We start from the raw sequence: 60,948 nt of genomic DNA on the forward strand, positions 1-60,948 counted from the left end.
GAATATCTGCCTCAAAATAATCGGCACAATCCAGTTTTACCTGTGACTTCAAGCCCATGCAGTTATTTTGATCTAGAGTCATGCTCTTGTTTTTATATTTTTAAATTTTGCAGCAATTGTTTTGATGGCAATGATTTATTAATGATGATTTTCATACCATGCCAAGTATAAGGCAAATCGTCTCTAAATAATCTTCATCGTAATGACTAAAAAGAACAGTTTATTTTATTTAACCGTAACAATTATGAAATACACTAAATTTTCTACTTAAAGTAGCGAAACTCTCTCTGACCTCAAACTCAATCTGCACGCAATCTTGCTTCAGTTTGATCCCAGTTCCGTTCGAATCTCATTCCGTAATCTGATTCCGCAGCAAAGTCGATTGTCAATGTCCCGGAAATCCTGCACAGCATGATGGTGCTTCTTCGCCCTCAAAACCACCACACGGTGCCATCGAGTGAGTGCGTCGGGACGACCTGCCGGTATGATGCCGACAAGCTTTTCATTGTTCTGCCTTTGCTCGGAACGAGATATTTTCGAGAAGGACACGTCACGCGTTGACGTCGTCCTGACGTCGTTGGTTGGTAAAAATTTAAGCTGCCACGCTTGACTTGTGACCGGCAGCGGCCATGTCCGGGGCTTCGGTGGCCCCCAAAAAGTGAGACCAACCAGGAGCCAGCCAGCCAGCCAGTGGAGTCAGGTTAGGTCATAAAGATATCAACATGCCATGTACTCGGCAAACTGGCGTTTCAGGACGATGATAACGACGACGACGATGGATGCTGGCAAGAAGTTCCAAGTCTCATTATTTTGTCAAAAGCTCGACTCTGGGTGGGTTTTCCGGGGGTGAAACAACGACGAGGTATGTAAAGTGTGTGTACATAGTTATTTGCTAGATTGCCAAAAAATCAAGCTCAAAAGTTCACTTCCAAGAGTCGTCTGCCAATGAAAAGTCGTAACTACTGCAGCGGCTCCGGTGGGCGGAGCTTTCCCTTCAACGCAGAAGCTACACCGCACCGTTACAACATAATCTTATATACCATGGTTGCTGGATGCTGGATGCTGCTGGTATTGGTGAATACCACTACTCTCCCACTCTCTCTCTCAGCATCTATATCTCTGTGTGTGACTTGACTGCCGGAGAAAAGCACACCCAGATGATGTAAAATTTATAGTCCTGGCCTCTGGTTTCGTCCTGCGGGGGTCCTTAGCCAGCGTTTGACCGGAGACCGGGCTGCCTTCACTTGCTGACCGTCGAGAGCGTAGTCGCCGTAGCTAGGAGTCGGGAATTAAGGATCATGCTACACATCAAGAAGCTGGAAGGACAAAAGAATGGCTGCTGCTGTGTGAAATTATTATGTACTGTGGACTGGACAAAGACCATGATGGTTTTTGGTGGGGTCCACCCCCCCCTCCCAGTTATGTGGCCAACGGAAGACAATGTAAAGGCTACCCAGAACCCCCCATCCTGGAGTCCCTGAAACGATGGTCTCTTTCTTCCCTTGCCGGATGGTCCCGCATTGTATGCAGAGTGAGCTGGGAGAAGACCAGGTCAAGCAGCTAGAAAATCATGTTTTTGGCTTGTGAAGAATTAGGTCGTTGATGCCGTAAATGAGTTTTGTTCTAAGCTGCTTGTCCTGGCCGGGGCCATGTAGCAGCACGCTTGCTTGCTCGCTTATCCAATTTTTGGTTTGTTACGGTCACTTGGTTGAGAAAATTGTAATGGGTATGTACGTGTGCCACTTTTCCAGCAGACACAAACACATGATGTGTCAGCATCGGGTTCATTGTGTGCTATGAACCAGTACACCAATATGCGGTGACACGTTATACATTTTGTTGGAAAATTTGGAAAAAATTTCTTATTTTTCACAAATTTATGTGTACACATACTTTCTAAAGGCAATGTAACCTTTTGTTTATAAAAATATACTAATTAAGTCGATTAAACCATTGATTTGAGCTTATTTTAGTTTGTATGGGAATTCTGTGCACACTTGTGACACGTAGTACAATTTTACTTTCAAAACACACTTGTGACACGTGCTTTTCAGATTTGTGTTTACATTATTTACTGTATCTTTTAACTGGTGTAACCAAAATAGTTGAAACTTGGAGCGTTTGTTAAGCGATAGTATACGAACCGATTGCTTCAAAAAGTTTGGCTCTATCATTCATAGTTTTGAAATTATTTACCAACAAACTTTAAAAATCGATTTTCTCGAAAAGTACTAAATGGTCGTTGTCACAAGATAGCACACAACTGACGATATTTCGAATTCTTGGAAGCTTAGAAATCAAGTCATCTCATCTTGTTTTTTTCAGTTATTTGGGCATTTTGGATAATAATTCAGAAGTTCCATATGCAAGTTAAAGAAAAAAATAAAAGTGCTCGGATCGGGCTGTTATTTTTTTTCTGGGGGTTCTCTGGCCAAAATAATTAGACCCGTATTTTTTGTTTGGCCATTACAGTGACCAACGCCGTATTAGGGTGGTCCGAAAATGCCCATTTTCGTAGATTTTCGCAAAAACACATTTTTCAAGCAATCATAACTCCGCGTCATTTCAACCGAATTTAGCTCTCTTGGACGCAAATGAAAGGTGATTGATTGGACTTTTCGAGAATATTAGTTTGGAGTTTCAAAAATCTAGCCTTATATTTGAAAAGGTTATACTTGAAATGCGGATTTGAGGTTCTCGGGACCAAAAAGCCTATATGTTTGAAAATATTTTTATCGGATTTATCGGAGAATTTTACATAATACATAATACACCTCAAAATGATTCCGAGATATGAATACGAAAATAAAAACTGGGTTTTCGACGCACAGCGCGCAAAAACGGGAAAATTATGAAAATGAAAAAAAAACAACAATTCTCACAAAAACTGAAATAACTTTCAAACGACGCCGACCTTCACCAAATCTAATCATATTTGGCATAGGGTTTGATTTTGCCCCCAAAAACAAAGAATCCCAAGTTTGGTGATATTTGTCCAACCATGCGCCCTTGGCACCCTCCTCTTTTTATAAGATTTTTGAAAAACCTCATTTCTGCAGTTTTTTTTGAAAAGGTCCAATAAACCAAATTTCCAGTATTTGCTTTTTGGGTATTTTTGAAACCGCCTTGAGCCAGGGGTATTCAAAAACACCCAAAAAGCAAAAACTGAAAATTTGGTTTATTGGACCTTTTCAAAAAAAACTCCAGATTTTAAAAATGAAATTTCCTAAGAAAAAACTTAATAAAAAGTCAACTTTTGGGGAAGCAAATTTGAAGATTTTTTTGACGTAGATACCAATGGCGTACTCAAGATTTACCTACACCCAAACGGCGGTCGCATGATTGTGATGCATGGCGGCATGAAAGTGTATCAGAATCTGCATGAAAACTGTCCTCATGCATTTTTTGCGATATAGGGGTATGACATTTTGGCCGTTACCGACAATTATCGACTTTACCGACGGCTTTTTGGTTGTATTTCACAAAAAAAAAACCCTTAACAGAACGAGAATTGAACCACAAACTTCTTGATTATTGATCCGACACGCTACCACCGCGCCATGGACGCTTGGTGAAATGTGAGTGAAAGAGCACTAACATATTCTTCTCTTTGGAGTGTTGCTCGGGGACGGGCCAGCATTGTATGTGTTGGTGAGAACTGCAGATCGCTGAAATGTTTACATGCGGGCAAAAATGATCTACGGGCTTGCTGCAAAAAATGTTAAAAAATGTGACATTTTCTGCAGCAAATCCACTGTTGCAGATTTTGAGCTATATTTTTCCTTTGGGTGTACAGTGTGACAGATATGATAATTTTGCGTTTTATATTTTAAAATGCATTTTAAACCTTTTGGACGAGCTCTTACGGGAAAACTGACAATTGTATTCGATAGCTGAGAGTTTTTTTTTCAATTTATTTCAATCAAAACCTCAGGGTAAATTAAAATTTTCTTGAGATATCACGTTTTTAAGATGGAAAGATCTGTACTGATCATGTTCGCATAAATGTCCTATATGCAAAAACAGCAACCCACATTAACTCAGTGCGGACGTTACGCATCGGCGGCCGTTACTGATCGTGTGGTCCGCCCTAGAACCGCCCTGGCGGGCCGAGGGCGAGCCGCCTGGGCGGTTGAAATTTGACATTTGAAATTTTTCAATTTCGTCCGCCCTCCATCCGCCTTGGCGTGCCATGGGCGCATCGCCTGGGCGGTTCAAACTGATCGCTGAAATGTTTCAATATCGTTCGCCCCTCAATCGCCGCGGCGAGCCAAAGGCTGATTGCCGTGGCGGTTTGCATCTGAAGGAATTTATTTCGAATTTGACATTTCAGTCAGTTTTCAACGAGCTTCGGTGGGTGTTGTTATTTAATCGGCGGCTGCTGATTTTCGTTGTTAAGTTTGTGTTGGGAGAAGTGTTGTGTTGTTTAGATTGTTTACTTATGTAAACAAACAGTTGAAAGTGCGTTTGAAATAGTGATTGAAGGTTGTTTTGCAAGAATCGTTATTGTTGGTGTAATTTATGTGACACCCTTATAAATATTGTTGGCAGATGTACAATCATTTGGAATACTTAGAATTTGATATGTTTCATTGTTGTTATGATTTGATTTGTTCTTTTTGTATGTTTGTATGGAAATTTGGTGTACATTTTGGTAAAAGTATATCTTTCCCAGGAAACCTCTTGAAGGGTATCGAGGTGGCATTTACAAAGCGGATTTTGTGCCAATGTTTGCTCAATTAATTTTAATGTTTTTTTGTGTGAATGTTAACACTCCATAAGTTGCGGGTTCAGTGCCAGCAGTGGAGGCAATTAGTGGTGCAGCAGCGATTTTTGTCTTTCTTTTGTTTGACGTTTTTTAGGTGTGCATGATGCAGGACATGGGTAGGAAGTAATTTCAATTATTTTCAATTATCAGTTCAGCGGCAACAATATCATTTAAAATTGTGTTTAATTTTTTTACAGCTTCCTGGATCATTTATAAATGAACTGCTTATATGTATTTATCTATTCTTCATTTGATTTATTTGAATGTTTATATCATTCCTATTCCTTGTCCTTTTTTCTACCATTCCTCCATACCATATATGATCAAATTTCATGAACTAACGACAGTTACTGAAATAGCAATGGAACCATCTGAAGAATTTTTCTTTAAAATTTAATTATCTTTCTTCCAGCTTCCGGGAATCTTCTTCAATTTTAATGCCTACATTTATCTATTCATTAGATGATTTATTTAAATGTTTATATCCTTCCTTATCCTATTCCTTTTCTTTCAGCAATGGAACCATCTGGAGCATTTGTCTTTTAAATTATAGTTGTTTGTTTTGCAGCTTCTCGGAATCATCTTTAAAATTACTGCTTATTTGTATTTATCTTTTCACTGTAAGATTTATTTTTATATTCATATCTACCATTCCCCCATACAATATATGATCAAATTTAATGACAAGAAAGAACATGGGGTGTAATCTACTAGGATACTTTCTTCGGATTAGCTGCGCTTGTGTTTGATTTTTATTTCGTCGCTTGTGTGCTATCTTGTGACACGTCTGCTGTAAAAAGATAGAACGTGTCACAAGATAGCACACAAGTGACGATTTGCAGGAAATGGAAAATCTTCGCAACAAGTTTGCTTATCAATATATTATTTTGTTTCTTTATTTTTTTCATCATTTCACCTCAGTGAACTAACAACGCACGTAAGATTTAATAAGAACAAAATTATGTTGAAAATTATGTTTTTTTTTCATACTTTTGTTTTATTTCTAAATTTCAGCACACATGAATCTACAAAGATCTGCATTTCTATATAAGGCACATTGTGTTTTTTTTTCAGTTTTAGATGAACTTGAAAAAAACACTATCAGAATCCTGAAGGAACCTGAACGGGTATTCTGCTTGGGCGGATGAAATATGTATGAAAGGCGAATCGAGGGCGGGCCAAGGCGGTTGGGGCTTTTTGGGCGGATGAACTTTATATGGGGGGCGTATCAAGGGCGACCCGCTGGCGAACCAACCTACAGGGGCGGCTGAACCGTATATGAAAGTCGCATCAAGGCCGAGCCAAGGCGGTTGGGGCTTTTAGGCGGATGAACTTTATATAGGGGCGGATCGGGGCGACCCGCTGGCGAACTAACCTACAGGGGCGGCTGAACCGTATATGAGAGGCGCATCAAGGGCGAGCCAAGGCGGTTGGGGCTTTTTGGGCGGATGAACTTTATATGGGGGGCGTATCAAGGGCGACCCGCTGGCGAACCAACCTACAGGGGCGGCTGAACCGTATATGAAAGGCGCATCAAGGGCGAGCCACGGTGGTTGGGGTGTTTTGGGCGGATGAACTTAATATAGGGGGCGGATCGAGGGCGATCCGCTGGCGAACCAACCTACAGGGGCGGCCGAACCGTATATGAGAGGCGCATCAAGGGCGAGCCAAGGCGGTTGGGGCTTTTTGGGCGGATGAACTTTATATGGGGGGCGTATCAAGGGCGATCCGCTGGCGAACCAACCTACAGGGGCGGCTGAACCGTAAATGAAAGGCGCATCAAGGGCGAGCCAAGGCGGTTGGGGCTTTTTGGGCGGATGAACTTTATATGGGGAGCGTATCAAGGGCGACCCGCTGGCGGACCATCTTACAGGGCGGCTGAACCGTATATGAAAGGCGGGTCGAGGGCGAGCCACGGCGGTTGGGGCTTTTTAGGCGGATGAACTTTCTATGGGAGGCGTATCGAGGGCGACCCGCTGGCGGACCATCCTATAGGGGCGGTTGAACCATACAAAAACGGCGTATGTGGGGCGGATGAACGGCGGGTGAAACATTTCAAGGCAAACCTGGGCGACCCCGGGGCGAGTCGCTGGCGGACCAACGTCACGATAAAAAAACTGATCGTGCGCCAAATTGTTGCAAATTTTATCCGCCAGCGGGTCGCCCGTGGTTTGCCAAATCAAACGCTGGCGGATCGCCAGAGCGGTTTGGCGGTCCGCCAGCGAACCGCCGGCGGGCTGCCCAGTCAATGTGGGAAGCTGAGAAAAACGCGTTTGAAGTTTGTCCTATACATAAGGCTACGAGTTAAATTTTCGCGAAAAATGTGGATTTCATCCTGATTCCTAGAACATAGTACTGGATGTTGTAGGATTTTCTGAAAGAGCACACGATTTTGAGCCAAACTGCATCAAAAGCGATGAAAATGCATATGGAACATTAATGCGATCAGGGACAGTGTATTGCTTTGCAAAAGGTTTACTTATCCATCAATTTTCTACAATACATTGCATTAGAGCAAATTTGGCCTTGAAAAACAAAGCAACATATATTTTTTTATTTTCGTAAGTGATGTCTAAATTGAATTCAAGAGAAAACTGAATTCATGCCAAAATATAATTCGAATCAATAACCCTCAACAGTTTTTGTTATAAAATGGGGACAAATCAGTTAAGTGTACGGATTTTTGGTCAGCAAGAGTTGGTAGGCTGTGTAATGGGCAAGCCGATTTTGAAAAGACCGTCGAGAGCGGAAAGGAACTTTGAAGGGACTGCAAAATTCATCGATACATGAAGATTTATTGAGGAATTGATAAGCTACACCTCGAGAGTCAATTGTAATACAAACATAGAAATTATCATATTTTAGCTTAAAGAATAAAACGCATTTCCTGACACATATTACATAATTCTGTTTGTCTAGTCGAAAACGCTTTCGACATGAAATACTCATGTGCATTACAATGGCAAAAATAAAAAAAATATTTCTGTCAATGCTTTAAGGTTCTCTGAATAAATCAAAATTGTGTGGTATGCTAATCCTTAGCAACAAGAAAGATTTAAAATAAACATATCCTTACGCCAACGCTTCTGTTTTGGACATTGTCCAAGTAACTTTTTATCTGCGAGCAATCCCTCAGAGGAGCAGATATCCTTTGCATTGTCCTTCCCACAGTGGCAAACGGTACGCGCCGCACTCTTAAGGACGATTATTTTTCCTGTGCCCCGGATCCATATGAATCCCTTTTATTTATTGTTTACTTATGCAGTGACAAATGATGAAAAGAAGGGTTCAAAAGCCGTAATACCGGATAAAAGAGCGAATAAAAAAATAAACTGCTCCAAGTGTTTTCCCGACCGAGCGCTTATCCGATTTAGCACCATTTTCTCAAGATGGGGCCGTGCTGAGCATTTTTCCGTTGTCGTTTTAGTCGGAAATTCCTGGCACCCAAAGACGAGAAATCCCAAGCGTTGAAGCCGTTTCTTGTTGTTTTTTTCGACTCCTGGAATGTTGTGCTGGAATGGTGCGGTGTGGTGTGGTGTTATGTTGTGTTAGACACAAAAGCAGCTATTTGTCTCTCGACTATCGTTTCGGGAAAATTGTTTTCAAAATGTTTATGGATACTTAGACATGGTTGCTTGTGACAAAGGGATTTAAATACATTTAAATGTTGAGATCGTTCCTCTCCCCCACTCGTAACCGACACTAGTTCCAGGGGATTTTTTTTGTGTTTGAGAGTCCCATACAACGCACGGGGGACATTGTTTCCGGTGGAACGGGCTGACCGTAAAGAAAACCAACAGATAAATAACTTATATTTGGTTTCTCCACTTCCGGCTAAATGTTATTGTTGCCTGTGGGAAACCATACAGAATGGTTAGCGTTTCCGGTTGTTTGGGTCTTCATTTTTGGAGCGTGATAAACGAATGGGAAGCAGTGAATCACTTGCTTAGATGTGTATATTATTTGGGAAATATTCATGCTGGAAGGATACAAAGTTACATTGCAAGGAATTTGATAATTTTTTCTTCAAAACATAAATTGCTTGTACAGCAATTCCACACATAATATTTGGCCATAGAACCAAAAGCCATTTTTCAATGTTGACAATAGACATGCCAGATATACAGATAATTTAGATTTTACAGATTTTTCGATCCCAAAAATCACAAAAATCTTTATATACATTTTTTTTAAATGATTATATTTAAATTTTTAACAATTTGGTTATTGGATTATGCTTTAATATGATTAAAAAGCTTAAAACTGCTTTAAAAAAATTTAAAATGATTTTTATGGCTTCGAATTCAACATGATACTGATAAAATACAGATTAATTTTTAAGAAAATACAGATCTCCCATAAAATAATCTGACATCGTTGTTGACAAATGAAGCATTTGTGATATTTTCTGATTGTTTTATGTTTAAATCAGTCTTTTAGAGGATTTTTATTGAAAGTTGTGCAATTTATCAAAGTAGGTACGTTTCGATTTCGGTTTTGAAATTAATTCAAAATCTTATATCAAACAATATTTTTGGATAAGATTTCTAAGTTTTCCAAAAAGACAATTTAAAAAGAATCCTAACTCAGTGGCAAAATATAAATTCCAAACTTCTCTATGGCTCAAAAAAGGAAGGTCCATTATACTGCCGTTCTACGCATAATTGTCCCATGTTCAAAAAAGTGCAACTGAGAAAAACGCGATTGAAATTTTTCGACCGATTTCTGTGTTTCTACGCATAATTGTCCCGTGGGTTCCTATTCGCCCTATGTGTCCCTAATCGCCCCAGTTAGCAGTTTATCACCCTTATTTGTGATTCTCTTGCTATACAATGCTTAGTAAAACTAATGATTCCTTGTAAGAAAATACTTGGAGGGACAATTATGCGTAGAAATGTAACGATGGGACAAACAAACTTGGTGTTGATTTTAATGAGTTTCCGAACAAAGTACCAGATTTTATGTGTTTTTCTTAAAGTACACATCAAACTAAACTTAAAAATGTCATAAAGTCGAAATCGTCCAGAACTGACATGGGACAATTATGCGTAGAACGGCAGTCTAGCACACTTAAAAAATGTACAAAATACGGTTTTTGCGAAATTGTTTTTTTGTGCAACAAGTTGATAGGAAAATCGGCAAAAAATCCATCGTGCCCTTTTTCTGAATAGTCCTCATCGAAAACGAAACGAAACTATTGGCACTACGCCCCCCGGGGCATGGCCTTCCTCTAACGTGGGATTTCTGCTCCAGCGCCTCTGACGAGACAGGAGAAACCGGGACCGACGTTTTACCGATAGAAGCTCAGTGGATAAGGCGGGAATCGAACCCGCGTCTCATAGCATCATCGGGATCGGCAGCCGAAGCCGCTACCCCTGCGCCACGAGACCCACGAGTCCTCATCATACCTACCTAATTCTCCGCCAACACACACGAAATCGGAAAAAGTTGCCCCGACACCTCTTCGATTTTCGTGAAACTTTGGCTATGGTTTAATTTTGGTCCTTGATCACGAATCCGAGGGCCATTTTTCGATATCATGTTTTTCAGTGATATGCTCGGAACCGTGGAGAGATAGAAATTTGGTGTCAAAGAGACTTTAGTGTAAAATTAGACGCCTGATATAATGGCGTACTCAAAGTTAAGAAAAAAAACGTTTTTTTTATAACACAATGTAAAAAAAAGTTTTGAAATCGCTGCGATTTCTCGTTACTCAACTGTAAAAAATCGTAAGATATGTCATTTTATGGGAAATTTAATGTACTTTTCGAATCTGAAATGACACAGCAGTTTTTTTTTATTGACCAGTTTTTCGAATTTTAAACCCTTAAACTCAATCGTGAGATTTTGAAAGTATTTTTTTTCGGAAAGTTCAGCCAATTTTGCATAGGAATGACCTTTTGGATGATTGTTGCGGATCTTTTGTTTTAATGTCTGATTCTAGCAATTTACGAGTTGTTGCACAGTGGAAAAAAGGACCCAAAAAATTACCGCAACATGGTTTCGCGCAATTCCAAAAATCCCGGATCTTCCGGTGGCCTGTACTCCGGCCACGGGTCCGCGCAGTGCGATTTTTCATCGTATTAGTTCCTAGTGCAAAAACGAAGCTTTTGATGTATACCAATCGATGGTTTGCGCGAAACCATGATGCGGTAATTTTTTGGGCATTTTTTCCCACTGTGCGTTGGTTTGAAAAGAAAAAAAAGAAACGAACTGTCACTTTTTGCACGGAACTCACACATACTATCAAACAAAACGTTTGGTAGTGTGAGCTCTGTGTAAAGAGGGTGTCAAACTAAACAGTGACTCCGTTCGTTTGACTACAGTTGTTGTCAAACCATCGGGGTTTCAGTGTATTGTAAAGTAATGTGTACTGTTCGCTAGAGAAAAACGTTACTTAATCCACCTTTAGGTGTTTGGTGCCTTCCTCACATTTAGAGGGTAATGCTATCCAAAATATATATAAAAGGGCAGACCTTTTAGTGTTCTATAAACTTGATTCATTATTCTTACCATCAGATTGGGTAGTCAGATCTTCATAATTCAGGGCACTTATGTGCTTATAACTTTTGATAGGGTTGTCAGATCTGCAATCTATTGCACTCGTTAGAAAGGTCTTTTGATTACTTATCCATCGACAGGTCGCATGATAGATCCGGACAACGTTTTTGACAAACTATCTGAAATCCGGCCTCTAAAAAGTTGATAAATAACACTTAAGTGCTTATAACTTTTAATAGGGTCGTCAGATCTTCAATTTTTTCAACTCGTTGAAAAGGTCTTTTTACCTTTCTAAAAATGTATAACATGACGGGGTTTCTTACAAAAACCACCCTTTTTACAATCTTCCGGACTTTTGATAAAATCGTTTTTTAGCATAACTTTTGGAGTACTTAACCAAACTTTATAATTTTCAATAGCGACTTATGGGACCCCAAGACGGATCGAATGAGATCAAAACGGTCAAAATCGGTTCAGCCATTGCCGAGATAATCCAGTGCAAATTTTTTTGATCAACATCCCACCACACACACAGACATTTGCTCAGAATTTGATTCTGAGTCGATATGTATACATTAAGGTGGGTCTAGGAGGTCAAATTAAGAATTTCTTTTTCGAGTGATTTTATAGCCTTTCCTCAGTAAGGTGAGGAAGACAAAAACATATCATTCCAAAAAATGGGCCCTTTTTATTGGCTTCAGATTATTTCCGCCGACAGACAAATTTGATTCGTTTTTGCAATTTGCGGTAGAATATGAATTAATTTATCTGAAGCTTTCCTTCTCCTATCCTCCTTTTTTGTGAGTTGATTTCCTATGTATTGCTTATGGAGGTATTAGGCTGCTACAAGCAAACAAACAAACAAACTCACACTTTTAGACAGTTTGTCTGGATTTGTTTGCAAAAACGTAAGCCTGCATATATTTAGCTATGTTTGCGAGTTTGGCAAACTGTCAAACACGAACAAATGCATGTTACTCTTACTTTACTCTTACTTGATATCTATCAAGATAGAATTAAGAAGCATTAGGCACAGCTGAAAGGATTCACCAAAACGTTGGAAGGCGCTGTTTTCTCAACACATTGAAAATTGAAATGTGAAAATTTGTCTTGATTTGTTAAGGGGTTACATATATGTGGAAAATCAAAATATTTCATATTCCAGAAAATTTAGTAAATTCACCATTTTCAATCCCTCCTGAAAGTTTCATGAGGAAAATTTATGATTAATCTGTGTAAGAGACGATTTATGTTAAAATTTTTGCCATGCCATGACAAAGCCCGATTTTTAAATTAAGCTTTTTTTTTAATATAAAAATCAAAAACTGACGATTTTTTATATGAAAAACATAAAAATATTTTTATCCTTTTTTTAAAATAAACTTTTTGAAAATCGGCCTTTGTCATGCACACAAGACTTGTCTTCACCATAATTTTGAGCCGATTTGGTCAAAGCTGTGTTAAGATATCGTGGCATCCGTTTTTTAAAACTGCTAACTGCCAATTCACATGTATGTAACCCCTTGAGAATTGGTTTACAATTAAAAAAATCAAGCTGAATAATTTAATTAAGAATATGTTCCAAAAAGCAAATTGTGAAAAATATGCTCAGCTTTTAAAGGTATGTGGGAGTGTGTGTGTGTGTGTTTTTTTAAAGAGACCATCCATAAACCACGTGAACAGACTAGAAAAAACCGGATAGACTGAAAAAATCGTTTTGAGAAAACTAAGACTCATTCATTTCTTTCATGAAAATATCTTAACAAATCGCAGCATAACATTTGTCTTGGAAGCAGCAGTACAAAATTTCAATAGGTTGTGATATCTTTCGTGATTAATTTCAATAACACGTTCAATAGCAATTGTATTTTTTATTTTGGTAATTGTTAAGTTTATCTTACAGAGTGCAAATGTGTTTGTTTTGATTATTTTGTCAATTACTTACAGTGACTTTAATACCATTATGTTCACCCATTATCATAAATTTACTACATCATCAACAAATTAGCGTAATACATATTTTTTCTGAGTTTCTTTTTTTCGACGTCTTGTACAGTAAGTTTTTTTTTCATTTTTTTTATTGTATTATTATCCATGGGATTGCTTGACTAGACTAACATCACTACAAAATTTCCTTTTCGTTTATAGCATAAATTCAGCGATTAGATAGTAGTACGTGTTTTTGTTCGTTTCGAATGTTGACTCGGGTATGACTAATTGTTTTCCTGCAACGTTTTTTTCCTGCTTTTTCTTGGCATGATGCATGGAGTGAACCGTTAGATTAGATTTGTTTTACAGATTGAAAAATAATATTCTCCCAAGGTAGGAGGAAAATTGCTTTTCTGCCGTCGGAATCCGCCTGGGCTATGGGATATTGAAAGGAAAGAAAAGCACATCGTCTGACCTGACCACGTATCACCTTCCTCCTTGCGGGTTGACTGGCAGAATGGGTACATATCTGCAGGATTTGATTTTGAGACTGTTGTAATGTTGTCATGTGGCGAAGGCGGTATGCTCTGTGCTCTATACCCGCAAAGTTTTCCTGCAAGATGGAGGGTCTGATCTCGCGGGAAAGTGGCATTCTGTTCGCTCAGCGGGATAAAACTCAAACATCCCGAGGGCGTACGAGGAAAACATTTTTTTTCAGCGATGCTCACTTGAACTTTTTTTTTTCTTTCCTCACACTGATGTTGTGTAACTTCCCATCTTTTTCCCATCAACTCTTACCTGTGTGGCACGAAACATATGTCGTAAAGGCGCCACGGGACGACACGTGGAATGGGACATGATCCTGGGAAGAGAGCACATTTGTTGGATGTTTTTTTCAAATTAAAAATTTGTTCCATTGTGGTCGACGTGTCCCGCGGTGAGGCAAAAGCAACTGTTCTGAACTCAGGCGCGTTGACCGCAGCCGGTCGTCGTCTAGGCGGTTTTGACGGGGGACGTTCCGACGGCACCGGCACTGGCACTACCGGAGTTGGCCGCCTCGAGTTCGGTGTACTTTTCCATCTGGTACATGTCGATCAGGAGCCGCGAGATGGGCACGGTGCCGATGGTTTCCTTGAAGAACAGCGTCTCGATGGTGGTGGAACGGATCGTCCGTAGCAGTGGCAGCAGCAGCAGGAGCCGGCCGAATCGCGTCGGCTGGCGGGGATAGCGGACGCGCACGTGGTCCGACAGAACGCACTGGGCCTGGTCCTGGAGCATTTCGACCGGCTGGACGTCGCAGAGTTCGGAAGTTTCTGGGGGTTTGAGGGGGAGATGATAATAATAAATTAGGATGGTGTATAATTAAAAGCAGATCATTTTGAAAATCCGTCCACTTACCGGGCGAGAACAGTATCACCGCCTTCATGCAGCCGAGCTCGCTGAGGTCGGGCGAGATCTGCCGGAAGCGGCACAGGATCTCCTGCATCGTTTTCATCTCCATCTGGGTGGCCGGATCCTGGGGCAGCCGGTCGCGCACCGGTGGACTCTCGAGCAGCGCGCTCAGATCCCAGGGTACGCTCCACTGGGCAAAGTTGAGCAGGAAGAGCTCTTTCCAGGATTCCTGGAAGGGATGACGAGAAACGGGAATGGAGTTAGTTAAGGTATTAGTCGCTTTCGAGGTGAACTAACCTGGAGTAGTAGATGTTGGTCGTTTTTGGACAGTGTCTGGAACGGAATTAGACAGCGGACCCACCGCACGGACATGAACAGAAGTCGAGCGGTTGTTTCCTGTAGGATCTCCCAGGTTGGTAACCGTAATCCGGGGCTGTCGGTGGCGGGTAGTGCCGTCGGGTGTGGTATCAGTGGAGGCGGTGCTGGTGGAGGTGGCACATTTCCGTTGCCTTCCGAAGAGCCGAAGCTTGGGAACATCAGGTTGCTGTTGTTGTGCATCTGGTATTGGATAAACTCCTGGCACTTGTCCGAGCTCATCAGGATATCCAGGACGCCGTTTTGGGACAGTGGCGAAGGAAGACTGAGGTTGCTGGCGTTGATCGGGGTGGGACTGAGGACACTTGAGCCGCAGTCTACTGTCGATGGCTGCGGGCTGGTTAGGGACTCCGAGGGAGAGTCTACACTGATGGAACTCTTGGAGGTCGTTGGCGACGGTGGAAGCTGTTCCATGGGTTTGTAGAACCCACGTTGGTTTGATGAAGGCAGGAATTCGAACGAGGAAAACTTTGTCTGCTCCAGCTTGACCGGGGGCAAGATCGTCGAAGGCATCGGGGGATGACCGGAGGCCGGCGGGAACTCAAATTTGGTATGTTCCAGCTTCACCGGAGGCAGTAACGAAGGTGGCATCTGATGAGGCCCGAGGTGGGCAAACGACAGGGGTTGCGGGTGATGGAGCATAGCATTCTGGTGGTGCATGTTGGCAAAGTGTTGCACGTGGCTGTACGAAGACGTGTTCACGAATGGCCCCGCCAGGTGGTGCACGTGGGGACCATTTGGCTGAAGGTGCTGCAGCTTCGGCTTCCTCGGTCCACGCTCGTGCTGAACGGCTGAAACAAAAAATCATAAAATTTACTCCCCACTCTAACTAATTTCCCACTTCGATTTAGAAACCAATAAAACGAACCAGACAATCTACCCCGTAGCAACCACTCACTCCCACGACTTTTCGCAGAAATCGGCGGGAAATTAAAATTGAACTTTTCCAAGGATAAAAAAAAAACATCGTATTAACCCAAGGGGCAGAAAGCGATGCATTTTCGAGAGTAGATCGTCACGTTGCGCAGCTGTTGAGCGAATGATTCGAAGCAAGGGTTGGACAGCCGGATCCTGGAGGGACGCTATTAAGGAAGAGCATGATAATGATGTCTGGATGGTCCCGGAGGGCGAATGAGTTCCGCGAGGAAGAAAAAAAGTGTGGACGAAACGGGATCAAGAGGGGCGCGCGGTTCCATTAATTGCGATGTGTGAAACTTTGCAGCTTTTATTTTATTTATTTATTACGGCACCCGATGCTGGATGCTGGTGACGATTTAAGTTGTAGCGAATCAACGGAGGAAAACCAATCTGGTTTTTAAATTGAAACTGGTCTCACATAAGATTTTATGGTTTGAGTTATATCCTCGATTTTGATTCAATTGATTTTAGTAAACAAAATCTCAATTAAAATATGCACAAGTTTATGCAACAAGTTGCAAAATCATTTTATTTTATATTATGGAAAATTTCAGGTCAACTGGGTTCTCTTTTGAATTCGACCATCACCGATTTGGGCCAAACTTGGAGGGAACGTTCATCTATTGATAGTTAAGAGACATTCTAAGTTTACTGCCGATCGGACCATCCCTTTTTCTTTGGCACCGCCCTCTTTTTTGACGTAACTTTCCAACTATTAGACCAAACGACTTTTTTCTGGTTGCGTTTTATACCAGCAAATGCCTTCCAATATTGTGTCATTGGACTTTATTGTTTAAAACGAGATTTTCACCCATTCTTTAATTTAATTTAATTTTTATTTGAGCACAGCCCATCACAAATAAAAACTCTGAATTTCCTGTACAAAACTGGTTGCGTCATGTTACAGTGCATTAAATTGCAAACCCCTGAAAGTAGGCTTGGAGCGCAAGCGTAAGCCTCGTGTTTATTTTTGTATCCAGGTTTTTAAGCAAAGATGGCGTTCGAATGGTGAACGCCCGAAATGTCAAAATCGCGCAGTAGCACCAACATTAGAAAAAAAAATGTGGCTGTCATGTCATGGCACACTTTTTCCGTAATGTTGGTACCACTGCGTGATTTTGACATTTCGGGCGTTCACCATTCGAACGCCATCTTCGCTTAAAAACCTCGATAGGAAATTAAGAGTTTTTATTTTTGAAGGGCTGTTTCTCGGCAATGGTTTGGTTTAGTTTGAGATATGCCTTGATTGTTATGTAAAATTGTCCGGGGAACAAGACAATCAAATAAAAATAAAATAAAATTAAGGAATGGGTGGAAATCACGTTTTAAACAAAAAAGTCTAATGAAGGCATTTGAGACCTGTAATTTTTATTTTTAATGAGTTCCTTGGACCATTTTCTATAAAATGCAACCAGAAAAAAAACTTTTTTTTGTAAAATCGCAACTACTCGTGATGCAAACCCCTTATGTCTATTTATTATTTTTTTTTTTGTAATTGTCTGTTCTACAACTTTGTAGAACATTGTTACACTCTTTAAAATAACGCTGCAAAGTTAGAAAAAAAACACGAAATTTAAAAATGAAATTTTTTTTTTTAAATGAAAAAATGACCCTTCTGGGTCAATGTAGATTCGAAAAGAACATTAAATTTCCCTTAAAATGACATGTTTCAAAATTTTCTACAGTCGAGTAACGGAAAATGGGAGAATTTTTAAAACTTTTTAAGAGTTTTTTTCGATGAAAAATATGTTTTTTTTTTCGGAATTCTGAGAACGCCATCAAATCGGGCGTCTAATTTTACATAAAGTCCCTTTGACACCAAATTTCTATCTCATCACCGTTTCAGGCTGCAAATGAATGAAAAACACCTCTTTTTTCGCATGTTCAAAAATGTTCAAAAAAAAACTGTCCCTCCGTCGCGAGATATCAAAAAACGGACCTCGGATTCGTGATCAGGGACAAAAGTTACCCCTTAGGACAAAGTTTCACGCAAATCGAAGAGGGGTCGGGGCAACTGCTGTATGAGTTGGTTTTTAATTTGGGGTTTGTTTTTACCTCGAACAAAGATAAATTTATGGTTATTGACTTATCTGAGCAAAGTAGTACTGATAAAACAGAAGTTTCATTTTAAAGGGTTAAAAGCCGATTTTTTTTTCATTCATTATGTTTGAATTATTTTCATACAAAAATGTATGGAAAATGTTGTGCGTACCTTTGCTCCGCAAATTTCAATTTCGGAAAACAGATGGTAAATAATAAGAGGAGGAGAAATTTCAAAAATTCTTTAATGTTTTGCAAAGAATTTTTTTTTCAACCTTATTCTGTAAACTTCAAATATTAGATCAAAATGGCCAAAAAGTTACTTTTGTCCGTAACTTGCAAATTCAAGACATTTTTCTCAAAACAAGTTGAAACTCCGTAAGCATTAAGTATCGAATTTTTTTTATCAATTGTGCCAAATATGGAAATTATAAATGAACTATGATCTGAAACTTCTGAAAAAGAATAATACTCAATTTATTTATTCGGCATAACCTTTTCTAACAGATTTACATAAAGCCTGAGATTGTATTACTTGACTCGTCACCGATTTGCAGGTATCATTTGATATCTATCTCAAACATTTAAGATTTCGTTCAACTTAACCATTTTAATTTGAAATCACCAACGCACAATCAAAATTGAATGCCCTGCATTAGAGACACAGACGGGGTGTTTGCACCCCGTAAATTAATTATAAATTAGCTAATTTCGTGTTCCAACTACACCCCACTGATGCTGTTTCGCGCGTTATTTCCCAAAAACTTTTACCTTCGCGACAGGATCTCTGGGGTGCGCGTGTGTGGGAGAAGGGGGGTGATAGTGTTTTGTTGGCATCGTCGCGTCATGTGTGAAAAGATAAATACGATAGATGACACCACCTAGTCCCTAGCAGCATCATCATCCTATAGTTGAGGAGTGTGTGTGTGTTATGGATAGCATGTATAAGTAAATATTTATGATCTCCGTCAGGAATAGTAGGGGTGGCCGCAGGTGCGCCGGTTCCCACGCGCTTTTGATGGTCGACCGGGATATCTCGGTTTGGTTTTGAAGCTGTCGAGCGACCTCCGACCTCGTGACGGCAACGGCAGCAGCCAGGCCAAAGGTAGGCTTTACGGTATTTGCGGTCGTTCCGTGATGCGTTCCATTTCTGGATGAATTGCGCGCGCCCCCCGAATTGTGTACATGTTACCGTTTGTGCGGTTTATCTTATTTTATTGCCGATGGTTTCTAATTTGAGCGGAATTAGGTATTTCAGGTTCCCCTCCTGCTGCTGCTTCCTATTGAAATGTTGGAAATGTCTGGCGTTCAAAATCTGTATTGATGTTTTAGCTTGCTCGCAGCTGAATGCTTTGAATAGACGATGAGTTTCAGGTTCAGGTTTTGCACATCACACATGGCAAGATGACACATCACATTTCTACAAAGAAGCTATGAATTGAGTTCAGCAGCATTGTATGTTTTATATACTTACTTGTTGAATGACTCAATGTTGATCGAAATTATGATGTTTAGTGTTCCTCTTACTCTCAATTTAATTTTATAACACAATTCGACATTTTGATTTCAATCTTTTAAAATTAAAAATCAACTTAAATTGACCAGTGATCCTAAAAATTTTAAAGGTACACTTCAATGCAGAATAATTTTTAGTCATGTGTGAGAGAAGGAATTTTCATTGGTTATTAATGGGAACTTGCTTGAAGAGGCCGCTGCATTTATAGAGCGCAATAAGTTACCTACTGTAAACCGGGGTGACATTGATATGACATTGATATTTGTGGAATATTCTAAAACTTGTATACACTTAGATTTGTTTACCGAATTCCGTAAAGTTTACCGTATTTTCAACTGCTGAACAGTTTGGTAAACTGAAAAATACCGGATTCGGTAAAAAGTTAAGAGGCAGTATTTGTAAATATTGCTCGGTTTGTTCTAGAGGTCGTATCGAGGTGCTACGATTTGGATGAAACTTTCAGCGTTTGTTTATCTATACATGAGATGAACTCATGCCAAATATGAGCCCTCTACGACAAAGGGAAGTGGGGTAAAACGGGCTTTGAAGTTTGAGGTACAAAAAATATAAAAAATCTTAAAATTGCTCGCATTTCAGTAAAACTTCATCATTTCCAACTCTCTTAGATGCATTCGACAGGTCTTTTGAAGCACTTCAAAATGAGCCATAGACATTCAGGATTGGTTTAACTTTTTCTCATAGCTTTTGCAAATTACTGTTAAAAATTGATTTTTTTAAAACCTTAATATCTTTTTGCAACAGCCTCCAACACCCATACTCCCATAGGTCAAAAGTTAAATAATTTCATGTACTATAAGCCTACGGTAATAACTTTTTGGCCAATCGCAGTTTTTCTCATAGTTTTTCGATTTTTCTATAAAAAACTTTTTACAACGTTAGTTTTTGCCATGTAGGCCTCCATAGCGGCACTTTTTGGTCTCAATTTTGTCATATTTGGAATTCTCGGAAAATTTCACGGTAGTTAGAAGTATTGGAGTTGAAATTTTGATTTGAAAAATAATTAAATAAAACATTTTTGAAAAAAGAAAAAGATCTTATTTCCTTTTGATCAATACGTCAAATGCTGTATCAAGTAGGCGAAAACCTGTTTTACCCCTAATCCAACAAATTGTTAAAAAAATAATTCATTCTAAATAGCTATTTTTCTAATCAAATTTACAACTCCAAAACTTCTAACTAACGTGAAATTTTCCGAGGATTCCGAATATGACAAAATTGAGACCAACAAGTGCCGCTATGGGAGCATACAGGGCAAAAACTAACGTTGTAAAATGTTTGTTATAGAAAAATCGAAAAACTATGAGAAAAACTTCGATTGGCCAAAAAGTTATTACCGTAGGCTTATAGTCCATGAAATTACGTAACTTTTGACCTATGGGAGTATGGGTGTTGGACGCTGTTGCAAAAAGATATTAAGGTTTTAAAAAAATCAATTTTTGACAGTTATTTGCAAAAGCTAAGAGAAAAAGTTAAACCAATCCTGGTTGTCTATGGCACATTTTGAAGTGCTTCAAAAGACCTTTCGAATGCATCTAAGAGAATTGGAATTGATGAAGTTTTACGGAAATGCGAGCAATTATAAGATTTTTTATGTTTTTTCGAACTCAAACTTCAAAGCCCGTTTTACCCCACTTCCCTTTGTCGTAGAGAGCTCATATTTGGCATGAGTTCATTTCATGTATAGATAAACAAACGCTGTAAGTTTCATCCAAATCGGAGCACCTCGATACGACCTGTTACACATTGGTGAAAAACTCGCTCTTAAAGAAATTCGGTAATGAAGTTCATTGTTGTTCATCATACAACCGAAATTTGGATTTTTTTTGTTTATTGTGACAGAACTACAGAATTCGATAAGTGTGTAAGGACATTTAATGGGTTAGAGCACACAATGACAGCACCTTATTTTTATATTGTTTTTTTTCATTAATTTTGAAAAAAAAAACTGCGTTGGAAATTTTCAATTTGGATCCCAGGATGATTTTGATAGTCTTACTTTTCTTGTGGGTAATTCTCCGCCAACTCACACAGCAGTTGCCCCGACCCCTCTTCGATTTGCGAGAAACTTTAACCTAGGGGGTAACTTTTGTCGAATCCGTCGAATCCGAGGTCCGTTTTTTGATATCTTGGGACGGAGGGGCGGTACGACCCCTTTCATTTTTGAACATGTGAAAACAGAGGTGTTTTTCACTAATTTGCACCCTGAAACAAAGATGAGATGGACATTTGCTGTCAGAAAGACTTTTATGTAAAATTAGACGCCCAATTTTATTGTGTACTCAAAATTCCGACAATACGTATTTTTCATCATAAAAACTATAAAAAGTTTTGAAAACTCCGCCATTCCTCGTTACTCAACTGTTAAAAAAAATTGGAACATGTCATTTTAAGGGAAATTTAATGTACTTTTTGATTCTGAATTATCTTATAAGGGTAAGTTTTTCATTTAGAATAAAAATTTTCATTTTAAAATTTTGTGATTTTCTCTTACTTTGCCGGGTTTTTTTTTTTAAATAAAACTATGTTCAACCAAGTTGTAAAACAGACAATTTTGTTATCAAAAATAATATAAATAAATTGTGATGTTTATGAGCAAACCCCCTATGCTCATAAACATCACAATTTATCGCGATTTTACGAAAAAATGGAAAGGGTTGGTCGTCGTTGATCTTGGCCGTTCGTGGTCACCCGCAACAGATACGGACAACAAAACAAAAAGAAACGCAAAAAGTAACTTTTTGTGTGTAATTGTCTGCTCCACAACTTTGTGCAACATTATAACACTTTAAAAAATAATCATGCAAAGTTAAAAAAAACACGAAATTTTAAAATGAAAAAAAAAAAATATACTAAATGAAAAAATTACCCTTCTGGGTTAATGTAGATTCAAAAAGTACATTAAATTTCCCTTAAAATGACATGTTCCAAAAATTTTTACTGTTGAGTAACGAATAAGGGCAGAGTTTTTAAAACTTTTTTACGTTTTTTTCTGAATTTTGAGTAGGGGAGCTGGGGGTAAGACGGCCAGGCGGGGTAAGACGGCCACCCCACTGTTTTAATAAGTATACTAATGAATATTACTAAAATGTTCAGCAATACTGTTCCTCATGCTATATAATGCATATGGAGTAACCTTTGCCAGAAATATTGTTTGAAATAGTATAAAAATAGCTCAAAATAAACAATTTTTTTTTTAACTTGAAACTGGATGTAATTTTCATGAATTACAACTTAGGCATTTTTGTTAAATAACAATATGTTTTTCTGTCTTCAAATATTTTTTCATGTTAAATTGAAGTGTTCCCTAGATTATGTCCCTCGAAAAAGTTCAAAAAATGCGATGAACTGTTTATAAAAAATGTTTAAAAAAATAATTTATTTGGGGGCAAGACGGCCACCTCCTCCGGGGGTAAGACGGCCACCCGTAATTTGTAGATTTTATTTGATATAGGTTATATTTTTGACGGTTTTTGACTATTAAGACATATTTGTAGATAAAGATAAAGTTTTATTAACTATCCATTTTTAATCAAAATGCTGTTAACTACCGTTTCGACAACATTCTTTACTGTAATATAGCAAAACTCATTGAATAGTATGAAATCCTATCAAACTTTTCATAAAAATCGCTGTTTGGGAGTAGCATCCACCCTTGGATGTACCCCTGGTCAATCTTATATTCACCACTTTTGATACCTTTGTTCCTCTCTAGAGAGATCAATGACGTCACCTAGGATTAGCTCATTATCTCCGGAGGGTTTTTGTTAATTTGAATGCGGTTAACCGCGGTGAATTTTCTTGAAATACTTCATGCGACGCGCGGGTGTCGCATGACACATTTCAGAATATTTCAAATGAAACATTTCTCTGCTGAAATTCCACCAAAACATTGACCAGGCTCACCACACAAAAAGCTCGGTGCAGCAGCTCACCAAAGCGGTAGATTTTTGACAGCTGTTTGTTTTGTTGTTTTTTGGTAACATCATCCGAGCAGCAGATTAGTCCCTGGAGTTGTCGTTTCCGTTCCTCCTAAAATTTGCATGGCGCTGACCGCTGTTGTGCGACCAAACCTACGTGGCCGCTGTGTGCTGGCTCATACTTGGCTAGTGCGTGAGCTAGCTGCTGACCAGTTTGGGATCCGATTTGCGCATGCTGAGCGGTAGGTTGTGTTTATTTTGCAGTTTTGCTCAAATTGAAGATTTACGGTTTGTTTCTAGATTTCCGGTATGCCGAATTGGCTCCCGGACAAAAAAATGGAGCAGAGCATCCGCAAGATCAACCAGGTGGACTGATTGATGAAGTTACTTGCCCAGCGGGATCCGGTCCCGGAAATTCCATAGGACTTCAATGAGGTTACACGTTGATAGCGCGAGGAAGTGTAAGTCGATTGACTTGGGACGCTTCGATGTTGGAAGGCCATCAAGGAAGTAAAGTCAAAGTCGATCGGGTAGTCGATGACCTGAGTCAACAGACAAAGTAAACCAAACAGGTTACCAACGCCAAGTTCTCCGACCGCAATCGATTGTACTCAGGTAACCAAGCGCAAGAACTGCATCCTGAAGATTCGCTTTGAGCCGAACGCGACCGCCCTGCGCGTCTTCAACCTGCGTCCGTTCGTCATCAACGAGCTGCTGTACCGCGCGTTCGATGTGTTCAGTCCAGTCGAGAACGCGGAAAATCCACCGGCGATGGCATCGTTGTTTGGGTCGTGAAAGCGTCTGAACTGGGCAACAACGAGTGTGGGCGATTCCGTGCTCGGGTACGACCTGGCCGAGACCAACATCAACAACGGCAACTTTGAAAAGCTCAAGCAGGACGCGATTCCGGAGCTGCTGCTGGTCAAGAAGTCCTACGACAAATCCCAGCGCAAACAGTCCCGCAACTGGAAGCTCAAGCACTTCACCAAGGAGGGCGCGCTGGACACAAACATCGAGGCGGACTACAACGAGTTCCTCAAGGAGGATCCGGAAATGCGACAGAACGTCAACATCTTCAAGGACGCCGCCAGGCAGCAGTCTATGCCGGTGGACGTCAACGATATGGTCGATCCGTCGGTGCCGCGCATCACCCTGGAAGAGTTGCTCGACTATCTGGTGCTGGACGATGGCGAGATGTGTGACGCATAAAAACAACAAATATTTGCTTTTGTTACAAAATAAATTATACCATTTATTGAGAAAAAAATATTTCCGCCAATAGGGCCATTGCGAAAACTCCGCCAGCAGCAGAGGTTGGGCCTGGAGGAACCCGATCGAAAAAAAATGTATCGCTGAGTGGGTTCAGCTGGTACTAGTAATTGAGTAGGTTCGCGGACCGCTTGACTACGAGTTAAAACGAGGGCAATTTTTGTTACTAGCATTTCCGGTCGTTTGCTGGTGCGACGGATTTTGGAAACAGGGACACGACTTACCGAAGCAGGAGTTTATCGCACAAGCCTTCGCTTTGTAGATCAAACAAGGGGTTAAGGCATTGTTTCTCAATCGGTGAGGAATTCCCCCCTGGGGGGAATTTGGCCATTCTTGGGGGGAAATGACGATGTATGTATGTAAATCCAATGCGTTTTTGTAAAAATATAAATCTTTGTTTGTATTTTATAACCTTTAAAGCTCACTATATATTTGAAATATATATGTTAATTTCTTTGATAAGATACAACAGCAATTTTTATTTCTTTAGATTTCATCTTTGCAGGTGTTTCAAAAATAAAGCTGACAAAAACTAAAATTCAAAATAGTTTATCGAAAAGAATAGAAAACTCCGTGAAATTGTTCTGAATAATACCATCATTTTTTATATTTGCATTCTCTCAAACATAAGCAATTTTTGAAAAATGAAATTTCATATATATTTTTTTGTGAATTTTCACATTATTTTAAACATGAGCATATTTTGTAATAAATTTCAAAAAAATTAAATAAATTCAAGCTTATTTTCATTTTCCTACAAAATGAGAAATTTTTGAAAATATTTTATTTTATGTCAATTTTGTTTTGGTATTTGTTTGAACTTTTGGTAAAATTTCTGTCTGTGATTGATAAAAAATAAAACTGTTAGTGTTTGCAATATTGCAACATACAGGAACATTTAAAGATTATTTAACAAAGTTTTTTCTTGAGCTTGTAAACAAAGTTTTTTCTTGAGCTTGCATTACAATCAATATGAACAGGTAATGAAAATTCGTTTTAAAAATGCTGCAAGTATGCGTAAATTGTTGCGAGTGAAGAAAAAATGTAATGTTGTGAAAAATGTAAAGTTTCTGCAAACATTAATACCAAAATAATGACATTTGTGCAATGATACCCATTAGTTGGAAATTAATGGAAATTAAAGATGGGGGGGAGGAGAATGATGTTCTTGAAATGCAGCCAACGGGGGAATTGATCAATAATGGTTGATCAATAACGGTTGAATTGAATGAAATCATTCATAACAAAAAATAAAAATAAATGAGCGATCGATGTTGTATCGGATTAGTGGTTTTCATAATTTTTCGGACACCTTTTCAAATTTTTAAGCGATTTTCACATTTTTTTAATATGCATTTAAATTATTGGCTTTAAGTCGCAATCTAGGTGGTAGCAAAGTGTGTTATAATCGAGGTCAGAATATGATTTTATTTTTCATAGTTAAAAAATATATCGGCATAAGGAGGGATACCCGTACGGAAGAAGTTTGTAGGTTTCATTGTTTTGTGTTGTGTGTTCTGTTTTGGTTTTTGTTTTCTATTTTTCTTTTTTGTTTCCTGTTTTAGTTTTAGGTTTTTTTGTTTTAATTTTTGTTTTCTTTTTACTGTTTTATTCTTTTCTATTTTGGTTTTTGATTTTTATGTTTTCTGTTTTTTGTTGTCTGTGTCTCGTTTTTTTGCCTCCTGTTTTTGAATTTCTGTTTTTTTTTATATTTAGTTTTTTTCTGTTTTCTTTTTACTGTTTTTGGTTTTTTTGTTTCCTGTGTTTTGTTTTCTGTTTCTCGTTTTTTTGTTTCCTGTTTTTAAATTTCTGTTTTCTTTTTGTATTTTTTCTGTTTTATTATCTTTTTATTTTCTGTTTTTTTTTGTTTCCTGTGTTTTGTTTTCTGTGTTAGGTTTTCTGATTTTTGTTTTTTGATTTTCCGTTTGAGTTTTTGTTTCTTTGCTTTTTGGGTTTGTTTTCTTTTTTTCTGTTTTTGGTTTTATATTAGTTATGTTTTAGGTTTTTTGTTTGACTTTTTTTTCTGTGTATTTCTTGGTATTTTTGTTTTCTGATTATTGTTGGATTTTGCCCCTTTTTTTTTGTTTTGTTTTTTTTTCTGTTTTCTCATTTTTGGTTTCTGTTTTTTTTTGTTTTCTGTCTCATAAAATTGATCCTTGTTTCAAAAAATCAACTGCAATTAACATTTCTAAGAAATGGCAAATTAGATTTTCACCCAAACGATGGCAAAGAGGTTTATTTTACTCTACAACACTGCGACGAACGCCACACTCTGTTGTCAGGTACATCCGCGACGGATGGCCAAGCAGCGCGGGAATGGTCCGCATGAAGGCGATTGCGCGCAGTTTTATCTACTGGTCCGGACTTGACAACGAAATTGAGGAATTCGTTTTCCTTCGCTGGTATAGCACCCACTAAAGCACCATTCGCTACGTTCGGTATTCCGGAAGTTATCGTTTCCGACAACGGAACCCAATTCACTGGCCACGAGTTTTGCACCAAGCTGGGAATTCACTACCTTCGAACCGCTCCATTCCACCCACAATCAAACGGATCGGCGGAACAGTTTGTGGACCTTGAGGAAGCACTGCAGACGCTTCTGCAAGTGTACCGCTATACCCCAATCGGCGATCTCGGTGGCAAGTCTCCGGCGGAATAGCTGTTCGGCCGGCCAGTCCGGACCATCTCTGCTCTCCTACAGCCGACCAAGGACGTTTCGCCAAGCAGCAGCGCTAGGGCGGAACGCAGAACGACGCTTTCAAAAAGCACGGCGCGACTCAACGGACCTTTAGCACGGCGATGCCGTCTTCGCGCAGGTTCATCGTGCCAACTCCTGGCAATAGGAGGTTGGTACCGTGATCGACGACGCCAACGACGCTTGATCCGTTAGCACGCGAACCAGCTGAAGCACCGAGTTTGGAGACTACTGCCTCGCCATAGCCGACGCCGCTCTCATTGTTCTTCGACCGTTTTGGATTGGCCGATCCGGTGGCAGCCACAGTACCTGCAGCGCCTGGGTTAACTCCTGTTCCAGTGGAAGACAGCGACTCGGATTTCTCGGACGACAACTCTGAAGAATCCGACGATCAGGAGCAGTTTCTGGAGGACGAGGACGTCCGGCACCGTCGATTGAAAAACAAACCAAAAAAATACATCAAAATCTATTTGTCAAGATGACATTTCTGGGATACGTTCACTGGTGCCAATTTGTCAAAACTGACATTTCTGGGGTACGTTCACAAAGTGCTGCAACAACGGCAGCACTGAACGCACCCACCGCGTGACAAAGCATGCTACACAAAAATGTATCTGGAAATGTCAAAATGAAGTATTTCATTTACCGCGGTAGACACCGGTGGATAATATTCAAATTAACAAAAGCCCTCGGATTTTGGTGCTAATGTGCGTGATATGGATCGTCTTGTGGGTTAAAGATGACCTGCAGGGGAATTAGGTTTAAACACACACAGTCCAATATACCAAGTTGAGCCGATAGGAGATCGCCAACAGGAGGGCCTCTGGCCCGCGCTGCGAGCGCAATTTACTTGTACTTTTTGTTAGATGTTAATTGTTAATAAAGTGACGATTTTTACTCGGTTATTTTACTTAATTCCCGCGAGTTGTGACTGTGCGATATCCGGTGTGATCTAACGAGTCCTCCGTGGACTCTGGGAAGAATTGGCCGCTGCTGTTCCTGGGAAACTGACTCCGAGTGTGCACTGGACGTGTACACCACCCCCCCCCCTGCCTGCCGCACCATCCGGTTCGTGTTGGGGTCTGGTGAACGCTGCTCAGGTTCTATCGAAGGAGGATTTCACGGTGAGAAGGACCAACCCCAACAATCGCTAATTTAATATTGTTTACATAATTTTGATTTACTTATTCTAATCGAAATACACAAACTAATTTTTTTTGTATCAAATTGTGTTTGTTTTGTAGTAAAAATTCATAGTTTTTCATAAAATGTGGTCGCAATAATATGAAATTCACTGAACCAAAATATGAAATTTTTTAAACAGCATTTTGCTTTACATTTGAAACCTGATTTTTTTCAACCAAAATAGTTATGATGTTCAGAGAAGTCTGTTGAACCAACCATGTATAGGTGTTTGGGTGGATTTAGCAAAGTTATTAAGTTAATTTATAGCATTGGCCGTCTTACCCCACATGGGTGGCCGTCTTACCCCGCGTATTTCATAAATATACGATTTCAATTATTTTTTTAAAATTGCTGAAAAGTATTGAAAATTGGTTTTTAGACCAACTAATTTATGTCATTTCTATAATGGACTAGTAGTAGAACAATATGTACGTAATTTGAGGTCAAAATAATCTGTTGTGTAAATTTTATTAGACTTCTCCCTTAGGGTGGCCGTCTTACCATCATCTCCCCTACTCCTGAATCGGGCGTCCAATTTAAGCTAAAAGTTCTTTTGACACCAAATTTCTATCTAATCACCCTTTCAGGCTGCAATTTTTTTAAAAACACATTTTTAATAATGAACCTCTTAAGACAAAATTTTACGCAAATCGAAGAGGGGTCATAACTTTTTCCGATTTCGTGTGAGTTGGTAGAGAATTACCCACCTTTAAGTGATCTTCGATCTTTGGATTGAGAAATTGCTGTCAAAATCTGAAAACTTTTGCAACCACATGGGACAAATAAACTTGCTGTGAGTAATGCCAAATTTCAGTACTAAGGTGGTATTTATTTTTAATGAAGCTTATGCAAAATGCAAATGCGAACATGGGCAGTTAAATGCCAGAAACCAATGATGATTTTGAAGTTACTTCACTTCGTTGGTTGTTTAACTGACGCAGTATCTCTGAATTGACTCAACCTTTCACCCCCCACCCCCAATCTCATTGTCCTAGTTTTGTGTTGTTGCCATCAAAAGGGCAACCGGCTAAGACCATTATTGTGTCGAGCAACATCAACCGTCTTAGAAGCGTATAAGGCAAAGTTTAAAGACAGAATGAGAGAGAGCGTCAAAAAAAGGTACAGCCATGGTAAGTGAAAATAGCGTTAAAAGGGGATTATTGAACTCAAAATTTTGGTTTTTGCCAAAAGCCTCTTTCACGGCGTATTTGTCACTTTTCTCCGGCGGTCGAGGGGTGGCGAAAATTGTGTAGCTCCCAAAAAGACGTCCTCTTTCGTGCGGTTCCGCGCTACCAGAGCCAGCTGTTGATGGCTTAGTAACGAATTATGTTCTTTCCCAGCTCAGCATTACGCGTATTACGAGGGCGGTGGTGGTGGTTAGGAGGGGTGTGAAAATGAGGATGGGTCGTCGGGAAATCTATCCCAGAGATCAAAAGTGAGCGAAAGGTTTCGGTGGATGGGCGAATTTCGACGTAGCGCAAAAGAAGTAACTTAACGCTTCATTTGAGACTGTTTGTTGATGGATTTCAACTGTGCATGTAATCACCGAAGGCGAAAATTAGCTGGAAAAGGAGAAGGAGGGAAAATCTCGCGCGCGTCTCGAAGCTTCCCCGTCTATGTTTGTGTCGTTGTCGCGCGAAATGTGATTTCGTTTGCATATCTCAGCTTTCGCCGAACCGCAGCATTAGATTGGTTCGACAAACCGAGGTGGGACCTTAATTAAGGCGAAAGTGGCGCTTCCGGGTGAATAAATGATTTGTAAATATTCCCCGCCCTCAACCGAACCCCGCGTTGGCTCAGAGGTTAACCTCAGGTGGCTCAATCACTTACCGTCCTTGTTCATCGCCGACTGGAAGCACTTGGAGAGGCGACAAGCCCGGCACTGGTTCCGGTGGGTCTTGTCGACGGGGCAGCGACCCTTCAGTTCACCGGCAGCCTTACACGTGTACACCCGGTTTCGGTGGATGCTGCGTTTGAAGAAGCCGGAACAGCCTAAGAAGGAGGAGCAGCAAACTGAATGTTAAATTAAGAAAGTTTTTGATATGACTTGTAAACTTTATTTGCTCTGTTGATGAATATTTCATCAAGAGAAATTACGCTAGACAAATTTGTTGTTGTTATATAACTGAGTGTTGAAAACTATATAAAAACAGTTTATTCAAAGGTAAAGGACAAATTATTGAGGGTCTCTCAAAGCCTTTTTTTAGAGAAGTTATTATTTTAAGTCGAAATAATGATCGTAAATAAATTTAACTGAAAAGGGCAAAAGAAAATAATAGAAGGTGGAAGGATAAGCCAAACACTATCAAAACAAACATTATCCAAACAAGATAAATATAATTAATACTACTAAACATGGAACAAGAAAAACATAGAACAAAAGAATTGTAGAACATGGGAAAATTAATAAAAATCGAAGATAATGTGGGCAATTGAGGGTTAACCAATATATTTTCTAAATATAGGATGTTATTGCCTTAAAAAAATATATCAAAACAAATTCGTCATCAGTATGACCAAAATGGTCGTTATCACAAGATAGCAAGAACAATACTGGAGTTTTTTTTTAAAAGGACCAATAAACCAAATTTTCAGTTTTTGCTTTTTGGGTGTTTTTCAATACCCCTGACTCAAGGCGGTTCTAAAAACACCCAAAAAGCAAAAACTGGACTTATTGGACCTTTTCAAAAAAAACTCCAGAATAGCATGATAGTCATGGTTATTCGACCGTCTAACTGTCTCAAAATGTTTTTTTAGCTTTCAAAATTTAGGTAAAGAATTGAATGAATCAGTCTTGCTTGAAACTGTTCCTTACCGTCACAGCTGTAGATGCCATAGTGTTTTCCTGAGCTACGGTCGCCACACACCTTGCACGGGATGTCGAGTAGTCTGTCACCTCAATAATAGAGAAAAAGAAGAAAAAAATTTCAATTAATGATACATTTAAAAAATGTTTTTTTAAATAACGTTCTATTTTTCAGCTTCACGTGAAGTACTTTGATCAGATAATCTCAGCTAATTTTCCCTTAAAATCTTTTTTTTCGCTCTTGTTTACTTTTCCATCGGCCGAGAAGGTTTAAAATGAGAAAGAAAAAAAAACACTTATTTAGGGCGGTTGCGAACCCCTTTTCAATTAAAATTGTACACAATCCGCGCACATTGGATAATTTTCCTTCCACTCTTGCTGGAAAACTGAACAGCTGAGTTGAAAAGGGCCTGCAGTAACTGCGAATCAACTATTTGCTTTCAACTTTGTGCTGACCTTTTGGGGGTGTGAAAAGGGTTTGTATACAACAAATACTTTTTCAGAAGCTATTTCACACGGTTTTCTCTATTCAAGTATTCACGGTTTAAAAAAGCTTCAGTTAGGAAATAGGTTTTAAATACCAAGTTTAAAACTTATTTACACGGAAAGGAGTTCCATCTAAAATTTAACAATTCAAATTAGCTGGCTTCAAATTGGTGAAACAGTGATTTATTTGGTTGAATCAGCTAAAATTACAGGTAAATTTACCATCCTGGTATTGGTGAAATAGCTAACCCTGATTGCTGATTTGCTTTCCAAAACTGACAGCCCAAATCAAAATGACAGGAGAGATTTTACCAAACATAATGGTGTTTCAGCACAATTTTGCGTACAATTACCGAAAAAACTAGCTGGAACCGGCAGCATGGATTTTTGACAGATCATCAGTTCGAGAGCAAAACAAAGCACCGTCTTGTATCGTGTTCGATCCTGTTTGAGCCGATCAGTTCGAGAAGTTTTTTGGTGATTATGTGTGTTGTTTGAGTGCAAGTGCAAGTGCAAAAGGGATAGAATGTGTTGTTTGAGTGAATAAATCAAAAGCCAGGAAGATTTTCTGCGGATCGGCACCTGAAGGTAAGTTTCAGTTAATAAGGTGAGAAGTTTTTTGTGTTGAGGGAAAGTGGTTAGAAGTTGAGCCTCTCATTATTGTTTGGACGATGCGTAGGTGAAAACATGGGGGCATCACTAAACCACTTTGGCCACACTTTGGCAGGAAAAGGGGAGGCTGGCGATTGTCCACACTCTACTTTTTGTATGGACATCTGTCCTCCTGGAGCGGCGGCGGGTACAGAATGCCTAGGTATAGATTGGCCAATGTTTGACAAATCCGAACAAATAGGGCACCTAACGCCTTTTAAGCACGTCAAAAATAGTGTTAAATAATGTTAAATTAATTTAAATTAAGTTAAATTTAGTAAAATTAGGTTCAATCAAGTTATATTGAAATTAAATTTAAATTTGATAAGTTAATTTTAATTAAATTAAGTTACACTTGGTAAAATTTAGAAAAAAATTTGAATTAAGTTAAATCAGTTAAATTTATTAAATTTAGTTTAATTAAGCAAAATTTAGTTAATTTCAGATAAATTTAGTTGAAATTAAATCGTTTTTTTATTTTAGTTCAATTTTGCCAAATTTTGTTAAATTAAGTTGTGTTAAGTTAAATAATGAAATAAAATTAAGTAAAGTTAAGTAAAATTAAGTAAAATTAAGTAAAATTAAGTAAAATAAGGTAAAATTAAGTAAAATTAAGTAAAATTAAGTGAAATTAAGTAAAATTAGGTAAAATTAAGAAAAATTAAGTAAAATTAAGTAAAATTAAGTAAAATTAAGTAAAATTAAGTAAAATTAAGTAAAATTAAGTAAAATTAAGTAAAATTAAGTAAAATTAAGTAAAATTAAGTAAAATTAAGTAAAATTAAGTGAAATAATCAAAAATTAGTAAAATTAAAAAAAAAATATGTAAAATTAAGTGAAATTAAGTAAAATTAAGTAAAATTAAGTAAAATTAAGTAAAATTAAGTAAAATTAAGTAAAATTAAATAAAATTAAGTAAAATTAAGTAAAATTAAGTAAAATTAAGTAAAATTAAGTAAAATTAAGTAAAATTAAGTAAAATTAAGTAAAATTAAGTAAAATTAAGTAAAATTAGGTAAAATTAAGTAAAATTAAGTAAAATTAAGTAAAATTAAATAAATTAAGTAAAATTAAGTAAAATTACGTAAAATCAAGTAAAATTAAGTAAAATTAAGCAAAATTAAGTAAAATTAAGTAAAATTAAGTAAAATTATGAAAAATTGAGTAAAATTAAGTAAAATTAAGTAAAATTAAGTAAAATTAAGTAAAATTAAGAAAAATTAAGTAAAATTAAGTAAAATTAAGCAAAATTTAGTAAAATTAAGTAAAATTAAGTAAAATCAAGTAAAATTAAGTAAAATAAAGAAAAATAAAGTAAAATTAGGTAAAGATAAGCAGCATTAATTTAAATTAAGTGAAATTAGGTAAAAATACGTAGCATTGAGTAAACTTAGGTAAAATTAAGCATTAAGTCAAATTGAGTAAAATTGAGTAAATATAGTATAATTAAGCAAAATAAAGTAAAATAAAGTAAAATAAAGTAAAATAAAGTAAAATAAAGTAAAATAAAGTAAAATAAAGTAAAATAAAGTAAAATGAAGTAAAATAAAGTAAAATAAAGTAAAATAAATTAAAATAAATTAAAATAAAGTAAAATAAAGTAAAATAAAGTAAAATTAAGTATTTTCGTATTTTTGTATTTTTTTATTTTTGTATTTTTGTATTTTTGTATTTTTGTATTTTTGCATTTTTGTATTTTTGTATTTTTGTATTTTTGTATTTTTGTATTTTTGTATTTTTGTATTTTTGTATTTTTGTATTTTTTTTTTTCAATTCAATTCAATTTATTTTGTCAGTAAATAATCAATTTACAAATCCGTATTTCTTATAACCTAATAGAGTTTTGGAGTTCCTTTCAGCTATGGTTTACACTATATTTCATTTTGATGTAATTGGATATTCTAACAATGGATTTGGCAAGAGAAGGAAAAATTAAAAAAAAAACCTTCTAGATTTGCTAAGGAAAAGGATAGAAATAGAAAAGCTTAAAACTAAATCACAGTATGTTTTGTCTATTGACGTCGAAAAACTTCGCTGCACAAGGCAGCTTATCCGTTGTAGATGTACTTTATCATCAGCTCACTGAGAGCTTGGAATTGTTCTGCCTTGTTTCGACAGGCACGAAAGCGCGTGAGCATCTCTCCAGCAAGGGCGAAAAACTCAGGAAGCGTGAAGAGATCATCACCGGTAACATCAGCTTGTCCCGGGGGAGAACCGCCCCCAGAAGCGGCTACTCTAGCGTACGAACCTCCCCAACCGGGAGGGAACGCTGGGTTGGTCGATGGAGCCACTCCGCCGCCTATAGGAATGCTATTATTTAGTTTTTTTTCATGTTTTGCTTGTCACGATGTGGAGGAAGCAAAATATTATAAATCGAGAACACCCATGGGAGATTTATTTGTAGGAAGTTTTGTTTCACCTTCCTGATTAAGAATATGTTCGATCCAAAATATTCTATCGATGAAAATTGCGTTTTTAAGGAAAAAAACTGCGTTTTTCCGCATGGTGACTCAAGAAAATTCTAATAATTTGTTAATTAGCCTTATTATTATGTCGTGTTTCAAAGGTCTCCATTAGTATGAAAAACATATCTAGAGTTTTTTTTTGAAAAGGTACAAAAAGCTATTGTCTTTCATATATTTATAGGACCTATTCAAAAGAAAAACACTAGTTTTTTGTCTGAAAAACGCAATTTTAACATTTAACGCAACATTTCTGAAAACAAAATTGTATAGTGTTTTTCTATAAATGTGTGAGTGAGTTAGAGCGTCCAATTTCCCGGGGTTACAAAATTCCCGGGAAACGGGAAATTTTCAACAAATTTCCCGGGAAATCCCGGGAATTCCCGGGAAATTTTATATTTAACGAAAATTATTCTAATCCTGTTTCTTATTAATCTTTTGCAACGAAATTGTATAGAACAGCAACTTTAATGGTCAAAATGAGTGTGAGGATCAATGAATGGCTTGACTGCTTATAAAAAATCATGCAACTTTGAGAAAATATATAAACTTTCTAATTTTTATGTCGTCTTTCAACTCGTTCCAAATGAAAAAAAAAAAATATTATTAGGGTAATTCTCCGCCAACTCACACAGCAGTTGCCCCGACCCCTCTTCGATTTGCGTGAAACTTTGTCCTAAGGGGTAACTTTTGTCCCTGATCACGAATCCGAGGTCCGTTTTTTGATATCTCGTGACGTAGGGGCGGTACGACCCCTTCCATTTTTGAACATGTGAAAAAAGAGGTGTTTTTCAATAATTTGCAGCCTGAAACGGTGATAAGATAGAAATTTGGTGCCAAAGGGACTTTTGTGTAAAATTAGACGCGCAATTTGATGGCGTACTCAGAATTCCGAATAAACGCATTTTTCATCGAAAAAACACTAAAAAAGTTTTAAAAATTGTCCCATTTTCCGTTACTCGACTGTAAAAAATTTTAGAACATGTCATTTTATGGTAAATTTAATATACTTTTCGAATCTACATTGTCCCAGAAGGGTCATTTTTTCATTTAGAACAAGATTTTTCATTTTAAAATTTCGTGTTTTTTCTAACTTTGCAGGGTTATTTTTTAGAGTGTAACAATGTTCTACAAAATTGTAGAGCAGACAATTTCAAAAAAATTGATATATAGACATAAGGGGTTTGCTTATAAACATCACGAGTTATCGCGATTTTACGAAAAAAAGTTTTGAAAAAGTTGGTCGTCATCGATCATGGCCATTCATGGTCACCCGCGACAGACACGGACGACGAAACAAAGAGAAACGCAAAAAGTAACTTTTTCAAAACTTTTTTTCGTAAAATCGCGATAACTCGTGATGTTTATAAGCAAACCCCTTATGTCTATATATCAAAATTTTTTGTAATTGTCTGCTCTACAACTTTGTAGAACATTGTTACACTCTAAAAAATAACCCTGAAAAGTTAGAAAAAACACGAAATTTAAAATGAAAAATTTTGTTTTAAATGAAAAAATGACCCTTCTGGGACAATGTAGATTCGAAAAGTACATTAAATTTCCCATAAAATGACATGTTCCAAAAAATTTTACAGTCGAGTAACGGAAAATGGGACAATTTTTAAAACTTTTTTAGTGTTTTTTTCGATGAAAAATACGTTTATTCGGAATTCTGAGTACGCCATCAAATCGGGCGTCTAATTTTACATAAAAGTTCCTTTGACACCAAATTTCTATCTCATCACCGTTTCAGGCTGCAAATTATTGAAAAACACCTCTTTTTTCGCATGTTCAAAAATGGAAGGGGTCGTACCGCCCCTCCGTCACGAGATATCAAAAAACGGACCTCGGTTTCATGATCAGAGACAAAAGTTACCCCTTAGGACAAAGTTTCACGCAAATCGAAGAGGGGTCGGGGCAACTTTTCCCGATTTCGTGTGAGTTGGTAGAGAATTACCCATTAGTATTTTTGTTAAGAAGGATTTTTTTAAATCAAAGTGTTTGGACAGTGAAAATCTATACTCCACAACCATAAAGTTGCTTTTAAATTTGTCTCAGCGACCTTAAATTAAAATAAAATAAAAAACCAAAAAAATCAACTTGGGAATAAATAGATAATCATTGAATTTACCCTAAAAATCGAATTCCTAGCGCTTTTTAACTTGAAACACTATTTCATTAAATCACAACTCAAAGTTTTCAAATATTTGAAGCGAGTTTTTGAAATATAGTTGTATTCTATGGGTAAATTACATATGATAGGAAGTTGTTATTTAATGGTTAATCATGGTTTTATGATATGATTTTAGTTATGTGGTATTCAGCCTAATAAATTAATAAGATTAAAATAATTTTGAGTATTTAAAATTTTTGAAATTCAACGATATTTTTTCATATATAACCCTCTTACGCCCTTGGTAGCTCACGTGCTTCATAAATGTATAACTTCAATCAGTAATTTCTCGAATACTTAGACACAAATTCTACTCACACAAACCTTTTTCAAAAATTTAATTATATCAGTTCAATTTCCATCCACATCCTTGAACATGTAAAAAAAGCCAAGCAAATCTCAATGTTGATCGTGGGCGGAAGATGTAAATATCTTTTTTTCAAATGATATTATTAAAAAAAAACCATTAAAAAAGTTTGTCATAAATAATATAGTTTATATTCATTCCATAACAGCGTAAGTTTTGTTGTCCAACAAATAAGCAAACAATATTCCTAGTGGTGAATGCTTCAGAAATAAATATTATCTGAATTAAACCTTGACATAAAATTTACAGACAAGCTGATTAGTTCAATATGAACAGTAGATGGAAATAAATAAAATCAAATCAGGCTCTCCAACTATTATTTTTAGAATAATTTCAAAACATTGGTGCCAAAAGGTAGGAAAATGTATACTTCTGCTTGTATTTCGGGAATATTTTTTTCCGGGAAATCCCGGGAATTCCCGGGAATTTTTTTCCCGGGACGGGAATTTGGACGCTCTAGAGTGAGTCAAAAAAGAAAGAAATTTGATCTAAATTAGGTCAGGATGTGTCCATATATGGCGTAATTTTCAAAACGTCCATATTATTGCCCCACCTTCTTCAAAGAGCTGGGCACGCTAGTGGTCAAAACTTACAAAATTTCCGGGTATTATTTTATAGTAAATTGATTCGAATGGCAATTTACATTTTCGGATTTTGTCTTGATTGATGATAATGTTAAAACTATTTTTTTCACAAAATAATATTTTAAGGAGGGAGGTTTTAACCTAACTTTCTTAGACAAATTTAATGGTTTTAAAATATTGCGCATACTTTTTTACAATTTATATTATTTATTTAAGAATAAAGATAATAAAATATTAAATTGAATCTGTAAACATTCTTCAAAAAATGACTATCTGCACCTTGATTCGAATAATCCTTTGAATATCCTGCCAGGGAATCACCTGAATAGCAGGGATGCGTACAATATGGAGTCGCTTATTGATTTATCGTCAACGTACTCTTGAGTGTATGTGAGTACTGCACACGTGCGAGGGTGGTCCTGCACATACAGCATCCCTACACTAGTGTTGGTCAGTGCTGTTTGGTAGTCAGTACATAAGCGTAGCCCACGTTTGCCGTACCCGCAAACTGACTCCGGGGATGCTGCCAGAGCAGAAAGCCGAATTTGTCAACTCTACAGCGATATTCGATTTCAGGTCGTGACTTCCGCCCTCCATCGGTTTGCACGGTTTCAGGACATGACAAGGCACACAGACTGTGGCATCCAAGCCGTGAAAAGTGTTAAAATCAACAAAAATTAATCAAAATTTTTATTTATCTTTTGCGTTCGGTACACCATTCAAATCGTTTTAAAATGGCTTTCCCGCGTGTTTATTTTGTACACAGAAAAACATATTGTAGAGCCGCCGTCGACACGAACTCGGCTTTGAACGGGCCCTTAAAAATACAAACCAGAGCGAACCAACCGACAAAAAAAGGGTTGCGGCCAACTTTCACAATTAAACTCTACAGCGCGGCTAGGTAGCGTTCAAGGACCAAAAAGTGACGTGATCCTGTTTGCCACTTTCGGCGAGCGAATAAGTTTCCTAAATCAAAATCAACACTTTGAACGTGCGCGAACGCGTGCTTGGCGCAAAGCCGACGAAAGAATAACAAGCTCAAGTGTTTACTTTTTTAAAATCGGCTTTCAGTAGATTAGTTCACTTCACGTGAACGTTTGGCTAGAGGGTGACGCGACCCCTTTTGGTGTTAAAAAATTTTAATATAGAAGGGGTAAGTTTAAATGAGTTTTAAAATAAGTTGATCGATTTCTTGTCAAGCACACACTCAGTTTTGGCGATTTCCCAGAAATTTTTCCCTTGGCTTTTTTTAAATAAACTAAAAGAAAGAAAGTATAAAAAAATATTTTACTAGAATTACCTTTAAAATCCTGAATAAGTTAATGTGAAACTGGAAAGCAGCGCTATATTGACACCGTGACTCGAGTTTTAAGGAAAATGCCGTAACTTTAGATGTTTAATTTTTTCAGACGCTAAATAGGTCAATGAGAAGCAATCTGTCAAGTTCAAAAATTGATTTAAGTTGAACAGAAGCTGTGCAAAAACTGGTGTTCCGCTTCACCTTTAAAAAATAATTTTAATCATTTGCATCAAGGTTGTTAATCGATAACATTATCGTCAATAATGGTTATAGTGATCGAAATACGATTATTGTATCGGCGATAAATTATCGTCTCGATGATAACGATGACCATTGACCAGTAGGGTGCCCAGTACTTTTTAAAATCTCTTATAACTTTCCTGTATTGAGTTTTACAGCATTTCGACATCGTCGTGCTGTCATGTCGCACCCGCCATTTCGACGTTCCGAGAAAAACGCGTTTTAATGTTTGACCTTGAATAAACAAAAACTAGAGCACGCAATGTAAACAATAACAAACACGTTTTGTTTGATTGACCATTCTGTGCATTGTCCCGAAGTTTGGTTGTATTTGGTTGCTGGAGTCCCGAGTTATAATTACAAATGTTTACGGTAGTCTGACTTGTACGTGCGACAAACGCATCCTGACCTGAAATCCCTTTGGCCAATTGTCACACTTACATCGATTTTCAGGGAGTGACAAGATAGCACTACAAGATTGAAACTACTTTCATATGTAAAGTGACAAAAATGCACGGAGTTTTTTCGGTTATTGGTGAATATCTCAGGATTGAAATCGAATTTTGGGGATCTAAAAAGGTCAAAAGGTGAGGCATTGTGAGCTGCACAAAATGGCGTTCTTAACTCAATTTGGCCCAAAATGCACGTACGACAAGTTAGCACGATGGCGACGATTTGTATGTTCTACAAAGTTGTAGAGCATTAAATTTTAAATGAGAATCTCACTTTTGGGAATAATTGGATGGAAAAAGCGCACCGTGCAGACTTTTCAGCACTTGTATCGAAAAGTAACACTTTTCATAATTTTTTTGATTTAAACGGTTTATTGACAAAATACATGAAAATTTGACTTAAAATTTCACTCAGTGTGTGTTTTTGGAATTGCAAAAATGTTGTATGGAACTCGTTGCAAAACTTGATTTTTTCAGCACTCTTTGTATTTATCCAACTCGGTGAACCTCGTTGGATAAATGTACGACTCGTGCTGAAAAAATCCTCTTTTTGCAATTTGTTGCATAAACTACTATTTCTAAATTTAATTTTGGAAATTGGAGATGATTTTAAATACAAAAGTAATTCAACCATTCCATGCTTGACCATCTTACAATTTGTTTTACTCAAAGTAGCATAAAATGTTATTTGCCTAGTATTTTTAAATACCGTTATCAGGGGTGACATTGGGTCTGAGGGGAGAGATTAAGTTATACAAAAATGCCGAAATTGGTATGACCCAATCTCACCCCCAGACCCAATGTCATCCCTGATGACGGTATCAAAAATTGTTGTCGTCAGCTCGGGAAACCAAAAAAAAAAGCTTTTCATTGCAACATAGAAATCTAGTTACATAATATTTTTGGATGAACTTTATATACCACGGATCGGTCAAGTTCGAGGAGTGCACTCGAGTGGCTGAAAATTTTGTGGTTAAAGACAATCGTAATTTCACAAATATAATACAAACTGTACCGTCATCTGGGGTAAATCGGGACTACAGTCTGAATAGGGACAGCAGTTTTTAGAGCACATAAAGCTTTTAAATTTGGAAATGGATGTACACATTTTGTTGGCCTGAGTCTGTTCTAACCGAAACCAACCAGAAAAATCAAAATATTGTGCTCCAACATGGTCAAAACTGCTGTCCCAATTCGCCCCATGTGTCCCGATTGACCCCAGTTTACGGTATGTATAGTATGTAAAAAAAGTATTTACACCCCATGGGCATTATGCACATTTTGTGATGAAACATGTAAACAATTTAAAGTTTGACAGGAACCTAGTACTACGTTTTGTTCAGAAACTCATGCTGAACATTTAGCTACATAAAGCTCATGAAAAGATGGTTTCTATAAAAAGTTCTATAACAAATACTATTACAAAAATCAAAAAAGGTGCAGAAAAAGTTTGTACACCTTTCGAAAAATTTACATAAATAAAGTTATATAATGACAAATCACCATAAATTCAGTCTCCCAACTCCAAATTAGCATCCTTGACTGATTAAAACAATAATTTGGATTGAATATTAAGTTTACCAATTACTTAGTATAAAAGTTTATATAACTCTGGAAATTATATATAAAACTTATCTAAACTTAATTTTGCAAACTTTTAATTCAACTAAATGTCAATATATTACCATAGAATTGCTAAAGAAACATTTTGGAGTGGGTATAACACCGTTTTGAGGGTCTTTGTATCGTATACCTAGGTAAAAACGTTGTTATGGTTTCGTCTGCCTTTATCAGATGTTAGGCACTTATATTCGTAACCCAATTGTGATATATTTGAATCCAATGAGTTTGAACCAATATGGAATACCTGTTTATTGCATTCTTTGCATTTGCGAGATGTTTGTGTGTGTACTTTAATATGTGTAAGAATTTCTTTTAAAACAAATCATCTCGTCTGTTCCATTCGTCCCATTTAGTTGGTACAAACAACGGCAAATTTTGATATCAAATGGTTTTCCTATACCAATTTCAATAAAAAAAAAAAATAGATTCAAAATGCAATGCACAAAATGTGAGCTAGAACAATTGCTACCGTGAGTGGGGGTGACATTGGGTATGGGGGTAAGATTGGGTCAAAGTGATATTTTACGGATTTCACAGGTTCTTCTCGATGAAACTAAATGACTTAGCTGAAAAAAATCGTTCCTGGAACAAATTCTATAAGGCGTCATCCATAAAGTACGTACGCTCTTGGGGGAGTTTACCGGAGACTGTGACGTCACGGTAGGTTTTTTTATGATTGCATAATATTAATTCAAAATGTACACAATTAAATTAAATCAGACATGCATCCGCTCTAATTCCTCTTTTAGAAGAACTTGTTTGGCATTTTGCGTACATGTTGTGCCAGTGATTAGAGTACACTAATTACGCTAATCTTTAAGGCTCTCGAAGACCCTGAGAATTAATTTTGAAAGCCAAGTGAGATATAGCGTAAGAACCTTTAAGCGCACCCAAAGAGCTTTTAAGAAGTTCTTTGGTCTAGCAAAATGTGACGTACTTTTTGAGGGGGTGTTCAACCTTGCGTGACAAAGTGTGACATAGGGGAGAGGGGGGGTTAATTTTGGCCGATTTTTGCGTGACATACTTTATGGATGACGCCTAATTTAGGCAGCTGTATAAAGTTGAGGTAAGTTTTTGACCAAAAATGACCTCTTGAAAAATCAACTTTTTGATATTCTTTTTTTGGAATTGCTCGAAAAGTTCCTAAATGTTTTAAAATCTCTACTACAAACAATGACCGAGAAACGTAACCCAGTGGTAACGCTTCCGTATCGTAAGCGGTAGATCTGGGTTCAAATCCAGGCTCGGACCACCACAACTGGTATCTTTTCCCTTCTAGAATCGATTGCTTAGTAAAAGGAAGGTAGTGCATCGTCACAAACTGGACTTTATCACGACACCTTAAGGAGGCGTCATTTGGAATGTTAACATTAACCTTACGGGACCATCCATAAACCACGTGGACACTTTTTGTGAATCCGTTATCCCCCCCCCCCTCGTGGACAATTGTCCATACAAAAAAAAAACTTTTTTGTATGGATCGTGGACAATCGCCATACCCCCTAAAGTTTCCACGTGGTTTATGGATGGTCCCCAAATGCAGGCCCCGATACTCTTCAAGGGTGTTCCCCTCAGGAACTGGGAAAGATTTACTTTTTTTACTACAAACATTGTAGCATGTCAATACGATTCCGAAACACTGTAGGATGTTTTGTTTTTGCCATTTCGTTGTATTTGAGCATCATTTTAGTTTCATTTGACAAAGGGGTGAGATTGGGTCAATTTTCAAACGATTGGCATTTAAGGTAGAGTTCATCAAATCCCACCATATTTTGGGAAAATGTTAGTAACTGTCTGAGAAGAATTCTCCCTTTAAAGATTTTCGATGTTATTTAAATTGTTTTTGTTATTGTATCGTGGAGTACCGTTTTTCGGCCCATCTTTAATTTATCCCAAAAAATGACGAGTCAGCCTATCAGCATGTTATGTAGATGATTTAGTATAACTAGGAAACTATTTTCATCTTTATATCCATGGCCATCCTATTAGCGACGGCAAATGTGTCTCCGTGAAACCAATCAGTACCTGTTCCCATTCTTCGTGGCTGCCAAACGAATTTGAAATCCAACGTGAACTAATTTCTACCGCTGCACGATAGCTCCAAACATTGACAAATCACAGCACTTATCACAATTGGCTATTTTCGCCTGACTTTTGTTTCTCCCTACACTAGATTTTGTTTTCCAGATTATTTATCTACATAGGAATTGTGTCAGAGAATGCACTTGATCTTTCCGAAAATCACACAGATGTATTCGCAATTTCTGAAGAAACACTCCCGACGCACTTTCCCAAAACTTCCGAATATCTCCAAACACCTGGTACTCCAGTGAAGAAGCGTCCCGACGCGTGTCACTCCGGCTCGATTGTCCCTGATCAACTGACTCCTGTCCAGATTTCCCGCAATTGGCACACAGAATCAGCAGCAGCAGCAAGGAGCAGCCAGAAACTCGTAGAAGCTGATTACCGACTGATGCTGTGTTGACTTCATCACAATTCACATTTGCTACAGTTACCACTGGCTGGCTGGCTGGCACTTGAACCAGAACGTGCGCCATCCTCTCCCTATTTCTTCCCTTGTATCTGTGTATGTCCTTTTCCCTTTCCTTTCCACCACCACCACCAGCAGTGCCACGTGGCCACAAGTCGTCCTTATGTTTCTGCGTCCTGTGACTGGCGCATCAACACACAAAATCCAACACCAGTCAGTCATTTTCCTTTTTCGCTCTGCCACCACCCGCCCTCCCGCCGGTACCAAATGTCACCAATCCTCTCCCCTACACGTACACACGTGGCACGGCAAGCCAACCGCAGCTTCCGACACCGACAAGGACCGGTTTGACATAGAGAGCCCAAGCCAAGTGCTCGAGTTCCTTTTTTTTTACATCGCAACTCTCAATATTGCAACTTTGCAGCATTACCGACGGAGGACCTTTGGTCCTTGGTATATAGTCAAAGGGTGTGGCCTAGCAATCTCTCGCGTGGTGAGATGGTGTCCTTTCCGGTGGGCGGAGTCTGCTCTCTTGCTCTCTTGTGTTACGCGCGTGTTACTAGGACGGTGTTTCATTCATGCATTCATTCATAAATTCGTGGTGGGCTCACAAATACACGCGAGAAGACTCGAATACAAGTGCAGAAAAAGGATATACGCAGGACAACGTTGGGAACTTGGAGCGAATCCGTACTATTGATGCAATGTAGAGTAGAAGCAGCTATTGCAGGTGAATTAATTCAAACAATGCTTAAAATAGAACCACTAAACCGATACTAGCGTCACATACCCTATATAAACACCGGGACACATTGCTGGGGAGCCAGTCATCAGTTCCAGTAAAAGTGAGCCTGTGTGGGAAGAATGAAAACAATCTGATCAATTTTTCGACTTTATGCTGTTGTAATTTTGATTACCTTCAGCTTCCTATCTAGGATGAATGGTTTTGGTTTCAGAGAGTACCAAAGCTGATATGCATTTCGATAGATTGTTGGTAAATCATACTCAAATGAATCATAGGTTTGGGGGATATTCAGATTTGCCAGTTCAGTATATAAAAAATTAAACATTAGAGTGGGTACAGAATTTGAAAAGATTAATCCGAGATCTGGTGTGGTTCTTCTAGAAGGGCATGTCTGTTAAGGGACTCTTACGTCAACCCAGTTTTTGTTGAACATTTCTGTGTAATTTGACTTTTACTAAAAGTTATTCGTATTCCTTTAAGAAGCATTTTCCAAAAATATTTCTCAAGTATATTCTGGGCTGACGAGAATGCATTGGAGCCTACGCTATTTCTATCATCAGCTGAGTTCTTTTTTCTTTCGGCGCTCTTTTGTTTTTTTAGCTTGGTGCTACTATTTGTGTCGAAATTTCAAGCGATCACTCACGAAAAGTGGCATTTATAGAGGAAGTTTTCTGGCATCACTGGCTCGCTGTAATACGCTGGTGGTGATGGTGGCCACACAGTGAAAAAAAAATCATAGTAAAAAGGATACATTGTTTATGTCAGAAAAAAGATGTAATTTTGCATTTGAAAATTTGTAAATTTACCACTTCTCTGTTGTAATGCCATTTTTTCAGTATAAATTGAGGTAAAATTACATCATAGAAGAGGTAATATTCAAGCTTCAAAAATTACACCTTCCAAATATACACAATTTTTTACTGTGCAGCCTGTGTTGTTCTTGAAAAATGAACTTTTTAATTTGAACTCGCCGGGACCCGTGGTTTAGGGGTAAGCGTGATTGCCTCTCACCCAGTCGGCCTGGGTTCAATCGCAGAAGGTCCCGGTGGAGGATCGCCCTCGACCCGCAGGAAGCAGCCAAGGTGGCCCCCGAGACAATGGAGCCACGGAGAAGGAAGCCGGGGAGGTACTCTACAGTTCGGCTGAGCTGTGGGGGATTTTCTCCGAGTACATCGGCAGGTTCAAGACCTGCAAGACCCGCTTGGACCAAGTAACTCTCGTCAGTCACATGATCTCCAAGTATGGCATTTAAGGAGTTATTTTTTGTTATTATATATTGTTTTACTGATCCTCGGTCCCAACCTGGTCACAGCACCTAAAAGGACCTAATAAAAATAAGTTAAGAAAAAAAAAGGTCCCGGTGGCATTTTTTGAGACGAGATTTGTCTGATCACGCCTTCCGTCGGACGGGAAGTAAATGTTGGTCCCGGACTAAAATTAAAAGGTTAGGTCATTAGCTCAGTCCAGGTGCAGGAGTCGTTTCCCTGGGTCATGTCTCGGTGGAGTCGCTGGTAGGCAGTTGGACTAACAATACAAAGGTCGTCAGTTCGAATCCCGGGGTGGATGGAAGCTTAGGTGTAAAAAGAGATTTGCAATTGCCTCAACAATCAAGCCTTCGGACACATAGGCAATGTTGTAGAGCGAATAATTTGATTTGATTTGATTTTTGATTATTTTAATTTGAACTCCTAACCCACCTTTATTTATACTTATCGACCCAGAATCAAATTCTGAACAAATGCCTGTGCGTGTGTGGAGATGTTGATTAAAAATATGCACTTGATTATCTCGGCTTAAGCTGAACGAATTTTGTCCGGATGTGGTCCACTCGGTTCACTTTGGTTTTGGAAATTGTACAGTTTGATTTAGTCGTTTAAAAGTTATAATAAAAAAAAACTATTTAGACGATTACAAAAAAGGTGATTTTCAATATAACCTCAAATGGCCGGGTGTGATCGCCACAAAAAAGCTATGTTGAGGGTTCCCATTTTCTTCAAAGGCGGTGTCTGTATATTTTTGATAAAGTCTGTAGGTACACAGTAAAAAAAACTCATGGTAATATTACATCTGGGAAAGGGTACATCTTTTATGTCAGAAAAAATGTGTAATATTACAACTTGTCTGGTGTAATTTAAATTTTCAGTCTAAATTGAGGTAAAATGAAATAATGAAAGAGGTAATATTCAACCTTCCTAAATTAAATCTTCCAAGTATACCCAATTTTTTACTGTGTAGTTTGATTTTTTTCATTCATAACTTATTTTAATTAGGACCTGCTGCGATCGATAAACCATGTGAACACTTTAAAAGTGAGGGAAGGATTTACTCTATGAATGAGAGTAAGACACCAATCAACTAAAGGTGAATTAATACAAAGTTTTATATCAAAAATTAGTTGGAAAATTGCCTAGAGACTGCCAAAATCTCTATGCGTCCTTTTCAAATGTTGCTACAGATATATGCTATGGAATCATTCTAAGAACTCATATGTCTCCATTAAATCTCCCGTTCTCAGAACAACTCAGCCTCCCAAAAAAGTTGGAACGGTAACTTCAACTCGCTGGTTCTCGGGCATAACTCAACCAATCGGGACGATTCTTGTTTCCAGTGATTTGTAAGAATGTCTAGATGATTTTAAAATTTTGCAGAACTTGATTTGATTTTTTGTCTGTCAGAAGAGATTTAGCGAAAACCGTGTTTGTTTCTGATCTGTTGAGATCCAACATTGATTGTCCTTACTTGGTCGGACAACTCAACATCAACATTCGCCGGCGAACACTTCGCTCATTTGCCTTTCTGACCCTACCCTTTGCTCGCACCAATTACGCTTTCAATGAACCATTCTCCAGCATGTGCAGAGTCTTCAATCGGTGCTACTCGTCTTTCGATTTTAATTTGTCTCGTCCTGTTCAAAAACTTAAATTCTTGACGTTTCTCCGAGAAGAAAATCCCGGACCCCTTAACCCTCTAGTTTAGGTTTACACTTGTAGCTTATTTATTTATTTATTTTTTTAATTTTTTATTTATTTATATTGTAAGTAATTTTCGTTAGCTCAATAGGTTAGTTTAAGTAATTATGTAAAAGCCTTTTTGTCATTTGGACTGTAAATCTGTTGACAATAAAAAAAGAGGTTTTGTGCCTATTTGAGAAGGACCCATCGGTTGGCGATCCACTCAAACGGGCTTTTCCCTCCAAACAAAACAAAACAAAACAAAACAAATTTGTTATTTCTGCGACCGAAAACATCGTTCCAATTTTTTCAAAAAGACTGCCTCCGCGGAATTTTTGGCGATTTTTTTTTACACGCAAAAAAAAAGTTGGAACGATGTTTTTGATCACAAAAATTATAGATTTGATCAAATTGAGTTCTGCAAAGTTCTAGGAACATCTAGACATCCTAACAAATCGCTGGAAAAAAGAATAATCTTGATTGGGTGAGTTATGCCCGAGAACCAACGAGTTGAAGTTACCGTTCCAACTTTTTCGGAGCCTTGGGCGTTGGAATGTTAAGACATAAAATATAACTTTTTCGCAATTTGGATTCTTTTTGGAGTCAAATTTATTGATAATTTATTTTCTCATCATAAAAAAAGATTCATGTGAGCAATTCTTTAAGAAATCGGTCTTTTTTTAGAATTTTAATTTTTGTATTTTTTAATTCGGCTGAAACTTTTGTGGTGTTTTCAGCATGCCCAAAGAAGCCATAATGCATCATTAGTTTGTCCATATAATTTTCCATACAAATTTGGCAGCTGTCCATACAAAAATGATGCATGAAAGTTAAAAAATCTGTATCTTTTAAAGGAATTTTTTGATAGATTTGGTGTCAAAGTTGTAGGTATGGATAAGGACTACACTGAAGAAAAATGATACAATGTAAAAAAATAGTGATTTTTTTTCAACATTTTGTCAGTAAAACTTGATTTGCATAAAAACACTATTTTTAATTTTTTTTATGTGTTTTAGGGGACATCAAATGCCAACTTTTCAGAATTTTCAAGGTTGTGCAAAAAAATTTTGACCGAGTTATGAATTTTTTAATCAATACTGCAAAAAAATTTCAATTTCATTTTTCGATGTAAAATCAAATTTGCAATCAAAAAGTACTGTGTGTGTGTGTGTGTGTGTGCAACCAACCAAACGGGACCACGCGGTCGCTTCTTACAAATTGAGTTGTTTCCATGTATTTTTTTAGATCTACATTCTATACATGCAAATAACTCGCATAGGCATTTGGAAGGTGTTAGCTCTGCCGAGCTTCGGTGACCCATTTCTACGCTGGCTAGCCGAGCGCGAGGTCCCTCAGCTTTTATCGACAAGCCCCGCCCTGAAGAACGTTTGCACCAATCGGGTTCAAACGTTATTTAGAACTTCCGAACCCTTGTTAAATGGACAAGGACCCAGCGCGTATATAGTTTGATAGTAACAGTATTCCTAATTCCAGACGTCGCTCACCAAGCCGTGATGGCCTAGTGGTAAGCATTTTTGCTTACCAATCCAAAGGACGGGGGATCGAACCCTGACTCGGGCGACTTTGATTTTTCGTTCATGTTCAGAGTTTCAAGATTAATATTTCCTATACTTTCTCGTTGGGAGCAGATGGGAATCGAACCCAGGACCATTCGCTTAGAAAGCGAACACCGTAACCAGTCAGCCACGGCCGCTCATCGAATTTGCAATCAAAAAGTACTTAAGTGAAATTTTTACAAATGGCACCGTTTACAAGTTATAGCCATTTTCAGGTATTTTTTTGGAAAAAGTCGCAGTTTTCATTTTTTTTAATTAGTACTTTTGTTTGTCCACTTTAACAATATTTTTGAAAAGCTGAGAAAATTCTCTATATTTTGATTTTTTGAAAATTGCTGATACGACCCTTAGTTGCTGAGATATTGCAAGTGTTTAAAAACAGGAAAATAGTTGTTTTCTAAGTCTCACCCAAACAAACCATCACTTTCTAATCTCGATATCTCACCAACTAATGGTCCGATTTTCAAAGTAAAAATAAGAAACATTTGTGAAATTTTCCAATGCAAATTCCCAAATTTTCAAAATTGTTAAATCAAGACTAACATTTCAAAAGAGCAAAAAATTTAATATTACCCCCTTTTAAAATTTTAGTCTTGGTTTGAAAATTTTGAAAAAAAAAAATCGAATAGATCGGAAAATTTCACGAATGTTCATTATTTTAACATTGTAAATCAGGCCATTAGTTGCTGAGATATTGACATTAGAAAAAGGTGGTTTGTTTGGGTGAGAATTAGAAAACACCTATTTTACTGTTTTTAAAAACTTGCATGGCAATATCTCAGCAACTAAGGATCGTATCAGCAAATGTTCAAACAATCAAAATACAGAGAGTTTTCTCAGCTTTTCAAAAATATTTTTTTCAAAGGTGGGCATACATATGCACTTATTTTAAAAACCGATAAACTGCTACTATTTTCAAAAAAAGTTACTTAATAATGGTCCCCTTAATAATAATATGTGGTTGAATGTGAATTTTAAAGATATGTACATTTTAAAGTATCAAACAACTTTTCAAAATTCACCATTATATTTCAAAAGTTCACATTGTTTTGATTCCGGGATCTATCGTGGCACTAAATTTCATCAAAAATCAATTCAATATTATTATACTGGCCCTGTTCGCATAAATGTCCAAAATGCATTTTAATCAATTTGAAACTTTATTGAAAAGATCCGAAAATGTTATAAAAAGTTTCATTTTTTTACATTGAAAATCGGACCAATAGTTTCCGATATATGGTCAGTTGAAAAATACTGCCTAATTATGTGTCACTAAGAAAAGTAATTTCCATCGATTCGAATACTTTGTGAGGCTGTGTATCAGAAACTAATCGCCCGATTTTCAAAGTTACAGATAGAAAATTGTAGCCTATGTACCTATACAGTTTTGGGCACCAAAAGTAGCGTCTTTCAATTACGGAAAGAGGCACCTTAAAAAGTAAGGTCACCGCTGAAATTTTAAAATGTATCGCTGTTTTAGTGAAAAAAGTAGTTAGGGTTAGTTTAGATTAGATTAGACCTATTTAAATATCAGGCTAGATTTTTGAAACATTAAACTATTTTTCCTTAATATCTATCTAATGACCTTTCATTTGCTTAAAAGACAGATAAAATCGGTTATGATTATGATGGCGCAGTGTCATGATTTTTTATAAAAAAAATGTTTTTGTTTTTTGCAAAAAATCGACGAAAGTTGGCATTTTTGTGAGCACACTTACGTGGCGGAGATCACCGTAATAGCCAATCAAAAAATACGTTATTATTTCACCCAAGAAACCCCTTGAAAAAATATGGGCCGATCGACTGAAGAACTTTTTTGGGAATCTATTATATTGATTATGTTGGCTTTGGTATTTTTTATAGAATTGATTTCAAATTACTACAATACTAAAGATTTCCAATACTGTAGCTAATTCACACCACAATTTAGCTTCTTCATCTCCTTCATCAGCAGCACCGCCACTAACGGTCACGGTGCCCTAGTACATCAGCAGGATTAATGTGACGGAAGGAGCTCAACATCCCTGGAAACAAACGACAGCGCCAGCAACAGCATCCGAGCTATACAGCAGGTGGGCCGATTCTCGTGCCCTGACCGCATTCGACATGGCGTGCTAAATTGATCCGAAACATAACAACAACTCAACTCAACTCAGCTCTCCTCCTGGTCCATGAAAGGAGATGAACTGGAAAGTTGTGGTGGCCACTCCCGGACACGGTCGGTCGGTGCCGGTGATGACCTATCCGTCCCTGTGTCGAGAGTTGCCTCCGCAAGTAGCTCCTTGGCCTTAGATTAGAGAACATCCGAAAGTTATAATGTTTGTTTGTTTCAGACAAAAGGTAAGAATGATTAATTGCCAACATCTGGACCGGGACTCGTCGACACCCACGAGCGTGCGAGGGTGGGATTTTCCGGTGGTGAGATCTGTAACTGCTGTTTCTGCTGCCTCAGCCAAAGTTGTAGCGGTCGGTTTTATGGTTGTTCATCACGGTAAGCTTTTCCTTGTTGCTTTTAATGAGAAAAGTTTCCACTTCTTTGGCGGTGAAGATGACTGTGGCATGCAGCGGCGTAGCTTGGTTGGAGCGAATTTTGCCGTAGATCTAACATAAAGTAACCTTTAAATAGTAGAATTATAATAAGTTTTAAAAAAATGGTAACTTAGGTGTAATTGGAAAATTTGTTTTTTTTACAGACCTTCATTTTGAATTGTTCAACATTCCTTCCACAAGGGAACATCAAACCCTCGGCACGGTACTGCTGCCGAGAGTGGCATGCTGGAGTACATTTTCGTTGGAGAGGTTTCTTTCGTGCCCTAAGAAGATATTCATGAATCTTGGCTCATTATGGGGCCAGCAAATAGCATATTTTTTACGTGTTAATTAGAGGTGGTTTTTGTTTCATTTGTCCTTTTTTCAACTTCTTCATGAAACCTACCCCAGCAGAAATCAATTAGGTTATTCGTGAGAAAAACCTCGCTTTGTAATCCTCCTCCAGCGGGAACGCTTCGTAATGTATTTCAAATCCTTCATTACCATAAATAAATCAAATCTAACTCAATTAGGAAAATCCTTACGGTAAACACATTTTTTTTGGTTCCCAGCAGCACTTCTTCAATGCGGGCGTACACGAAAAAAAAAGGTTAGGTTAGGGGGCTGTTCACCCACAACGGAATCCCCCTCGTGCGCATCATTACACACCCTCGCCGCGAGCATTTTCACGATGCTCCCCTTTCTTCCGTCAACCTCATACTTGGTACGTGTCTATCTCCGAAGTTTGTTTGTTCGGCATGCCAATGGGATGTCGTTGGGTTGGGTTTGAAAACCACATTGCTGCTGTTGTAGGCGGGGGTGGAGAAACTTCCATTGCGGTGTCACATTTTCGCGATTTACCATAAGTCTGGGTGCCATTAATGGAAGCCACCCTGACGCTGCTAGCTGGTTTCGCTTACCACGACAGAGAGCCCATGGTTCCATAGCAAGTGGTGACGCAGTAAATGATATTCGTAAAATTACAAGATTAACTAAACTGTAATGTAGAACCCAACTCAATATCAAAATCACTCAAAGAAGAACAAATATTCAAACAGTTTCTGGGGTAAAAACCAACCACGGGAGTAGATATTTTCATCTTCCAACATTGTAAGATTGATGGACCAAATCTGCCCCTGCCCCTGTTCGCATAAATGTCCCATATGCATTTTCATCACTTTTGAGTTTTTGATGCAGTTTGGTTCAAAATCGTGTGATCTTTCAAAAAAACCAAAAATATTCAGTACCGTTGACCCTCTGGCTGTCGATCTTCTCTTCAATCCTTTAAAATCTTCAAACTTCGATTCACATCAATTGAAAATAAGTTAGTTTCCTAGGATACTAGATGTCACCAGAAAAAAAGCAGCTTCTTATTTTTTCAATTTTAATTTATTAAGGGGTTAAAATGGATGAAAATATTTTTTTTCGTGTTTCTTTTGAGAAAATGACTTAGGAACACGAATATGTCTCCCAAGCATAAATTTACAACCAAAATAATCACTGAAAGAAAGAGTGTCTTTCAGATGCACTCCGAATTTTTTAAATTCAATTGAATTTTGCCTGAGTTACTGCCTTTATAAGATTTTTGGCGTTTTTGAACCATAAAACTTTGTGTCCCGATTTGCCCCACTTCCCGTTGACCTAGAGAGCTCAAATGCTAGCTTTATATATACAAACAATCCCCTGAAAATACCAGGCAGATTGGTGAGGTCGATGCGAGATGGGTATGCTTTGCTCATGGACTCGCTCTTAACACGGAGCCTCCTAAGTAACCACAAGCATTAAATCAAAACACTTATAAATTCACTCTAACATAGCATTCCCGGTACAGTCATCCCTCATATTCGGAACAGTTTACAGATCGGCCAATGTTCAAAAAATCATAACAAATCGATAATTGAACATAATGATTTGTTTTTAACATCATGTGAAAGCTTTTTTTGTGATCTTTCGATTGATGTATTGACCGACTATAATTTTTTAACGTTTTATATCAAGTTTTCAAATAAAAACATTGATCCTTGAAATCCACAAATTCGGAAACATTTTTTCTTACGGATGTAAACAAACTTTGGATTTCTCCAGTGGTACATATTTTCTACAAAACATTGATTTCACACACTGAAACCAATGAAACTCAAGGTTAGTAATGTTTTATGAGTGGTCTGATAACTTTTTTTGTCAACATATCTGTTAAACATATGTGTGTTCCACAATTCACAGTGGTCCGAAACCGAAATCTAGCGTGACAAAATTGATAGCGGCCACACGTTATGATTTAGAGCTTTGATGTCTTCGGGACAAATGATTAGGTGCAATAGGGGCATCAATTAGTATGGTGGACATTAGGGTGGTTCAGAATTTTTATTTTAGCGGGATGACGAGATAGCGCTTCAGTGTCTTCAGAAAAGTTGTAGGAAACACCATTCTGAGCAACTTTGCTCAAGAGCATAAAGCTCTATCTTCAAACGGGAAGTTTCTAGAGCCATTTTAGTAATTAAGGTTGAGGTGTTAACACTCGAACGCTCGGGTAGTCATTTGACCCCTATTTTTTTTCTTAGAAATCCCATAACTTTTGATAGAATTGACCAATTTGGATGCTTTCGGTTGCAACAGACAAATGTGGTCCATTTTTACCGGAGATATTCTGAAGCCTGCCCTCCTATATTTGGCCAATAAAAACTTTCAACAATTTGAAATGATGCAAAACTACAAGGCATCATCCTAATACATCATCCTGCAAAAATAATTGACATGGTTAAGTCCTACGGGGCAGCGGAGCCGGTTCCAGTTGGGCAACAATTGACATCAGCTCAGTGAACCGTTTCCGGATAGAACCTGTTCCGGTGCCCGAAGGTCTTCAGCATGTCATGTATCTATGCAGGATGATGTTTTAGGATGATTCCTTGAAGTTTTGCATCATTTCCGATTTTATTCTGTTGAAAGTTTTTATTATATTGGCCAAATATCCATTTAGGAGGGCCGAGGTACCCAACAGAATCCGGAATATCTCCGGTAAAAATGGACCACATTTGTCCTCCGTCTGACAGTTGAAAATATAGACAAATCTGGATCTTTTGCACCCGGAAGCATCCAAATTGGTCAATTCTATCAAAAGTTATGATATTTTTAAGAAAAAAATAGGGGTCAAATGACTACCCGAGCGTTTGAGTGTTAATGAAAAAATGAGTTTTTTTTTTAAATTTATCAACTCAGGTTTATGTCGTAGCGGGATAGTTTCTTCTAGACATTTGTAGAGCTTATCAAAACACACATTTATCTTCCAAGAGAGTGAAAATCGGACCTTCTAAACGAAAGTTATAGCCAAAATACGTAAAAAAACAGACGCCATTTTGAAATGTGAATAACTTGAAAAGGTGGGGAGTTTAACCTCGCTCTTAGAAGCATCTGAAAGTACACATTCTAGAGTACATTTGCTGAAAATATCTCAGAGGTCTTTTTTGTTTAACTCATTTAATCTCAATTTGAAAATGAGCATTTTTAAATCGTTTTTTGCCCATAGCTTTTGATAGAATTAACCAAAATTCAACTGTCTAGGAGGGACCAAAAATGTACAAAATGATCTAGTCGTTGTAAAAAAAGAAACAAGTTGTAGCTGAAATATTTCAGGAATCAACAAAATAATTAAATTTATTCCAGAAATATTTCAGCTAAAACTTGTTTTTTCTTTTACAACCACTAGATCATTTTGTACATTTTTGGTCCCTTCTAGACAATTATAGAGATTGTCCAAATAAACATTTTTATTCTTAAAACCCGACTTTTGGTCAATTCTATCAAAAGTTATGGGCAAAAAACGATTTAAAAATGCTCATTTTCAAATTGAGATTAAATGACTCACCCTTAACGTCGCCATTTTTTACTTTAATTCCACTCTACAAGGGGATATAGAGTTATGTGACTGTAAATAGCTTACTTTATATTTCGGTATAGAGTAGATTAAAAGTTAAGTTTTACAGTCCCACGGTTACTTGGGCTTATCCCGGACAGATGGGAATAACATGTCGAGTTGTGTTATTGATCCAGAATTCAAAAATATGTTCGTATCTATAGGCATTTAAAATTTTCAGTTCAGTTGAGTTTTTTTTTGAATTTTACTTCTTTATTGGTTTTAATGGCAATAAAAATGTATTATTTTAATGAAAATATCTTTTTATGAAGTATTTTTAACAAAAATGGCATTTTTTCAAAGTTAAATTTATGAATGTTCAATAGTCAGGCAAATATTTATTTGTGATATTTTCAAACGAAACAACCTTACTGATGGTCCGTTTTACGTACACAAATGAAAAAAATCAATAAATAGAGCGACTATCAATGTCTCGCCCTCTAACCCAATGTCACCCTTTCTGACGGTACTGATTATCTTATCAAAAAAGTTTGAAATTTCAAATCATTTAATTTATCACGATGCTTCAACATAGTGTTATGCTAAGCTGAAATATTCCTAATATTTTTATAAAAGAAAAAAAATGAAATTGAAAGCCCCGCGTAAAAATGTTTGTTTTCCAAAATACAAAGGATTTTTGACATATTGATTTTGAACAATTATTTCAGTCGTTCTATTTTGTATGAAAACTGTCAGCTACATTGCTATAGAATCATGCCTTTCTCTTGAACAGCGACAGAAGCATCCCGCAAATTAAACGAATGAATATAAAAAAAAACCGTCACCGCAAAATATGACCAGAATTCGCAAAACTGCGAAAAGCTTCTCCCCCATAGTTTACCATGTGGCACTGAGCGTCGTTTTGCACCGTCACGAAATGAAAATCTCACCACTTAGCGATTTTATGCTTTTTCACTTAATGCTTCTGTGGATGGTGGGATTCTCCTCACGGCTGCTGCTGCTGCTGCTGCAATGATATTCTCGATTTGTGGGTAAGGAGAAAAAAATGTGAATGATGAAAAAAAAAACGCAAGGGCTCTGTTTAATTACTTTCGGTGAATTGTGCCCCAGAATCCAATCATTTTGTGAGCTGTTCTATATTTGTTTGGGACCTGTAAAATCTTGTAATTACAACCTTAATTTATTTTGGGCCCTATCAGAGTTTTCTGATGAATGTCCTGTTGTAGCCGTTTCGAAGCGCATCAAAAACTGAAGAGCGTTCTCACCATCGAGCACCACTCGAAATGTATTTTATTCCCTTTTCAAAAGTAATGACGAATTGAAATTGAATGTAAATAAATTGTCACGTCCACTCTCTTTCTCTCTCTTTAGAACCCATCTGGTGAGCGATTCTCTGTGTTTTTAAAATAGTTTTGGTTTTAATTTATGTTATTTGGTCATAGTTTGTGAATGTATTTTTGAGAATATAAAAATATATATTTTTATTTTTATTGAGAGATCGTGATAGTGCATGAAAATCATTTCAATTTCATTTTCATTACTATTAAGGTGTTTTTTGAAAAATATTGCTTCGCCTCCCAATTTTCAAACAATAATTCTGGAGTTTTTTTTGAAAAGGTCCAATAAACCAAATTTCCAGTTTTTGTTTTTTGGGTGTTTTTAGAACCGCCTTGAGTCAGGGGTATTAAAAAACACCCAAAAAGCAAAAACTGAAAATTTGGTTTATTGGTCCTTTTCAAAAAAAAAACTCCAGAATTTATCTTATAGCATATTTTTATATAATTAGTTTCAAAATCAAAGTTTCATTCATTTCAGAAAAAAACGCTCTATCGTTGTGTGGAATAAAATGATACACTTTTCATTTTATCATAGAAAAGCTTTCTTGAAATTTGAATTTTCTAAAACTTTTAAAAGGCTGATAGGATAACATTTTCAAATTTTGATTTCAGTTTAATTTTCAAAATCTAATTAAAAATCAATCAATTATTCAATTGATCATTTCATACATTTCTTTTTTTTAATCAAGTATTTCCATCTCGTAATTCTGCTAGCTCTGCAAAAAACAAATACAACAAATTTTGAATGAGATAAAATCTAGAGTTTTTTTGGCTTCCTCTCCGAGGAATGCCTTATAAAATCACTTGAAAATTGGCCAAAAAATGTCACTGCGATTTCTCGGTAATGGCTGAACGGATTTGGACACTTTCGGTTGCATTCGATTCCTCTTAGCTTCCGATAAGTCGCTATTGAAAATCTTCCCCGTAGCCCTTTCCTGTCAAAAGATATTTACGAAAAACGATTTGCAAACCTAAAATCGAAAAACAAAAAACGGTGAAAATTTTTCAAAATTGCTTAATTTTTCCACAAATAGGTAGTCTGGAATGTCCTCCATCCCTGGCTGAAACGGGACAAAAATCCATTGAAATTTGCCAAAGTTACAGCCACTTTAAGAAAACTGTTTGCATTCAGCCGCCTCCAAATCGACTAAAACGAGGCCAAAATTAACCAAAATTTCGGCATGTTGCACATTTTTGTAAAGCTTTTTCAAAACCCAGTCCACTGAGATACATATCTCGACGAATTATTAGGCTTAGTCGTTAATATCTGCACTAAACTGCTATTTTTGACGATACCAATGCATTATCACATGCTGGTTCGCCCATCCGGCTAAAAAACCCAGAACTATTAAACTTCATTCGAAAGCATTTTTCATCGTTCTTCGAAAGTCATCTTAGGAAATAAAATTCCCTTTGTGAATCGCGTCCAGCATGCTAAGATTCTGTCGTCCCTAAATCAGGACCAGAATAGCCTCAAAAACGTTTTCGCCAAGCCAAGACAAGTCAAGTCATTTCGGGAAATGACAATTTGTAATGTGTTCTTAGATACCTATCCATGAGCCATCGATCGACTCCGTTAGCGATACACTTTTTACCCTTTCTTAAATTTTCGCTTTAGCTACGGAATGTGAGAGCGGAATGCGAGAGAAGGAGAGAGTTTACGGAAATTTTGACTCGTTCGAGCACTGCATAGGGACGTGGAGTTACATCGTACAGCCATCTGGTTTTTTTAAGTGCAAGTGTGTAAAAGTGCTGAGTCATCGTCTAAAAATAGACGGCGTCCTATCTCGCCCAGCAAAATGAAGTCGATAAAGTAGTCGGTTTCAATGAGAAAAGTGGAAAACGTGGTCTAAAAATAGTGACGCCATCCCCCAATGCCGTCACGGTGTAAAAACTCGCGTGCATTGCTTACATGGATTTTCGTCGACAGACCATAGGCGTATTTTACTTTTACTCGGATAGAATAGCATCCGATTTAGTAAGTCTATAGACTATATACTTTATAAAGTATTATGCTTTCTGTCAAAAAGGATCGCAAAGTTATTATTTTGAATTGTTTTAAAAACCAATTTTAAATCCTTTGCGGTCGTACAAAGGGTCATTGTAGGGGGAGAGGGGGTAATATGCACCCCGGGGCAAAATGCACCCCCTGCTTTTCTCGATATTTGGAAGAATTTTCCGGGGAAAAAGTCATAGAAATTGTAAGCTTAATATTGCTCAACCATGCTGGAAAAATTTGAGCATCGCAGTATAGAAACAGCTCAAGTTATTTGGAAAACTTTAAAATGTTGTGTTTTCATCTAATTTTCATTGAACTTTCATTATGATTTTTGTACAATATAAAAAGCATTTATTGATATTGTAAGTGTTAAGGTATATAGTTTTTGTCATAATCTTCATTATTCTGTAGATAGATGAGTCCAAAAACATCGAAAAATGCATTTTTAATTAAATTTTCTGCAAAAAGCGTGGTCGGGGCAAAATGCACCGCTGTGAAGCTCCTTTGTAAAAACAGCGGTGTCATCTAGTGGTGACTAGTGAAAACTGCTTTTACCCGGTACATTTTGCCCCATGTTGTGGTGCATTTTGCCCCGTTGTTGCGGTGCATATTAACCCGCATGGTTCGTTGAAATGAATCAAAAATGATTTTAGAAATGTGATATTTTCGAACAATTTTGAGGTCTTTTAATTTTTTTTTACATGGATGATGAAGAATAATAGTTGTTTTAGAACATCGAACAAAATTCTTCCACAGTAATGCTGTGTTGATAAATCACTGTTTTCCCTTAGGGGGTGCATATTACCCCCCTTCCCCTACCCAGAAAATTGAGCTTTATCGTTGTGAATAATAATATAAGCAATTTAGTTGAATTTTAGAACTCAATCAACGAATTGTCACTATATATACATGTACATTCTCAATACATTTATTTGTGTATGAACCGAGAAGAGGAAGCCCCCATTCACCTAGGTGGATTAAGTAACGTTTTTTTTTTTATAAGGTCCTGTATACATATGGAAGACAAAAGCTCATAGAACCTTTAAAAAACTCTTGAAATGTATTTTTTTTTGGCAATTCCGTCGTGAAACTGTTTACTTTTCTTACTCGATGAAAAAGCCTACTTTTCTGAACCAAAAATAACAGAATCGATTAGCAACACTTTTCAGAATAAATGCACTGAAATCGATGCTGAAAAGTTAAACTTTTGAAAAGTAGTAGTTTTCACCATGTTTTTTTTATTTAAACCTTTCATTGACACAATACATGACCATTTAACTTATAATTCGACTCAAAGGGTGTTTTTCGGAATTGCAAAAAAATGTATGGAACTCGTCGTATTTATCCAACTCGGTGAACCTCGTTGGATAAATGTACGACTAATGCGAAAAAATCTTCTTTTTGCAACTTGTTGCATAAACTACTATTTTGCAATTTCGTCGTGAAACAACTTACCTTTCCTGTCATCCTCGTACGACGAAACGGCCTACTTTACTCTACCAAAAATAACAGAATGGAAAATTAATACCTTTCAATACCAGTGCTGAAAAGTTGTACTTTTCAACACTAAAATGGGTGTCAAAAAGTTGAACTTTTCAACACCAGTATCGAATACCCAATATTTATTAATTTATTTAACACATGGATGTCTGACATAAAATTCTAATCAAAAAGCGTTATGCGGGATTGCAAAAAAAGTTGTAAGCAACTCGTTGTGAAACTTGAATTTTTTTAGCACTCGTCGTATTTATCCAACTCGTTAAACCTCGTTTGATAAT

General features: G+C 37.4%; 1 protein-coding gene across 2 annotated transcripts; it reads right to left on the bottom strand.

The window, feature by feature from the left end:
* Window positions 1–13,153: 13,153 nt before the first annotated feature.
* LOC6032939 (nuclear receptor subfamily 2 group E member 1) lies at window positions 13,154–44,375 on the bottom strand. 2 transcript variants are annotated; one of them, XM_038256424.1, is made up of 6 exons: window positions 43,696–44,375; window positions 31,342–31,415; window positions 30,357–30,518; window positions 14,888–15,756; window positions 14,597–14,819; window positions 13,154–14,511 (listed from the first exon to the last, which is right to left on the bottom strand). In XM_038256424.1, the coding sequence occupies exons 3-6, from the start codon at window positions 30,367–30,369 to the stop codon at window positions 14,192–14,194; spliced, it is 1,425 nt and encodes a 474-aa protein (XP_038112352.1). In that variant the 5' UTR covers window positions 30,370–30,518; window positions 31,342–31,415; window positions 43,696–44,375; the 3' UTR covers window positions 13,154–14,191. The 2 variants fall into 2 exon arrangements, with proteins under 2 accessions (XP_038112352.1, XP_038112351.1); XM_038256423.1 differs by having other exon boundaries at window positions 31,342–31,422.
* Between the last annotated feature and the right edge of the window lie 16,573 nt (window positions 44,376–60,948).

The sequence above is a fragment of the Culex quinquefasciatus genome, chromosome 2, assembly GCF_015732765.1.
Source record: "Culex quinquefasciatus strain JHB chromosome 2, VPISU_Cqui_1.0_pri_paternal, whole genome shotgun sequence".
NCBI lineage: Eukaryota > Metazoa > Arthropoda > Insecta > Diptera > Culicidae > Culex > Culex quinquefasciatus.

Coding starts and splice junctions, on each gene's coding strand:
- LOC6032939 (XM_038256423.1), bottom strand. Junction 15,757..30,356: donor GTCGGCGATGAACAAGGACG/GTAAGTGATTGA, acceptor TTTTTGTTTCAG/CCGTTCAGCACGAGCGTGGA. Junction 14,820..14,887: donor ACCAACATCTACTACTCCAG/GTTAGTTCACCT, acceptor CATCCCTTCCAG/GAATCCTGGAAAGAGCTCTT.